Source organism: Bidens hawaiensis, unplaced genomic scaffold (genome assembly GCF_021521415.1).
Source record: "Bidens hawaiensis isolate Kalapana, Puna unplaced genomic scaffold, B.hawaiensis_p1.1 tig00001461_1, whole genome shotgun sequence".
NCBI lineage: Eukaryota > Viridiplantae > Streptophyta > Magnoliopsida > Asterales > Asteraceae > Bidens > Bidens hawaiensis.
The window spans coordinates 3482714-3550286 of record NW_027491082.1 but is presented as its reverse complement, the minus strand read 5'-3'; the positions used below and the strand labels follow the sequence as shown (position 1 = coordinate 3550286).

Below are 67573 nucleotides of genomic sequence, written 5' to 3'. Positions count from 1 at the left end.
AGAAAATTTAACTTCACCTTATTCTTATTTTATACACTCTCATATCCATTTCTTTTTACCTAAAACTTATTCCATTTCTTTATAATCTTTTAGTATGCCTCCACTAAGAACGCGCAAGTGCACCAACCAACGTATGGCTGCTTTTATCGTCAAGCAAATGGCCGCTATGATTCCCGAACTTGTAACTCAAATCCAAGCTACCCAACCTCATCCACCCGTTGTTGCACCCGTTGAACCCAAACCCATATCCTACCCATATAAGCAATTTACTAGTGCCAACCCAACCGAATTCTGGGGTACGAATTGTGCGACTAACTTGTTTCAATGGTTCGATTCTATAGAGAATGTGTTTAGATATAGCGAGTGCCCCGAAGCGAAAAAGACAAATTTCGCTTCAAGCATGTTTAGAAAAACCGCTCTAACATGGTGGGGTAGTGTCATGCATCTCCAAGGGTCGGAAATGGCTATAGCTCTTCCATGGTCCGACCTCAAGGCACTCATGATGAAGAAGTTTTGTCCCAAACACGAACTTCAAAAGCTTGAGGAGGAATTTTGGAACCTCAAGCAAGATAGTGGTGATAATGCCGCTTACTCACTCCGTTTCCACGAGTTGAGCATTCTCGTCCCTCATTTGGTTACCCCGGCTGAGCGTGAGCTTGAAAAATACATTGGGGGTTTACCTATGCAAATCCGGGACTCAGTCATGAGTAGCAAACTCGTGAATCTTAAGGATGCCATTACTCTAGCCGGTGCGCTATCGGAGAATCATGTGAAAGCGGGTACCCTAACCCTCAAGAAACCAAACGAAAAGGCCAAACCCAAGCCCGCACCACAAGCCAAGGTTGAACCCGCACCACAAGCCATTAACTACTCCAACTCTTCCCGTCACAACAATAAAAACAACAAGAAACCCAAAACCAACTACCGAAAGTATGCCGTTACCCAACCCCAACCTCAACAACAAACCCAAATTCCACCCCAAACCCGAAAACCCTATACCGGTACCACCCCACTATGCAACATTTGCCAACTCCATCACCCACCAAACATGCCTTGTCGCCATTGTACCATTTGTAACCGACTTGGTCATCTCAACACCACATGACGATCCGCACAACGAACCCAACCTAACCAACCAAACCAACCAAGAACTTTTCCCCAAAATACTCAACACCGATATGCACCCTACCCACCAAACCAACCTCAACAACCCCGAGCTTGCTACAATTGCGGTGACACTAACCATTTCCGCAACAATTGTCCTCGCCTCATCCTTACTAACCAAACCATAACCGCACCTTACTACCAAACTCAAGCTTACCAAGTTCAAACCTACCAACCTCAATTTTCCCAACACAATGCACCACTCATCCAACCCATCCAAGCCATACAAGCACCACCTCCTCCACCACCGCAAGCACCTCAAGTCAACCAAGGCAATCAAGGACGAGCTTTCATGATGAATGTTAATCAAGCTAAAGCGGTAAACGATGTTGTGAATGGTATTTTTTTAGTGAACCAACATTTGGCTTCCATTTTATTTGATACGGGTGCCGATAGAAGTTTCATTTTTTTGAAATTTGAGTCGAAAATTGCCGTGTCTCGAACCAAGCTTTCCCGGTCGTTTTCTGTTGAAGTCACCAATGAGAACTCCATCACCATAAATTCCATCGTCCGCGATTGTACTCTCGTTCTTGCTAACCATAAATTCTCCATCGATCTCATCCCGATGCAAATGGGAAGTTTCAATGTCATAGTAGGCATGGATTGGTTATCTTTGCACCGTGCCGAAGTTGTTTGCTTCGATAAATTCATTCGCATTCCGCTTGTCAACGGTAAAATCCTTAAGGTCTTCGGAAAAGCTACTTCAAGAAGGCTTAATCTCATGTCGTGCTCTCAATCGCAAAAATACTTATGCCAAAAGTATGCTCCGCTCCTAGCTCTCTTGGCGACAAAAGACAAAAAGGAAAGGAAAATCAAAGATATTTCTATTGTTCGTGATTTCCTCGATGTCTTTCCCGACGATGTCACCGGTCTTCCACCCGTTCGTCCGATTGAATTTCGAATCGATCTTGTGCCCGGCGTGATGCCCGTGGCCAAGGCTCCTTACCGTTTAGCCTCGTCAGAAATGCAAGAATTATCGAACCAACTCGAAGAACTTTCCAATAAAGGTTTCATTCGTCCTAGCTCTTCTCCTTGGGGCGCTCCTTTAATTCTCTTCGTGAAAAAGAAGGATGGTTCGTTTCGTATGTGCATCGATTATAGGGAACTTAACAAACTCACCATCAAAAATCGTTATCCCTTGCCACGAATCGACGACCAATTCGACCAACTTCAAGGCGCAACTTGCTTCTCCAAAATCGATCTTCGATCAGGTTATCATCAATTGCATGTTCGCGAAGAAGAGATTCCAAAAACCGCTTTCCGTACTCGATATGGACATTTTTGAATTTTTGGTTATGCCCTTCGGGTTAATAAATGCACCCGCGGTGTTTATGGACCTCATGAACCGCGTTTGCAAACCATTCCTCGATAAATTCGTTATTGTCTTTATTGATGACATTCTCATCTTTTCCAAATCTAAATCCGAACATGAGCATCATTTGCGTTCCATTCTCGAACTTCTTAGAAACGAACGACTTTATGCCAAGTTCTCCAAATGCGAATTTTGGCTCGAGCAAGTTCAATTTTTGGGACATATCGTAAACAACAAAGGTATTCATGTTGATCCCGCTAAAATTGAGGCCGTTAAGGATTGGAAAACTCCAACGACTCCCACGGAAATTCGATCATTCCTCGGTTTAGCCGGATATTATCGACGTTTCATTCGAAACTTTTCCAAGATCTCTTTTCCTCTTACCTCCTTCACTCATAAAGGAAAACCATTTGATTGGGGTTCGAAGCAAGAAAAAGCCTTTTGTACTCTCAAGGACATGCTTTGCAATGCTCCCATTTTAACCCTTCCCGATGGAAACGACGATTTCGTGGTATTTTACGATGCCTCTCATCAAGGTCTTGGTTGTGTCCTCATGCAACGAGGTCAAGTCATCGCTTACGCATCAAGGCAACTTAAAGTCAACGAGAAGAACTACACGACTCATGATCTCGAACTTGGTGTCGTTGTTTTCGCTCTCAAAATCTGGAGACATTACCTTTATGGTACGAAATGTGTGGTTTTTACCGATCATAAAAGCCTTCAACACATTTTTGACCAAAAAGATCTCAATATGAGACAACGATGATGGGCCGAATTACTTAGTGATTACGATTGCGAAATTCGTTACCATCCCGGTAAAGCGAATGTTGTCGCTGACACCCTAATTCGAAAGGTTAATGTTAAATCTGTTCTGCTTCTAAGCGTTGTCGTTCAAACCGATCTTCAAATTCGAATCTTCCAAGCTCAATGTACCTCCGTTGAAGAAGGTAACATGTACGACGAAATGTCATGTGGAGCCGAACTTCAACTCGAAACCAAACCCGATGGTCTTTTGTACTTTCTCTATCGTTTGTGGGTTCTTAATCGCGATGACCTTCGTACTTGTATACTCGACGAAGCTCAAAATTCGCAGTATTCCGTTCATCCCGGTGCGGATAAGATGTATTTCGATCTTCGTGCTACCTTTTGGTGGCCGGGTATAAAAAAGGACGTAGCGTTATTCGTATCTAAATGTCTTACTTGCTCAAAAGTTAAAGCCGAACATCAAAGACCTTTTGGTCTACTCGAGCAACCACTGATTCCCGTTTGGAAATGGGAAGACATTGCTATGGACTTTATCACTAAATTACCCAACACCCAAAAGGACAACGATAGCATTTGGGTGATCATCGATCGTTTGACCAAATCTGCTCATTTCATTCCGATCCGCGAGAAGTATTCTGTCGAGTAGCTTGCTCAAATCTATGTTCGAGAAATCGTGTGCCGACACGGTTTACCATTGACTATAATCTCTGACCGTGATGCTCGTTATACCTCTCATTTTAGGCGTTCACTTCAAGAAGTTTTAGGAACACGTCTCGATCTTAGCACCGCTTATCATCCTCAAACGGACGGTCAATCCGAACGTACAATACAAACTCTCGAGGATATGCTACGAGCATGTGTTCTTGATTTCGGTGGGAATTGGGATTCTCACATTCCGTTCATTGAGTTTTCTTATAACAATAGCTACCATTCGAGCATTGAGATGGCTCCTTTCGAAGCTCTTTACGGTCGTAAATGTTGTTCTCCGATTAGTTGGAACGAAGTCGGTGAAGCTCAAATCACGGGACCCGAAATGGTTCAAGAAGCCACCGAAGTTATTGATCGAATCCGTAAGAACCTCCTAGCCGCTAGAAGTCGTCAAAAGAGTTACGCCGACAAACGGCGAAAACCGATCGAATTTAATGTTGGTGATCTTGTCCTTCTAAAAGTATCTCATTGGAAGGGGGTAGCCCGTTTCGGAAAGAAGGGTAAACTAGCTCCTCGTTTCGTTGGTTCTTTTAAAATCCTTGAGCGTGTTGGAAAAGTAACTTATCGACTCGAACTACCGGAAGAACTTACCGGTGTTCATCCGACATTTCATGTTTCAAATCTTAAAAAGTGCTTAGCCGAGGGTAATCTCCATATACCTCTCGACGAAATACATGTCGATGAGTCGATGGTCTTGGTTGAACGACCCGTTGAGATCATGGATCGCAACGAGAAGAGAACCAAGCGTAGCCGAATTCGGTTAGTCAAAGTTCGATGGGAATCACGGCGCGGCGCGGAATTCACTCGGGAGCGAGAAGACAAAATGAAAGAGAAGTATCCACATTTGTTCGCAGCATCGTCTTCGTCTTAATTTCGGGACAAAATTTCCTAAAGTAGGGGATACTGTGACATTCGTCAATTTCGGGTCTTGTTTGTATTCGTTTTTGTATTTGTTTATTATGAAAACCGACCCGATTTGTAAACCGAAGCTTATGTTATAATCAAAATGATGGATTTATGTTACAATATTGTTTCACACTTGTTGGGTCTTGAAAACATTCTATTTTTATTTTTATTATTATTTATTTATTTATTTATTATTAGTTTTTTTTTTGTTTTGTGTTTTTGTCTTGATCCATTTTGCATGAAAACTCTTGTGTCTCACACCCATATTTGACCACCAACATTACCCTATATATACACCACATTTCCTCTTCATTTTCCCTTGCTACAACTCCAAAAAAAAAAAAAAAAAAAAACTCTCTCAAACATTAAAGATTCAAGGTTATCTTCTTAAGTGTTCTTGAAGGTTTTTAATCTTTCATCTTAATTAGTTTATGTAGCCTTATTAATACTTGTTTATGGTTGTGCAACATATATATAATATACACCCATTGTTTACCTTTGGTAGTTACTTCTCCGATTCCGGTCGGTGAGGTTTCAGACCTCATAAGGCAAGGCTTCATGGAGGACTTCGTGTCCTTGATATATATACATCTATATAACTTGTTCATACATATTAATCTTGCTTATTTTAGTTTGTTGGTCATGTTTACAAGTTCCATGGTTATGGGTTTTTAAGAGTCTATGCTTCGGTTTAACCGTAAATAGCTCTAAACCGTAAACCGAACTTTGTTACTAGTTTTGTTAAATAATTGTTTAAACATACTTATTGTTAGATCTAAGTTTCTAAAATCATTTTTACAAATTCTATGGTTATGGGTTTGTAGAATCTTACCTCGGTCTTAACCCGAAACACGATCCGAACCGAAAACCGAACTTTTGTTTAAAGACTTTATTGTTAACTTTTGGTATTTTTTTATTTGTACATTATTATACAAGTTCTTTAGTGTTTGGACATGTGGAAACCATCTATGAACTTGTTGTGAGATGGAAACCGAACCAAACCGATTCTTACTCGCTTAAGACACACAAGTGTGTTTTTTTAGCCATCAAGACTTGTATATTTCTTTAAAAATAGTTACAAATTGATTTTTAAATATTTTCTTAAGTACTTGGAAATGTTGGATCCAACTTGATCTCATAACAAAATTTGGACCGACAAAACCGAACACTCGCTTAACGTGCGTTGTTATTTCTAAAACAATAGAACTACATACTTGGTGAAGTCTTATTAAATTTTATTGAGTTATCTCATAACATTCAATATTTTGGAAAGTTGACTTTGGGTTTGACCAATTATCAAGACCCGAACCGACAACCCGAACACTCGATAAAAAAAACAGTTTTAGTATCTTTATTCCAAAGGGATTTGCATTCTTGCATTTTACCCACCTTATTACTTAACATAGGTTGAGTAAATATTAAGGTTAGATACTTTAACCCGGTTTCAAGCAAACTTACATTTTTAAAGGGTTATTATTATAAATTCTTAAATAGTTACATTTTAAACCTTGAAATTTAATTATTTACATTTCTCAACATTTATTTTGTTTAAAGACCTTCAAGACAACATTTATAAATTCAAGACTTCTTTTCTTTTTAGGCATTGTGCGTTAAACTCGTCGTTCCGACAAATCTCCAAATTATCATCTTTCAAGTTTACTACTTGAAGGTGAGTACTTCATACCCCATTTTCCATATTTTATTTTGGGGGTGACATTTCATACTTATTCAACAAAATGCTTTATATTTGAATCTTAAACCACAAACATAGTTGTATACTTTACCTAAATAATTGCTCGATTTGGTGTTCTATGCTTATATGCCTATGTGTTTATCGCTTTTGATTGGTGGAACTATAAAATCCTAGACTATTTGGCATCCCCTTATAGCAAGGTATCGTTAACGTAATGCAATTAACGATAACTATAAAATCCTAGACTATTTGGCATCCCCTTATAGCTAGGTGTCGCTAATGTGTTTAGCGATATCTATTTATCCAAATTACCACTTTTATTTATCGTTTCGTATGCAAGTTTTGTGGCTATCTTTATTATATACTAATATGATTAAATTTATGAATTGCTCACCAACCTTTGTGTTGACAAACTTTATTTTATGAAGTGTTGCAGGTTTGCATCTTGGTTGATTTATGATTGTGAAGAAAACGACATCAAATACATTAGGATATTAGTAAAAATGAACAATATCAAATTTGTCATATTTTGTGATATCTTGTTTATGGTTATTTTATGGATAATTGTTATGTGACATATTCGATGTTATGAAATGAGTTTATTAAATACTGTCACTTTAATTAGTGTCATGTGCTTATGGACAATCGTTACACCTCGGCATTTTCCGCCGCCTCTGGTCGGGGTGTTACATTGGATGAGAATGCTCCAACTTGTTTCAAGTTGCTGTCATAATTTAAGAATATTCAGTGTAACACCTCGTCTTCGAATGTAGGATGTACTCCCCAGTCCCCACACTAGCCAACATAATAAAAAATATATAATATGTAAAATGTTTTCAAACATGTTTTGTAATTAAAAGTTAAAACATACTAAAAATAATAAAAAGCCTCAAAACATGCCATGAGTCTACTTAAAAGAAACTTAGTAAAGTCCGAACATTTAACTAGCATCATGATTCATGAACACGATAACTAACCTTGTACAAGTCTTAGTTTACTCGTACACAAGACACATTGTTCTTATTTTTTGGAATACCCTAAATAAGGTAGACATACAAACATTCTCTTACGTTTCACCTTCACTATCGTCGAACTTTGTTCTTCATGGGAAACTTTCCATCTATCACTAACTCGTTCACGGTCAACAACCGACACAAAAGGCGGGATTGTTTCTAACAACGAGTCTGTTATAAGCTCATTAAGCTTAATCAAAACATGGCTCATCTTTGGCCTCATGTTTCGGTTTCTTAGCAGGCAATTCTCGGCTATCGTTGCTAGCTCTTTTGCTGATTGCAAAGGAAACTGACTTTGATCCTCGGGTCAACAATCAATCTGAATTTACCATGTCGTAGAAACGGTTTCACCCATTCCAAAAGATGTTGTTCATCTTTTGGGAGGTTAAGATTAATAGGGGGTTTGCCCGTGATTAGTACGTATAAGAACACCCCGTAACTCCATACATCACAATCTGTTCTTAAGTGCTCAGTCCATGAATACTCGGGATCCGCGTATCCATATGTTCCTACAACCTGTAAGTAAAATTATTTTTGGAAGAATTAATTATATGTGATGCTTTGATGCAAATTTATATCCAAGAGTAAAATGTAGTCCAACTCCAATGATCCAGTAGTCTGGTTAGAGATTCTAGTTTTGTTTAAAAGTGCTTATGAGTAGTGGGTAAAACAAGTTTAACACGACTTGAACCTGAATACCTGTGACTGACATATAAACTTGAGCACGACATATGTATTCATAGGTTACTTGAAATGTGGTTTTATTTTATTTTTGGATATTAATACTCTTAAATTACAAAATTCCAATGAAATTTACAAATACTTATATATATAACAACTAGGCTAAATACCCGTGTATAACACGGGTTTAACAAATTTAATTTTATAAGTTCAAAACATTTAAAGTATCAATAATAATAAGTCATGATAAATAAATTTGGCTATTAAGTATAAAAGGTACAAACATATGTTATAGTTAAATTATATACTGTTTTTACTAATGCATTAATTATAACTTGACAAAATATTTATGATAGATATCACATGTTTGTTTAATAGTAAGGTTTAAAATTTTCTACATTTTAGAAGATAAGTGTGCTTAAACAAACATAAATATGTAAATATAGCATTTTCTACCATATAGCATTATATTTCACGAAAAAAATACCTTATAAATACTTGCCCGTTTACCAGAGAACGAAATCTCAACATAAATGACCATACTATAAGAAAAAGAATAATTAATGTGCTTGCTATACAATAAATGATCGAACACAATATAAATGATACAATTATTCATGTCATGAGAGAAAAGAATAAACAAAATGGTGAATTACATTAAATAAGGACAAGATTAAACCAAACAAATTATCACATATTTGAAGAAATATTGCAGCAAAATGGCTAATCAAACCCTGCAAATTGTTAAAAAGATAAGGTTTTTACAAATGTTAACTACAAAAATAATAGCTTGTAAGTTCTCTAAATGCATGTGATGACCATTAAATTTTAAAGATTTCAGACCTAAATGAAAAAAATGGACACAAAAAAAATATGTGGACTTACATGAAGAATGAAAGTTGAAGAGCCAAAAAAAAAACCCATTCCTAACAACCATATTTAACCATCGTCACGTCAAGAACATGTAGATATCTTCACTTAAAGAAAAGCAATCATAGCAATTAGTGGAGACAAATAGATTTAAAGTAGGGGTGTGCCAGAAAACAAAAAAAACCTATCCGAAACCGAAAAATCCAAACAGTAAAAACCGAAAAACTGAAGTTATGTTTCGGTTTTGGTTTTTTCATGAAATAAAAACCGAAAAGACCGAACCGAAGTGAATTTCTAAATTGTTATTTATTTATTTTTTATTTTAAATAATTTATAAGAATTTAATAAGTATGTAACTCAAATATTTTTTAACCAAAATGCATAATTATCAATTAGTTAACAATTAACAAAATTATTGATACTTATATTCATTATTTTTCCACAACTTTTTTTCGGCCTAAATTTTCTAAGGTCAAATGAAAAAAACCGAAAGGGAACCGAAACAAAAACCAAAACCGAAAACACTTAAACCAAACAGAAACCAAAACGAAAACCGAAAAACCGAAACCGAGAAAACCGAAACCAAACGGTCTTAAAATTCAAAAAACTTAAGTTTTGGTTTTTTATTTGGTTTTATCTTAAAAACGCACCGAACCACACCACGCACACCCTAATTTAAAGGATTCATAAGCAAAGCAACTTACCTGGAAATGGGATATGGGGAGCAGATGCAAAGAAACACAAAAAGGCACAAATCGACGCAAAGATCAAGGAGCCCTGCACAATCAAAAACTAATCTAATTAATAGTGAATATAACAGGTCACTACGCAGTCAACAATAATTCATAATAATTTAGGTAGAAAAAAAAAGAATGTATCACAGGACTGCACAAACTTAATCTAATGTAGTAAGTGCCATAAAATTCATTCAAATTTGACACTATATTAGACTTTTACCTTTTTCCAACCCATTAAGAATTGGAATTTTGATATTTGTCAACAACGTATTAACAACCATATAATCCCTAATCGAGTTAGGTGTTATTGTTTTGAAATGCAACAAAGAATTATGTTTACTATATCTTTTGGTTAGAAAGTATAGTTTTTTTAAAAACATACTGAATGCAGCTATGCATAAATTTCAAATTACTTTAACCTTTCTAATATACAGTTATGCTTCAAGTTCTGGTATTCACAAAATGGCCCATTTATTAATTTTGACCGACAGATTTCCTACCATCTATTACACATGATCTTCAATCTATCCTCTTAACTGCAACCTATTCTAAAGGATATTGAGTAATAGGCTAAAAAAATTGGATGATAAAAGTCATAAAAACAACAAATACATGTTTAAACCATATATTAACCTTAAATCGAAATCGAGGATTTGGAAATAGAAATAAGTAACCATATTAATTCGAGCACCCAATAATAAAGAGATGTAGATACAAATCTTATATTGAAGATGGTATATAATGAGCTGATTAAGACGATGATTTCAAAATGATTTTAGTTATGAATCGATGACAAACGATGTTGATAATTGAGTATAAATGGTGATGTAAAGCAAGCTAGTTTTATACTTTTAATCTTGAAGACGATGGCCGATTACGATGATTGATACCTTAAATCTTGAAGACGGCTCAATTATTAAGATATGTGGATTGTGGAAACCGATTGAGAGATTAAAGGAGGAACAATCTTGCATATACCTGCAAATTATTAACTTAATTCAAAACAACATAAATCAATCATTAATTTAGTAAAGTAAAAAAATAATCAAAACTCACCATATTTTGATGCTTCTAGTGCAATCTGATTTACTTGCATTGGATGATTGTTTGCTTCTAGTGCAATCTGATTTAATTCAAAACGGACTCAACTGAAGAATGATAAACAGGACATTCTGCAATCTGATTCATCCATTCAACATCATCCTCGGATTTACTTGCATTGGACGATTGTTTGCTTCAGTTTCATTGGAATAATTCGTGTTCTTTGAATAAAAACGACAATTTAACATGGCAACCTATGAAAATTTTACTCATTTAGAAGTTGTACACCAAACCCCACTTCATAACCTATTTAAATAGAAAGGTTTCCACCAATGAATAATATTTTTACAAAATATTCATTATAATGTGTATATGCACGCCAAGTGTTTGAACTAATGAAAACAAAATTACATGAAAAAATTTTTACAAGCTGAACATAAAAGCAAAATTAAGGTTTAAATGAAATTAAACATGGAGACAACAAATTCAACAACAATACATCTCCTTCAACGATAATAATTAATGAAAAATAAACATAAAAGCAAAATTAAAATCGGAACCCTAACAGTACAACAAACATATACAAAATTTGTAAAACATAGAAAAACAAACAATTAGAAAAAACGCTATACCTAAGTCGCTGGCGGATCGAGGAGATGTGGATGATGATGACATGCGGTGATAAGAATCTGCTTGTTCGGGTTTAAGCAAGGATTATGACATGGTTGTTCTAGTTTGAGGGATCTGATTAAGGATCGGGCTATCTAGGAAAGGGGCAAGAATGGTTTAGCGTTTTTTAACCTCAAGGATGATGAGATGGTTGTTGGGGTTATAATTCCAAAATAGGGTGGAACAGGAATCCAATTTGTGAGTGATATAAGGATTCAGAAGGGAGGCGGGATTTTGAGAATTAGGATGGGGTATGAAGAAGACATGTGGCAAAGGAAGACCTTTGTTTATTAAGTAGTATAGATTGTGTCGGAACTACAAAAACTTGTAATCTATTTTCTTTTCTTTTTTTTTTCCTTTCTTTGATTTGGGCATAAAATACGCAAAGAGTTTAGGTAATGACTTATGACAAACATTTATTTTTAAAATGTTAAGAAAATAAACATGTTAAATAGGTCAGCCTCTAAAGGTCGATCGAACTTAACGCGTTTAATTAAATGTTTTCATTATGTCTTTGTGCCCCTATTTATAATCGCAATCCAACTTAAAAAAACATATATATGTCGTTTGAATGTGCATACCTGTGTTGTGACATGGGTATGTTCATCTAAAGGACCTAACCGAGCAAAACCAAAGTCCGAAAGCTTAGCATTCCATTCGTCATCTAAAAGAATGTTAGATGGTTTAAAATCTCGAAAGATAATCTGTAAACATAAACACAAGCAGATACAACTATAACTCCATAAGTCATATTGTCATAACAACACAGTTGGTCAAATAAACTTACTGGGGTTGGTGATTGTTGGTGCAAGTACGACAAAGCACGGGCGGCGTCTCGGGCCACTTTTAGTCTCATGGGCCACGAGAGAGGTGCAACTGAGCCGGATGATAACCAGTCCGCTAAACTTCCGTTAGGCATATATTGATAAACTAATAGCCGATGGATCCGGTCTCCATCGTCTTCAGCACAGTAGCCGATTAGTTTTACAAGGTTTGGATGTTCGATTTGACCAAGAACATTGACTTCCGTCACCCACTGCTTATGTCCCTTCATCACAATAACCAAATTTCATAAATTAGAGCAGGTCAGACGATTATTAAAACCCAAAGGGTCTAATTAAGTCAAGCCGCTCGTGAGCTACTCGAGAGAGGTTGGCTAAATGCTAAAATCGAGCCAACCCAAACGAGCTTGAGCCTAAATTTGGTTATCAAACGAGCCCGAACCCAAATTTTATTTGTCAAGCACGAACCAGCTCACGAACACAAACAAATATATGATCCATACAACTTTTAACTAATATACCAAAAAGAATTTTTTTTAATAATTGGTATTTATGCATAAAATTTATAAAAATAACTAAATATTACTTAATCATATTATAAAAAGGAATATTGGTTTTTAATAATCCTAACTTTGACTTATTAACTAAGATTAATCCAAACTTAGGAAATGTTTACTGACAGTCATTGATTTGAATATATTTTTTTCCAGCGATTGTATATCAGTTGTAAGTTAACTCCGTTAGTTTTTTTTTATGACTTTTTTTATGACGTTGACCAGATGCTATTCCTATCTTAGTGTGAGACCCACATACATACGCGTATTCTCTCTAAACAAGGCTATCGTTTAAACAATTTTTATTAAATATATATATAAATTAATTAATAAATAATAAATGAGCTCGCAAGTTAAACTTGTGTTCGGCTCGGCTCGCCTGGTTTGCTTGCAAACCAGGAAAACGGAAAATATGAAATCTTGCCTGCAATCCGCTGTTGGCGAGCTTAACAGCAATCTGAATCTCATCAAACGGATGATCCAAACTCTTAACCACGCCTCTATACACGCTCCCGAATCCACCCTCTCCAATTTTCGAGGACGTGCAAAAGTTTCTAGTCGCAAATTTGAGCTCAGCGACTGTGAAAACACGCAACTTGCTTGGTTTTCCAGCCAAAATTTGCAAATCTGATGCTTGAGAATCGGTTATGTGGCCATTAAAATTCGAACAGGCAGTGTAGAAGGTGTCGGTTGAAGTTGTTTCGGTTTCGATTCTGGTTTCGTACTCGATCTCTTCTCCAAATGAGAATGAGAAACATCGGAAGGAAAATACCAATTTTGTTCCTTCAAATCTTAAATTTGAATTATTAGAAGGTAATTCAAGAAATATGAAAGGTGGGGAAATATATAATATATTTCCAATGTTGACTCCATCCATTTGACACGCAAGGAGAACGATTACGATATCAAAGTCAACTAAGAAGAATATAGAAAACGAGTTAACTGAGTCAATGTATGGATTTGGAGTAAGTGAAACCAGTTTTTGTTCAGCACTAGTTATTGCCAATAATAACCGGTGTCTAGGCTTGAAATCTATAACCATCAGAGCTAGTTAGATTATATTAACTGAACTAGTTAAGTTAACCGGTTTTTATGCTCAAAATTTCAAAAAAAGAAAAAATTTAATTAAATCATGAAAATGTTAAATATACTCCATAAAATATTTCTTTTTTGAAACTTTAAACCTAAAGAAAGGCTAATCGAAGTACCTCTCTAAACTTACGCTTTCTTCTTTCTCTTCTCTTCTTGCTTATCACCAACTTGCCTCCGTGAGGCCCAATGTTGTTGAAACCGCCAGACCGGTTTGACCGGGATTCGGTCCACTGACCGGTCCGGTTCTGTATAGTTCGCTCGGATCCTGGAGAACCGGCCGATCCAAACCGGTAACCGGGTCGGCTGAACCGGTTACTATGAAAAAAACGATTTAAAAAAACACTTTTTTCCAGCCTGACCCCGTCAATTCTTTTACCAAAGTTGTTCGGCCGGTCCGACCGATTGAACCGGTCACCTGTCTGGTTCACTGTTCAATCCGATTATGAAAACATTGGTGGGTCTTCCCGAAGGTGCCAACCGTATTAATAGCTGATTTAATGTATTTTCAACTTTGTTGTTGAGAGATCGACAAAACTTAATCTCCTTACAATTATTCAATTAAAGTATATTAAAAGAAAAAAAACTATTTATTGGTTTCAGCCTTCGTTTGTATGATAAGTCTTTATTGGATTTGGGTCTATGCACAAGTAGGGGTGTGGGGTGTCCAAAATACCCGAACCCGATTAACCTGACCCGACCTGAACCCGAATAAGCTTATTAGGATCCGGTTAAATAGGGTCAAAAAGTATTAATCGGGTTGACCCGACAAACCCGAATTATTAATAGTGTTAGGTTCAGGTTTCTTTTTGAAAAAAAAAAATCGGGTTTCGGGTTAACCCGAATAACCCGAACTAGTTTACCGAAGACCAAATTTTCCACTTGATACAATTCTTCATTTCTTTGACCACGTGGCCTTTGATGCCATTGGTTATTCAATAGTGGGATACAAATGTATCAGCATTTGATAATTCAATAGTTCAGGGAACATTTATTGGTTATGTTTGGTAATCATGTGCTTTTTAGGCTGAGGGGTGCGGAGCGCGAGAAAGGGCGCAAGTGGCGAGGCGGTCGCGCCCCGGGGCGCGAGGACCACACCACCGAGGCGCGAGAGGGGCGCGAAAGGGGCGCGAGCGCGGAAAAAGAGGCAGGCGCGGGTGGGCTAGCGGCTGGGGGGAGCGTGAAGGAGGTCTGGGAATGCGTGAAAAGAGCCGTTGGGCTCGTTTTTTATTAAAAAAAAAAATTTCCTACTCTATATAATAACATACCAATATCAACACAAAAACAAACACGATTTTTCTCTCTATTCAACCTATATCAAACCCAAACCAACACCAATATCACATACCAATATCACATACCACACCCAAAACCCAAAATCACCCCATCTTCCAAACCTTTTTTTAAAAACATGGCTGGAAATTGGTACCCAAATTTCGAATCAGATTACAGTTACGACGATTTATGGTCGGCACCGGACCAACCGATGTTTTATTCGGGGTCGCAACAACCATCCGGCTTTCAACCATCCAACATACAACCGTCTCCTAACTTTGTAGTTCCGGAGACACAAGAACCAGAAGGTGAAGCTGCGGGACAAAGAAGACGCGTCCACCGGAAAAAACAAATTGCAACGGACGGGTCGGGTTCGGCTTCGACCGGAAGGACGAAACGGAAAATCACTCCGTGGTCATCGGATGAGAAGGAAGCCCTGTGTCGGGCTTGGATAGTCACTTCTGAGGATCGGCGTTGCGGTAATTGTTTTAACGTTTTTAAAAATGATTTTTAATAAAAAAGTTAAATAAAAAAGTTAAATGACTTACAAATTTATTTATGCATTTTGTAGCGGACTACCAAAAGAGCAAGGTCTTTTGGACAAAGGTTAGGGAGACGTTCTATTCGCTCGTTGGGAGTACAGAGCGGAACGCCGATATGATTTCGGGTCGGTGGACCGAAATCAGAAAATTTGTCGGCTTGTTTACTAATCTGTTCAACAGGAACGCCGGTCGTATGAGACCAAGTGGCAGTGACGATTTGGCGGTTTATAATTTCACTGTCGAAGAGTGGAGGCAGGAGTGCCTGCGGAGGTATGGGACGGTGAAGACGTGGGACGATGTAAAGGTGTGGGAGAGGTTGAGAAGGTGTTCTAAGTGGGTTGAGCTGGTGGCGCCGGACGTTGATGCGGAAGTAGGGCCGAAACGGACTAAAACTAGTTCGTCTGGAGCGTACAGCACTACCGCCGGGTCGGATTGCCGGGTTGGATTCGACCTAAACGTTGCGGGGGAGGAAACGTCTTCACCGCCGAGGAGGCGGCCATTGGGAAGGGACGCCAGGGGCAAAAAACCGGCTGAGGGGGAAGTCGTAAACATCAACGATCTTGTTTAATCCCTCAATAAATTCAACAAAACATGGAGGTGGTCTCTAATGACAAAAAGGAAAAAAAAAGAATGAGAGATTTGGAATTCCTTACAAGAGACTTCAGTAACCTAAATCCGGTCGACCAAATGCTGATGGAAAAACAAAAGGAACGTATCCGGAAGAGATTGATCGAAGAAGACCAAGCCGAAGAATAAGAATAATGTTTTTTTTAGTACTTTAATTTTTTTTTAGATATTAATGTGTTTTTTTAATTAATGTGTGTTTTTTTAAATAATTTATGAGTTTTTTTAATAATACGTTTTTTTAATACATTTATAAAAAAAAAAAAACCGCTCGCGCCCCCTCTCGCGCCCCTCCACACCATGCCCCGGGGCGCGAGCACCACTACCAACACCCATCTTATCAAGTTTCTCTCTCTGCCACACGTCACAATATTATTGGCTGGCGCCCCCACTCGCGCCCCCCACACCCCTCAGCCTTAGCTTTTTGGAATGACCTTACCAATGGTTTACTTTCGAAGAGTTCTTTATTTAATGCGATCAAGATATTTTTGACTTTTCCCAATTTGTAGACAAATGCATCTTTTGGATGTTGGTTTGACTACACACAGTCTTTTAAACATTTATAACAATGTAGTTATTTGCTTCAAGGATCAGCTCAATTTAAACGCTGCTTGTCCTTATGTGTATTGTATGTCCCATGAATGGTAGGCTTGTTTCTGACTTAAAATTTTGAAATTGAAACGGGTATAATTTGCTCATACATGCCACGCCACATGTCACACCCCGACCATGACGGAAACGTCGGGGCACAACCGATTGTTCATCGCACACGACACTATTAAGTGACAATATTTAATCCACTCATTTAAATTCATAACAACACAAAGAGTCACATAACTTGTTCATACAATAACCGAATTCAAATCATAGTAAATAATATAATGTTCGTTTTGCTAATATCCTAATAGCCTCGATAACGTTTTTTCTTCAAGTCCTCGAGTCAACCTAAAGTCAAACCTGTAACATTGCATAAATAGATTTTGTCAACACAAAGGTTGGTGAGTAACTTCATAGTTTTTGAACAATAGATATATAATATGAAATTCCACAACTTGTATACAAAACAATAAATAATAGCAACAATTTAGATAAATGAAATCGTTAATAAGAATACATTAACGACACCTTTCTATAAGGGGATGCCAAATATACTCGGATTTTGTATGAAATCGTTAATAAGAATACATTAACGACACCTTTCTATAAGGGGATGCCATATATACTCGGATTTATGAATCAACCATCCAAAAGCGGTAAACACATTAGCACTCAAGCATATAAGCAGATAATCACCAAATCGAGCATTTATTTAAGTAAAGTATACAATAAAGTTTGTGGTTTAAGACTCAAGTATAAATAATTTGGATTTGAATAAGTTTGCAATGTCACCCCTAAAATATAAAAGAGTGAAAACGGGGGATGAAAGTACTCACATTCAAGTAATAAACTTGAAAGATTTGATGATTTGGAGATTAACCGAAACGATGAGTTTAACGAACGAAGCCTAAAGGAGAAGAAGTCTTGTATTAGAAAAGTTGTCTTGGAAGTCTTTAAACGAAAATAAATGATAAGAAATGTAAACAATTTAAAGTTTAAGGTTTAAAATGTAAATATTTAAGAAATTATAATAATAGTCCTTTAAAAATGTAAGTTTGCTCGAAACCGGGTTAAAGTATCTAGCCCTTAATTTTACTCAACCTATGTTAAGTAATAAGGTGGGTAAAAATGCAAGAAAGCAAGTCCCTTTATAATATAGATACTAAAACGGGTTTTAACGAGTGTTTGGGTGGTCGGTTCGGGTCTTGGTGACTTGACCAAACCTAAAGTCAACTTTCCCAAAATAATAATACGAGATAACTCAATAAATCTTAAAGAGACTTAACCAAGTATGTAGTTCTATTGTTTTAGAACTAACAACGTCCGTTAAGCGAGTATTCGGTTTAATCGGTCCAAACTTTGTTATAAGATCAAGTTGGATTCAACATTCCGAGTACTTTGTGAAAATAATTAAAATCAGTTTATAAAGTATTTTTAAAGAAATATATAAGCTTTAATGGTTAAAAACACACTTATGTGTCTTAAGCAAGTAAACTTGGTTTAGTTCGGTTTGGTTCGGTTTTTATCTTGGAATAAGGCCAAGAATGGTTACCATATGTCCAAACATCATAGAACTTGTAAAATAATTTATAAATAATAATACCAAAGTTTTACATACAAAAAGTCAACAACAAAGTCTTTAAACGAAAGTTCGGTTTCCGGTTCGGATCTTGTTTCGGATAAGACCGAGGTTAGATTCTACAAACCCATAACCATGGAACTAATTAAAATGATTTTAGAAACTCAAATCTTACATAAAACATGTTTATACAACTATTTAAACAAATTAGTAAACAAGAGTTCGACTTCCGGTTTGGAGCTATTTACGGAATAGCCGAGGCTAGTCTCTACAAACCCATAACCATGGAACTCAAAATGTAAAATAGAACTAAGATGAGCAGAAGTTAAACAAGTATAACAAGTTTGATAGTTAGATGCGGAAAATATATATAATCAAGGACTACTACGAGTCCTCCATGTAGCTTTGTCTTATGGGCCGGACACTTAACCGACCGAGACCGGAGAAATGCCCACCGAAGGTACAAAGGGTGCTATTATATATATGTTGTATAACAATCTCCAAGTATAAATAAGTGTTAACAAGTTGATTATAATGTAAGACTATGGTCAGTTTGACTTTGGAAAGTCAAACTGCCAAAAAAATATGAAGAACACCTTTGAATGCTTGAGAATTGGAAGAGAAAGAGATGAATGAGCAAGGATTAATGTAGGGGATAGTGGTGTATATATAGGGTGGGTCGAAAGAGTCAAGCATGGAGTGTGATATCAATGTTTGCATGCAAGAGGGGTCAAGGCAAGTCACAAAACAACAAAAAAAAACAAAAATGGGGATGCTGCTGATCTGCTGCTGGTCAGCACATCGGTTCGCATCCGGAAGTTCGTTTTTGATGTATCTTGAGCGTTTTAAGTCCGTTTTAGAATCCGTAAAAGGGGTTTTTCAAATTAGACAAGCGGGAATGTTTTAGTAACATAAAATCCAATATTTTATATATTTGAAATGTTCGGGATATAAATCGGGTCGGTTTACAACATAAAAACAAATACAAAATAAATACAATTTGACCCGAAATCGAGGGATGTCACACCACAATCAAATCCTTCCATCGATCGTGGTTCTTCAATTCTTCTATAACTTGAATCTTTAAATTTTTTATGGCGTCACTCTTGGCATGGTTGATCGATCTACGGTCGACTACTTAAACTTCTTTGTTATATGCTTTGCTTGTTTGTTATTCTATACATTTCTTTTGATGATTGAATAAGGTAAAATAATTCTCAATTGCCTAGCTTTGATGCTAGTTAGACACAATACATGTTATCAAACGTATAAAAAAAATAAAAAAACTGATAATATTATTCACATTATCTTAGCTAACATATCATTTGAGGATGTTGGATTTCTTCTAAACTGGTCAAAATCCAAGACATATCAGGTCTACTTTCAGGTGACACATCATTACACTCAAGTGCCTGCTCAGCAATCTTCAACATATCGTCATCAACTAGAAGTCATGGAGCTTGAATCAAGGGCAGGTGTTAAAATGTGATTCAAGGCTCATGCTATGCACGTGTGAAAATCTGCTGAAGTCCAACATGTGCTCTTATTTATCTGGTTTTCCTTGTTTGATTTTTGAATAAAAGCCAATAGGCTTAGTTTGTTAGGTGTTCGAGTTTATTGCTTGTTCACGTTATTGAATTTGTACGTGATACCCTGTATAAGAGATCGGTTGTTTTCCCTTTTATGTATTCACTCAATTAAGCAATAATACAATCAAGCTTTTGATCATCTAATCTAATCTAACTATATATTAAAGCAAGCCCGGGAGCTAGACTGATTAGGCTGAGAAACGAGGACCAGACCATATGTGAATGGATCAGTCCAGTTATTTCGGGTTGGTGGGAGTTGGGTCTCACCTAGAGAATACAGATGCAAATACTAGCTAACTGGTTATTCTGGTATCGGTAAAATAAACTGGTTATTGTCAACCATAACCAGTTTCTAGGCTTGAAATCTATAACCATCAAAACGGCTAAGTTCTATTAATCCGGCAAAGTTTTATTAAACGTCTTTATAAGCTTTAAAACTAAAGAAAAGCTAATTGAAGTACTTCTCATAATTTGAGATTATTTGGCGTAACACCTTGTCTCCGAAGTGACGATGTACTTGCCACACTACCATAATCAAACAATAGAGATAAAAATGCAATTTTTAACTTTGTTTTAATTAAACATACTAAAAGTAATAAAAATTAAAAAGCCTCAAGGTTCAACATGTCATGAGCCTACTTAAAGTAAAGTCCCAACAATTAACTTGCATCATGAACACGATAGCTAACATTGTAAAAGTCATAATTATCTCCTAGACAAGTCACATTGTTCTTATTTCTTAGAATAACCTAAATGAGGTAGACATACAAACATTCTCTTACGTTTCACCTTCACTATCACCGAACTTTCTTCTTCATGGGAAACTTTCCATCTATCACTAACTCGTGCACGATCAACAACCGATACAAATGGCGGGATTGTTTCTAATAACGAGTCCTTTATAAGCTCATTAAGCTCGCTCAAAACATCGCTCATCTTCGGCCTCTTATTTCGGTCTCTTAGCAAGCAATTCTCGGCTATATTCGCTAGTTCCTTCACCGATTGCAAAGGAAATTGACCTTTGATCCTAGGGTCAACAATCAGCTTGAACTTACTTTGTCGTAGAAACGGTTTCACCCATTCCAAAAGATGTTGTTCATCTTTAGGGAGATCAAGACTAATAGGGGGTTTACCCGTGATTAGTACGTATAGAAACACCCCATAACTCCATACGTCACAATCTGTTCTCAAATGCCCAGTTCGTGCATACTCGGGATCCCCATACCCATGGGTTCCTACAACCTGCAACAAAAATTATTCATGATGTTGGATGAATTGATTATAACTTTTATGCAGTGGCTTGTGAGTAACGGCTGAACGCGACTTGTCAACTTGAACCTAAGTATGGTACGTTGTTTGACAGATCAACTTGAACATGACGAAAAAGTCTGTTTATTTTATTTTTGGCTACACAAAATATACCTTTATTTTATTGTTGGATGTTAACTAAAGTTACAAATTTATAACAATTCGTGTTTGAACGATAAAAACTGATGCTCAATTCTCTCTTGCTTTCTTTTTTATAAAAAAAAGTTTCGCATAAAAAACTCAAATCAGTTTAAGTTATGGCATAAAACATTAACCTCTTTAATTTGTTAAAACTTAGAAATCATAAACATGTTAAATGGATCAATCCATGAACCCGTCAAGGTTGACCATACCTGACCTATTTAGCTAAACATGTTGATGTGTTTGTGGGTTTAACCCGAAACTGACATAACCCGTCTTGCTAAATGAGCTTATAAAAAAGAATGTCCTTTGAATGTGTATACCCGTGTTGTGACATGGGTATGTCCTTCTGAAGGACCTAACCGAGCAAAACCGAAGTCAGAAAGCTTAACGTTCCACTGGCAGTCTAGAAGAATGTTGGACGGCTTAAAATCTCGAAAGATTATCTGCAACCATAAAAAAAATAAAAAAACAATACAACACAAAGAAAACGACCACACATAAGCCATAACAATATGGTTTGGTCAAATAAACACACCGGGCTCGGCATTTGTTGGTGCAAGTAAGCCAAAGCACGAGCCGCGTCTTGAGCCACTTTTAGTCTCATGGGCCAGGACAAAGGTGCAACTGACCCGGGTGATAACCAATTTGCTAAACTTCCATTAGGCATGTATTCATAAACTAACATCCGGTGGGTCCGATCTACATCTTCTTCTGTGCAGTAGCCGATCAGTTTTACAAGGTTTGGGTGCTCGATTTGACCAAGAACATTGACTTCGGCCAGCCATTGCTTATGCCCCTTCATCACAGTAACCAAATTTTATTACAAAAAAAAGAGCAAGCAATATGATGCTTAAAATTTAAAACCTATAAAAACTAAAACCTGCAATCCACCATTCGAGAGTTTAACCGCGATTTTAATCTTATCAAAAGGATGATCCAAACTCTTAACAACACCTCTATGCACGCTCCCAAATCCACCCTCTCCAATCTTCGAAGACGTGCAAAAATTATTAGTCGCGAATTTGAGCTCGGCGACTGTGAACACCCTCAAATTGTTTGGGTTTTCGGCTAAAGTTTTCAAATCTGGAGCATGTGAGAGGTCTGAACAAGCAGTGTAGAAGGTATCAATGGAAGTAGATTTGGTTTCAATACGAGTTTCGTATTCGATCTCTTCTCCAAATGAGAATGAGAAACATCGGCAGGAAAACATCATTTTTGTTCCTTAAAATCTTGTATTTGAATCTGAATTTGAATTATTAGCCACTTTATATAATAAATTGCCAAAGTTGACTCCAGTTGACGCGGAAATGGTGTGAAGTATGAACTATGAATATTAAAGACTTAAAAGTGAAGTACCAACTCTTATGTAATCTTGTGATATTCAACATCGGTTTACATGCACAACCATTTCCTAGGTTCTTGCTAATTTTTTTAAAGAAAATACTCACGTTCAATTTTTATTTTAAATAACACTGGTATTTGGCTTTTTTTACGCGTTTTTTATGAGCTTTTTAACTTAAAGCTAAAGGGTTGGCTTAATAATTTTAGAGATAAAAGTGAGAACCTTCTTGTAAATTCAAAAACTATTATTTTGCTTAGGATCGTAAAGTAGTGTGTAATAGGGCTACAAATAAAGGCGATAAGGGCAATTTTGAAGTTACCCCCCCCCCCCCCCCCCGCGCTACAAAAAGGGGCGAAATGTGTTTTGTGGGGGTGGGGGTGGGGCGACAACTGCATTTCGCTGTCTTTTGTTTGGAAAATATATATATAACTAGAATTTAGACCCGCCGCGTTGCAGCGGGAATAGTTAAGTTGTGTAACGCTGAGTTTAACCCGTAAAAAAAAATTCACTTTGAATTGATTTGGAAATATTTAAAGTTGATATCTATAAGCACCGGTGGTGTAAAAGTGTAAGTATGTGAACAATTAAAAGAGCAGAGAATACAACATTTGAACATAATATAACAAAGAATAAGAAAAGTAAATTGTATAACAAAATCAACTATGAGTACAATCCTTGGAGCATAATCAAGTTGATATGGTTGTTGTATGCTAGACAAAGAGTAAATCGACGACGTTTGGTGAAATTTAGAGGCGATATCTGTTACACCATAGTTGTTAAATTTAGAGACTATATCTACCATATCATAGTTACGAAAATGTTAAATCTTCTTATAAGAGTTGATAAGAGTCCATTATTGATCATATAGTTCCCTTTATGACTTCGAATATTTCACCCTATGACCCTTACTCACATGTTGACAATCAATACTTTAACTTGGTTACACTCTTTGGCCACATACATGTTAACCATCAATAACTTATGCAAAGAAATAATATAATTTGTACATATGTATTATATAACTTACAAAAAAAATAGGACATTAAATGGTTACACTTTACACAAAAGAAAAAAAATTATATAACTTATTAAATGAAAAGAATGTTAATCATATTATACATGCTATTTCTGCAACTCTTTAATATTGTGCAACAAAAAGAAGTGAAATAGATACCACCGCCGCCGCCATCCACTGCCGCAGAGTTTCCGATCAACAAAATCACATCGTCTATTAAACACGAAATCAACAACACGCCTCTTCATCTTCACCATGTACCACCTCAACCCACTACCAAGAACACAAAAGGGCCATACTTTACTGTGTTGTCTGCCAACTGTGTACCATTTTCTATTGCTCGGTTTGACCGTCCCGTCTTTTTTCCGATCAACACATCAAAACCAAGATGATGTGTTGTGATATTAAACAACAAAGAAAGAGGGAGGACAGATTATAAAGTAGAGTAAAGGAGACACGTGGAAAGAAAAGAAAACAAAGCATCTTAAATCAAATCACGTTGAATAATTGGTCGGGAGAGAGAGGACAGGTGTAAGCCAAGACCAGGTGTAGGAGAACAAAGTGGATTGAAAAGGTACAACAACTGTAGCTAATGCTACAACAAACTGAAGCCTATTTAAATGAATAGTGATTTACAGTCACAACACAAAGTTGTAAAATATTATATATAATAATTTAATGTCACAATTTGTGACACAAGGGTATGTTTGGTAACATGTGCTTTTGGAATGACCCTACCCAATGAACTAAAGACTTTTGCAAAGATTCCCATTAATCAGCCTTTTTCTATAAATGGTTTACTTGGAAAGAGTTCTTTATTCAATGTGAACAAGATATTCTTGGCACTTTCAATTTGTAGGCAAATACGTCTTTTGGATGTTGGTTTAACTCCACAAAACATCTTCTTAGGGAAGCTTCTTTCTAGATGTCTCATGAAAAATTAATTTTTTATAAACTTTTAATTAGTTTGTATAGAAGTCTAAAAGGCTCATGAAAATATTATGTGTATTGTATGTCCAATGAAATGTAGGATTGTTGTCGACTTAAAAACTTGAAATTGAAAATGGTATAATTTGCTCATGCATGCTAGTATGCCACGATGCAGTCCATCCATCGACCATCAATTGTTGTTCGTCGGTTCTTCTATAGCTTGTATCTTTAAATTTCTTATGGTCTTGGTATAGTTGATCTACAGTGGACTACTTAACTTCTTTTTGATATGCTTTGCTTGTTTGCTATTTTATTCCTTGTTTTTATGGTTGAATAAATTATAAGAATGTAAGGTATGGACATATGAATATAACTATTGATGATTTGAATCATATAAAAAATTTTGACAACATGGGGCACAACACTTCCCAATACTAGTTCTCAATCACCTGATTTTGATGATAGTTAGAAACAATACATTATACATGTTATCCAAACTATAAAAAAAATAAAAATTTCATTCACATTATTTTAATTAACCTCTCATTTGAGGATGCTGGATGTCTTCTAATCTGGTCAAAATCTGAGACATATCAGGTCTTCTTTCAGGTGACACATCAGTACACTCAAGTGCCAGCTCAGCAATCTTCAATATATCTTCATGCTCTTCTTTCTCCACTAATATTTCCAAGTCAAATATATCCGTTGACCAGTCACTACTCACAACACTTCTAACCCAATTTGAAACATCTCCATTGTTATCATCTCCAGTCAACTTTCCTGTGATCACTTCCAGTAACAACACCCCTAAACAATAAATATCTGATTTGTGTGTTGGCTTCTTCCCATCTTTGACCTCGGGGCATTGCCCGATTGCTAGCTTTGACTTTTGTGATGGTACAAGTGGCAAGTACCCGAAATCCGTTAGTTTGGCACGTGCGGCTTCGTTGGTGAAGTTGATAAGAATGTTTGATGATTTGAGGTTTCCGTGTGGCGGTTTTTGAGAAGGTAATGATTGGTGCAAGAAAGTTAGACCCTTTGCTACATCCTTCATGATTTGTAATCTTGTTGTCCAGTTTCTCCCAATTCCTCTACTTTCTGCATGTTTCACAAACAATATGAATACACACATAGGGATTTAAACGAGTTAAATGAGGCATTGTTCATGTTTGTTTGTTCAACGTTTGTCAGACAAACAAATAGTTCATGAACACATAATTGAGCGGAACTTCTTGTTCGTGTTGTTTATTAAGGAAATAATTTTGGCCGTGTTAGTTTGTGTTCATTCGTTAATTTCGTAAATGGGCACATGTTAATTTAAAAATAATAATCAGCATTCAACATCAACCAAAATAAAATATAAAGTAATGTAATTGACATAGTTATCTGAAAATACCTGGCATGATAAACTAAAAATATAAAAGTAATATATATATATATATATATATATATAGGGGAGATTTCAAATAAGAACCCCTTTGAGTTTTAAGAACTCAAAAGAACTCAGTGTAACGATTTTTTTTTCGAATTTTTTTTACACATGCGTAATATATGTAAGTTACATATGCGTAAAAAAAATTACAGAATTTTTTACGCACAGAGCCGACTTTTTACACATGTGTAACGGACGTAAAAGTTAGTGTAACCACTTACATCTTTATTCTCTCTCCTACTTTAACTTTTTTGTCAGATTTAATCTCAACCACATATTCCAATCCATCTAATTAAATGTGTGACCTAGAATGAAGTTCATTTCCTTATATGTCGTGCCTAGGATTCCTTTCCCGAGTACCTCAGCTGATGACCCCAGTAACTCATCTAAAACGAAAACCGGCTTCTGTTTGTCGATGAATTCCAAGTCAACTGTTTTCCCGGGATCATCTGTACTTGCAGACCATTGCGACTTCTTATCGACGCCTTCATTAGTATGCTGACGCGTTTCTGTACATACAAAGAAATGAGAAAATCAACATTTTATCACTAGAGAAATACATATAACACCTTGCATGCATTTACAAATACCGGGCCGGTCCGGACGCTGTGCAGCTAGACAGCCGAACAGGGCCCACAGTTTTAATTTTTTTAACAAAAAAAATTTTAGCCAATTGCATATTTCTTAACCCATTTATTAAAAGCCCAATTATACTTCAAACCCAATTAAACAAGGCCAATTATTTCTAATTTAACTCGCATAGGCCCTAAGGGCCCATTTTATAAAACTCGCATAAGGCCCTGAGGGCCCACGCAATCTCAGGACGACCCTGTACAGATTAGACATACCAATTGCTTCTTTTTTGGCTACTCTTCTGTAACAACAAAACACAAACAAAATCATGAACAACGGCACGATTACAATCGCAGAAGCAATCAGCACGATACTCCATACTTTAAGAGGCTTCTTCTTGTCTTCTGGAGACGGCGGAGGAGAAACACCACATGGTATCTCCAATGGCCGTCCACATAAGCCCGGGTTGTGATCAAATGAACTCCGATTAAACCTTTCTAGTACTTTTGATTCCGGGATTGGTCCAGACTACTGATTATATGACAAGTTGAGATTAGTCAATGATTCTTGATCAAACCGCGGGATTGTTCCCATTATCTCGTTTTCTTGAAGTTCTAGGGAGCTGAGGCTTGGGAGGTAGATGTAATCCAATGGAATAGAACCCGAGAATCGATTACCGGAAAGGAATATGAATTCGAGGCGTGTGAGATTTGTGAGGCTGGGGAGATTGCCAGTGATGTTATTGTTGTGAAAATTGAGTTTTGTTAAGAATGTAACGTTTTGTAGGAACCCGACCGGGAGTGTTCCAGTTAAGCTTATTGATTCCAGAGTTAGTTCGGTGATATGGGAATTGGAACAAGTGATTCCAATCCACCGGCTATTGTTATTCCGACATGGTGGACCGGTCCAGTTCCCGTGTAGATTGGAAATGGAATGCATGGAGTCCCGGAATGGAATCAATGCATCGCGTTCCTCATCGTAGAATTCTTGTATTGTTATGTTCGTCGACTTAACAAGTGATAACATTGTAAGCATTAGTTGGATGGTGAGAAGTTGCATGTCAGTTGATTGATGGTGGCGTTGGCGGTGATGGTGGCAGGACTTTCTCCGAGACTTAGGATGTCCTCGATGATGGCAGGACTGTCTCCGAGAATTTGAATGCCCCGGATGGATGGTGGTAGGACCGGTCTCCGAGACTTTGGAAGTCCTGGATGATGGCAGGACTGTCTCTGAGAATTTGGATGTTGTTAGCTACGGTGATTGTGGCGGGATTTAGGAGAGCTGTGAATTAGAGACTGGGATGTGAAAGTGATACAACGTATTAAAGATTAAACAAAATATTTAGTATTATGAATTATCATGAACAAAATAATTAGTAATTACAACTTGTGAGTTTAACAACGTACGCTACAAAGCAAAATATATGGATCTATGTTTTTGTTTTTTCTCTCTGGTTTTGTACTAGAAAGACGGATAATAGGTGCTTGTGTTTAGAAGAATATATATGTCCACTGTTTTCTAATAATGTATTCCGTATAATGAATGTGATTAAAGTTTCGTAATCGAATGTGTCGGTTTAAAACAGGATGATGTCGTAAATTCAAGTCCCGAATCGATAATTAAGCACGAAGTAAACGATTAACTCTCGTTTATATTAATCAGAAAATATAACTTAAAAAACTGATTACAACTCTCTCAAACCCTAACTTTGTTGTATCAACTTCTTGACAATCACTAACTCAACTTAGCTAACAAGAAACCTAATAACCCCTTTTTAATTCTTGGGTTGAGCCTTACACTCGGGCCATACAACAATTGAGCCAAGATAAACAATTTTAAAATGTAAAAAATTAAAAATGTATAACTAATTTAGTTCAATGTGTGAAACAAACTTTTTTTTTTCTGGTGTGGATTTGTAATTTAACATACGGAAAAGCTTGAAATAAGCAAATTATGAAGTTTATAAATCAGTAAATGATCAGTGAATTATACTTTAAAGAAAAAAGCAGAAAGTTTCAATCCGAGCAGGAAATTTTTTAGAACGATTTACCAAATAGATTAGCAATTGTTTTGGTAAGTACAATAATTGATGAAAAACAATTATTTGAAAACGGAATTAATATAAAATAAACATGTTGAAAATTACGTGAAAACGAAATAATTATATAATTATTTAATAAAAATAATAATAATAATATAAAGTGTTAACAGCTTTGATTAATTTCAAATATCTTAATGGAATTCATCTTTTCTTGTTGGGTTTTACTTTGAAATCAACTATTGTAATCCAAAGCAGGCCCTTCTAATTAACTTTAGTTTTCTTGAAATATCAATATTTCACGTTACAAAAGGTTTTCTAAACCTAAGATCAACAAATTGTAATTTACATCTTTATTTTGTTGTCCTTATGGAACCTCTTACACTCTGGTGGTACACGCACAAACTTTCTTAAGCTTTACAACAACACATGGCTCTAACTCGACTCTTGATAGACGGTTTGGAATTTGTTTCTTGTGACGGAGCCGTAGTGAGTTGGTTAACCAATTCTAGGTCCTCGCTCGTCTCTGATGGTTCAGGATTTATTGCCTTGGTTGGAACCACATTGGTCTGCTTACCCATTTCTAGGACTTGGTTAACCATTTCTAGGACCTCACTCATCTTTGGTCTCGACTTGGGGTCTTCCGACAAGCACATGCTTGCTATAATCGATAAGTTTTGTACCGACTTTAGTGAGTAATTATAATTAAGATTTGGATCAATGAAGCGCGGAACCTTTTTTGATCCTAGAAGGGGTTTCTTCACCCATTCAAGAAGTTGCAAATTCTGATGTTGTTTTCTATCTAGTGGGTGCCTCCCGGTGATGAGTTCGTATAGGAAGACCCCATAGCTCCATACGTCAGTCTTGGCGGAAAGGCAACCCGTTTTCATATACTCTATAGCCTCATATCCTGTAGTTATCTGGAAAAATTACATATTCCATTGAGGGCGCGTTCGTTTCACATAATTTAGGATAATTCAAATGAATTGGAATTAAAATCCCATGGCTTGTTCATTTCATTAGAATTAGAATCTTAATTTTATTTGATGTGTTCGGTTGTCAAAGAATTGGAATTTGAATTGAAAATTCTTACAAATAAATAAAGGAATTCCAAATCCTTCAAAAATATGGAGGAATTCAAGTAAATTCATTAAAATCTTTTCTCGAGTTTTTTATTTTTATTTTTTGAACGAGAACAACGAATAAAACATTTTACTTTTTTTACATTTTGTTTTTGATTTATATTTTGAGTTATGAATTTTTTATTTTTATTTTGGATATCTTTTTGAGGGGTTTTTGATCTTAATAGAAAACCCCTAAAAATTCAAAAAAGATAATAAAAAATGATATGCAAAATATAAATAAAAAAACAAAAAATCTAAAAAAACTAAAGTGATTTTGTCGTTATCCCCGTTAGATTTCAATTCATTTGTCAAATGAACACACAAAGGATGGAATTGAATTTTAATTTCTTCCAATCCAAATTCCTATTGGAATGTTCAAATTCCAAATCTAATTCTTTCCAATTTCAAATCCTATACAAATTTTAATTCGAATTCCATTTTATTATGTGAAACGAATGCGTGATGAATGTTTTTTTACGAGAAAAAGTTATATGAATGTCCATTAATACGAGAAAAATGTTGTTGACTAGTTGTGACTATTAACTACCTTTCACACATAAAAAGCTTTATCTATCTTTACAAATTTATTTATATGCAACCCAATAAAAAGTTACATATATACCGTAGTTGGGGGTGCATGGCTGAGTCCTTCAAGACGTAAACGAGTCAATCCAAAATCTGAAAACTTTGCATTCCATTTCTCGTCTAGAAGAATATTGGAAGATTTAAAATCTCCGTAAATAATCTAAAAACAAAAAAAGAAAACAAGAGTTAATATATTTTTATTTCTATCTATGTAGTTGAGCTAAAATACATCTTTATCTCTAAATTTTCTTTATCCCGTAAAATCTGCTCACATTTTATTCTCTATATCAATCTATTTGGTAAAATTGTGTTATTTTTTATATTTTTTTAGCGTATTTTTTTTTTACTACGCTCAACTTTGTTAAAAATGCATACAGAGAATGGATAATGTGTTTCTAGATATAGAGATACACTACACATCTCTATATATTTTCTTTATTTTAGAGAATGAGATGTAATTAAGAATGATTAGTTCTTGTAGTTTTAATGATTCTCTGTATTTTTTTTCTGATTTAAAGGATAGAATACACACATAGACACGTACTCCGGTGCTATTACAATATGAAGAATTGATAAAATACTATGTTGTCTAAATTTGATATGCCTATTTTAATAGAAATTCAATGTTGTGAAATAATCCTTGTGCGTGTATAAAACGCCCCGCCCCCCCCCCCCCACCCACCCACGTACACAAGCACATTTGATTGTGTGTATATATTTAGTAAAAACACGAAACCTCCCAATGTGCCATGTATATGACTTGACTTAACTCAAAATCTAAAGCGGAAACGACGTAAACGTTAACAACATGCAGAAACAGAAAATGATTTCTGTTATTTCGTTAATTTAAGGATAAATAATGAAATTTGTTATATAGCTTAAAGAATGAAAACAATGATGCATTTGATCAAAGATTAATTAAGAACATTGTATGTTGCTAGAAGACGTTGAACAAAAAGTGACCATTAATTTTGACGTATTAATTGTGGATGAGAGAAGTCAACACTTAAACGTGTTTTGGCAAGAGCAATCCATGATGGATGACCTAATGTCACCATCATATTCTTAGAAGGATAATTAGACATAATAAGTAAACACATACCGCAAAGTGGACATCTTCATGTAGGTATGCCAAGCCACGAGCAGCATCATGAGCCACCTTCAACCTCATGGTCCATGAGAGTGGTGTTTCCGAATTTTTATATAAATGATCACTAACACTTCTATTTGGCATATATTCATACACTAGATACCGTGCATCGTCTTCTATACAATAACCAACTAGTCCGACAAGATTCGAATGCTTAACCAACCCGAGGATATTAATCTCCGTTAGCCACTGCCTTTTCCGCCCCTATCATATAAACACAAAATCAACGTCACTAAGAAATATTTAGGAACGTTAAAGACATTCACGATGCAGAACTTCTTAGTTAGAGCGTCAACACAATGTTCTATTATGTTTCCAACACCCAAAGAGCTCAATTCATGTTCTTCTAAAAAAGTATTTCTTTTATATATTAAAAATTGACAAATTATAGTGACTAGAGTGTCAACAGACCCTCTTGACCCTCCCCTAGTTCCGCAAAGATTTAAACATACCGGCCATGGTTCTTTAGCGCGTTTCACAACCACTTGGATATCATTAAAAGGATAGTCCAAGCTCTTGAGAACACCCCTATGCACGTCACTGGATCCATTCTGACTAATCTTTGAGGATGAACAAAAGTTGCAAGTTGCTGCCTTGAGCTCGGCGAATTTAAAAACTCTTAGATTGATCGGTTCATGGTGCGAGATTAAGTAAGGTGAGTTGTGAGGCTCAGATTTGTTGCTAGTGAGATCAGAAGGAGCAGTATAATAGGTTTGACTCATAATACTTGATTTTGTTTGAGTTATCGTGTCGTCTAGGTATTCTTTTTCTTCTTCTTCATCTTCTTTATTAGCGACGGAGAAACATCGCATATGAAGCACCATTGGTAGCTAGCTCCTTCAAACCTTTGATTTCGAAAGTTGTAGTTTACTTGACTTCTGTAAACATTAAACAAAGGAAAATGTCGTTCGCAAAATGTTGATTTTCTAGTCTAGAAGGGCATACTTGACTTTTGGACTTTTGAGTAAATTACACTTTTTCTCCTTTAGGTATATAGCAAGTTCCACATTTTTCCTTTATGCTATAAGGGTTTGTTATAGTTTTTGTTATTTCCGTTGCTTGCTTTTAAATTCTCTGTTAAATTACCAATTCACCTTTTCTTCGTATATAATAAAAAGCGAAAGAAAACGAAAAATAAACTCTGAAGAGGTATGTACCCGCCTCAACACCAATCAAGGCGGGTCAACCCACAAGATAAAGACATTAAGGCACAAAGCCAAAACCTAGGCGCATGGCGCATGCATCATATGCTCGCGCATCACATATGCGCGCAGCGCATCAACGCGCGGCGCATATCACATGCTCTTGCACATCACATATGCTCGCGCGTCGCATATGCGCCCGGCGCACCATCGCGCGGCGCATATCACACGCTCGTCCATATCACACTTGCGCATGAAATATCTGCGCGTGAGAATAAAAAGAAGACTTCGCGCATCCTCAGGATGGGCGCATATCACACGTGCACATAATCAACCTCGTCCTTATCCAAATCAGGATTAGGGCAACCTTGATTGTGCACGTCAGACAATCTTCCAGAAGGCATCTTTTTAAGGAGTAAGAATATGCTGATGTTGACAACGGCCAAATGAAAGGTCGACAACTCAGCATGACACATGTGCTACCACGTGATTACAACCAACGAGAAAGCGCCAGGTGTCCCAGAGGGCACGTGGCGCAGTGCGATTGGAGGAGGCCAACGAGGTTGAGCCCAACCAGTAAAAACCCTAGCACTATAAATACAGCATCAACTCCACTTTGATGACACATTCATTCACACTCAATCATTGACAGTTACAAGCAGTGATATCACATTCAATCATATTGAATCATATTCACTCACAGTCAGTTACAGAAAGACACACAGTCACATCATCAAGGGTATTCAGCGATTCAGCAATACTCTTGAGATTCACTTACATACAACATTATTATCTTCTCCAAAAGATACTGATTCTCACGCCGGAGGGTTACCCCAAAGAGGACCCCTCTGTCCCTTTCTGAGGGGTAAGTAACGGCGCTGTTCATTTTGTAGGTGGAAGAACTCGGATCCAGAAGAACCATCGGTGAAATAGTTTAATCACACCCGAGGAAAGTAGATCTGCTACCAGTGAGTAGATCCACGTTTCTTCATTGGCGCCATCCACTGTTACAAACGGCAATCAGATCTCATCCAGATCTAAAAAATTCAATCACCATGGTTTCTGGAGTTCGTAACGTTGATCAAGCTCTGGAGGATATAGAACGTGAGGGTGTTAACGACGGACAGCAGGTTCTGAGGGTTCCGCGTGATTATACGCGTACCACCAGCAACCGTCCCTTCGTCACAACCCCTCACGGCCAGACTAAAACTCCTCCAGATGATCACACGTTACAAAATATGGCCGGCGCGAAGCTGAAGGGACCAATGGGTCCAGAAGATGAAGCAGACGATCCGAATGAATGGCTCATAAATGAGCAGCGGCGTCTGATGGAAAAGTACACTGAAATGATCAAACAGAAGAAGCTAGCCGACCAAACACAAAGGCAAGCGATGGAGAAGCAGCCCACAAAAAGGCCGCGCGCGCCGGAAGAAGGGCATTCTGTTCACACTGCACACACAGAGTTCAGTGATGAAGAGGTGCATAGCATGAGAAAGACAAGGGATACTCATGCAGGAGGCTCGCAGCTCCGCGCGCCTGTGAACATGGCGCCAGGAGCCAGAGCAGATCCGGATTTGCACATGCCATACAGCCCACCGGTCAGAGGGCAAGTGGACGTAACCACACCCTACAGACCAGCCATCCTGGTAAAACACTCAAAGTTTACTGCGCGCATCGCGCAGGCTCCCATCCAGCACAAGACCAAGATGCCAAGTGGTCTGGGGAAATATGATGGCACGACAGATCCAGATGACTTTTTGCAAGGTTTCTATAACACGGGAAACCTAGAGAGCTGGACGATGCCAACATGGTGTCATATGTTTGCCCGCTGCCTCACGGGCGCAGCGCGAGTATGGTTCGAGAGCTTGCCGACAGGGCAAATTGATGGGTTCGAGGAACTATTAGAAAAGTTCCAGGCCCACTTCGTACAGCAGCGCAGGCACACGCGCGATCCTGATGACATCATGCACTGCATCCGCAGGAATGATGAAACGATTGAAGATTACATCACTCGTTTCAATCAGGAGTCCCTGGCAATCGGGGGCATAACTGAGCAGCTCCTGCGCGTGGCCTTTATACAAGGCGCGCGCAGTGATCAGTTACGACGAGCTCTCGTAAGCAAAGATGGTATGCCCACCACGTGGGCCAAGTTAATGGAGGCATCGCGAGTTTTCGCGAGAAATGAGAAACAGATTGCCCAAGATAGGGCAAGAGAAAGAGCGCATCAGGCTGAATCACCGCGCAGCAAAGAGAAGAGGGCCAAACAGAACTCTGTATGGTCCAGGTTGCAGCCAACAAGTTTTTCTTCCGCGGAAAAACAAGCGCAACCAAGCTCACCCCAGCCCCAAAAGGATGCTCGTAAACACGGGGAGGGTGACAAGAGGGAGGGCGGCAGAGATCCTAGCAGACCTCTGCCAAGAATATGGACTCCCCTCACTAAAACACCTTCACAGGTGTTAAGTACTGAGAATGTCCAATTCAAGCCTCCCAAGCAACTACACTACAAGGGGCCGCAAAACAGTGGTAAATATTGTGAATTTCACAGGTCCCCGGGCCACAACACCGACGCATGCCATCACTTAAAGGATGCGATCGAGAAGGATGTAAAGTCTGGCAGGCTGGCTCACTTGGTGAAAAACCAAAGAATAGAAGATGAGCAACCGGAGGGAGCCTCTGCCAGCAAGAAGTACAAAAGAATCTGTGTGGCTGAGGGGGGACGACAAGGGCAGACGTCAAGAAAGAGAAGCGCGCAAATTCACGGAGATTGGCGCGAGCAGCAAGTCATCTTCCCAAGAATCAGGGGAGGCCCTTCAATAAGCAGTCCTCTCGTCATTACCACACACATTGCTCATTACGAAGTGTCAAAGGTCCTGGTGGACACTGGAAGCGAATCTGACATTATGTATGAGCAGTGTTTCAGAAAGTTAGACCCGGCAGACCAAGCTCGGCTCGAAATTGTGAACGCACCAATCTGTGGTGTCTCAAATGAAATCATACATCCCCTAGGCCAGATTCAGTTTGAACTAACTATGGGGGATGATGAGCACAAGCGAGCCGAAGTTGTCAACTTCTTGGTCTTGCCCACCACGTCATGCCACAATATGATCCTGGGTAGGGGAACAATTGCCCAATTTAATGCTGTACCATCGCCAGCGCACGGCGCATTGGGGATCCCTACACCAACAGGCGTAGTATTTGTTTACCGCGATCATTTGTGCGCAGTGACAACCACGCCGCGGGAAGGGAGAATGAAACTTCCAACGGCGGACAATGCGCCAGAGAAGTGGATTTTAAACCCAAAATTCCCCGACCAAACGGTCACAATTGGCGCTACCATCTCAGACGACACGAGATTGAGAGTGAAAAGGTTGCTCACAAAATACATGTCGGTCTTCGCGTGGCAACACTCCGATATGATTGGGGTCCCGCGAGACTTGGCGCAACACTCTCTTAACACGTTCAAGTCGGTGGAGCCAATTGCTCAGAAGAAGAGAATCATGGGGGATGAAAAGGCGAAGGCCATGAATGAGCAAGTTGAGGACTTGTTGCGCGCAAACATTATCCGCCCGATCCGATACCAGACGTGGGTAGCCAATCCTGTGATGGTAAAGAAAAGCAACGGGTCATGGAGGATGTGTATTGACTTCAAGGACCTCAACAAAGCATGTCCGAAAGACTGTTACCCACTACCAAACATCGACGCAAAGGTGGACTCCGTGGCGCCGTTCAAGCTCAAATGTTTCCTGGATGCCTACAAAGGCTATCACCAGATTCAAATGGCACCACAGGATGAAGACAAGACGGCCTTCAGAACCGACAAGGGTGTTTTTTGTTACACAAAAATGCCCTTTGGTTTAAAGAATGCGGGCGCAACCTATCAGAGACTTATGGATTCGGTTTTCAGTGAACAAATCGGAAGAAATCTAGAAGTCTACGTCGATGATTTGGTGATCAAGAGCAGGGAGGAGAGACAAATGCTCAACGACATCGAGGAAACTCTTCAGCGCCTAACGGAAGTTAACATGAAGCTCAACCCGAGCAAATGTACTTTTGGCGCGGAAGAGGGGAAATTTCTTGGTGTAATGGTCACTAAGGAGGGTTTCAAGGTGAATCCTGAGAAGGTGGAAGCCATCCTTGACATGCCTTCACCATCCACCATGAAAGAGGTTCAGAAGCTGAATGGTAGATTGGTGTCAATCAACAGGTTCCTAGCGAACCACGCCAGCAAATCTACTCCATTCGTTAACACCTTGAGGAACTGTTTGAAGAAGAGCCAATTCAAGTGGACGCCTGAGGCTGAGCAAGCTTTCAATGAGATAAAAGAATGTCTCATAAAGCTGCCCGCGCTCACAGCCCCACTTCCTGGCGAAACCCTTACATTGTACTTGTCAGCTGGAGATCGCGCCATTGGCGCAGTATTATTGGTGGATCGCAAGGGGATCCAAACGCCAATATACTATGTGAGTCGAGTGCTCACAGACCCTGAGACGCGCTATTCCATCATGGAAAAATTAGTTTTGTCACTAACACACGCGTCGCGCAAGCTACATAGATATTTCAATGGTCATCCTATTGAAGTACTGACTGGTTACAACATCCAGCAAGTCTTGCGACGTCCCGCGCTCTCCGGAAGGCTGACAAAGTGGGCGCTGGAATTAGGTGAACACACGATCACTTATAAGCCCCGTCCAGCAATAAAGGGTCAAGTTTTGGCGGATTTCATCACGGAAATCCCAGAGGGAAAGATTGAAGAAGCTCAGCGCGAGGTAGACCCTCCGCGACCAAATGATGAAGAAGATGTTTGGAGGCTATTCACTGATGGAGCCTCCAACAGCGAAGGGTCTGGCGCAGGTCTCAAACTGGTGGACCCTGATAATCATGAATATACTTATGCTATCAGGTTGGACTTCAAGAGTACCAACAATGAGGCTGAGTATGAAGCCCTGCTGGCTGGTCTGCGCATCGCGCGCAAGTTTGGGGTTAAAAGACTAGAGGCGCATGTTGATTCTTACTTGGTAGCTGCTCAGGTCAACGGCCTATATGACGCCAAGGAGAACACAATGCCTCTGTATCTAGAGCAGGCAAAAAAGCTCGTTGAGCAGTTTGACTTCTTCAGAATCATACACATCTCGCGAAGCGAAAACAAGTCCGCAGACGCGTTGAGTAAAATGGCATCAACTAATTTTGATCACTTTGGCAAAGATGTCAGGGTGGAAATAATGAGCAGCCCGTCAGTGCAAACGCAATCGGTCCTGGTAATTCATACAACTCCTTCATCCTGGATAACTCCAATAATGGAATTCCTGAAAGAGGGGAAGTTACCGGATGATCGCGCACAGGCGAGAAAGATAAGACACAAGGCGCAGAACTATGAACTACTTGATGGTACAGTGTATCGGCGCTCTTATCTTGGACCGCTCATGAAATGCCTGGATGCGGAAGAAGCAAGCTATGTGATTAGGGAGATTCATGAAGGAATCTGTGGAATTCACGCTGGTCCGCGCATGGTGGTTACCAAGGCGATGAGCTCGGGCTACTATTGGCCAGGCATGTACTTGGATGCGCTAAAAGAAATCCAAAAATGCAAGGCATGTCAGAGCTACGCGCCAAACACCATGCGTCCAAAAAACAACTTGATTCCAGTCACCTCAGCATGGCCTTTCCACAAATGGGCCATTGATATTGTGGGGCCCCTGCCGCAAGCGCAAGGGCGGGTGAAATTTTTGGTAGTAGCGATAGACTATTTCACAAAATGGGTTGAAGCCAAGCCACTAGCAAAAATCACAGCTGAGGCGATGAAGCGATTCATCTGGAGCCACATCATTTGTCGTTTTGGCCTTCCTCTGGAAATTGTGAGCGACAATGGCAAACAATTCACTGACAGGAAGATATCAAGCTGGCTCAAAGAATTGCACATCAACCAAATCTTCACGTCCGTCTACCATCCTCAAGGGAATGGCCAAGTGGAGCGCGCGAATCAAAGTTTGCTAAATGGGCTGAAGAAAAGATTGGAGGGAGAATCCCATTCTTGGGTCGAAGAGTTACCTAATGTCCTGTGGGCGCACAGGACATTAAGCAAAACTAGCAATGGCGAATCCCCGTTCAGCCTAACCTATGGGACAGAGGCTATGATCCCAGCGGAAATTGGATGCCCATCCCATAGGGTACTCATGATGGGCAAAACTGATACCGACCGCGATAGAAGGTTGGACCTTAACTTGCTTGAAGGGCGCAGAGAAGCGGCTATCATTAATGAAGCCAGATACAAGAAAAAGCTGGAAAAATATTATAATCAGCGCGTTAAAGAGTGCCACTTCAAGAAAAATGATTTTGTCCTTCGAAACAATGATGCTAGTCGCGCAATACCCCCAGGAAAAATGTCCCCCAATTGGGAGGGACCTTATCAAATTTCAGAAGATCTGGGGAAAGGCGCGTACGCTTTAAAAGATTTGAACGGAAAAAAGATACCGCGCGCGTGGAACGCGGCACAACTTAGAAAATGCTTCATGTAAAAAGTTCAAATTTGTAATCAAGGCTTTTAAGCCATCATCAATGATGATTCGCGCTATCTTTCAATATTTGTCGCGCTATCTTTCAATATTGGTTCTCTTACCTTTGCATACATGTTTCACACTTCCTTTATTAAATTGGAACAATATGACAACACTATATTGACTTCAAAACAAAATAAAGCGAAGTAAAACATACATGCGCGAGCCTTAGCTCAAACGCGTTAACGAGTCTTAACTCTAAAACGTCAGGGCCTTAGCCCAAAATTACGAGCCTTAGCTCAAACACGTTAATGAGTCTTAACTCTAAAATCGTCAGGGCCTTAGCCCAAAACAAAGAGCCTTAGCTCAAAACACTCACATACATCCATCTTACACCCCGCGCAGCCTGATCATAAAAATCCTTAAACAAAACTAAGGCAAAGTACATGCCATATCATGTTAAGGTCTCAGGTCGAGGCCGCGCGCGGAACCATAGTGGATATCTGAGTAACACAAGCTGACATGTAATGGCTAAACTCATACTTCCATACCGCGTGACACCAACGCGCGAAAAAGAAATAACGAAAAATTAGCGTGCATGTCAGCATGAGCAAGATACTGCGAGAGCCACAAACAAAATAGAACAGAGGTTAAGTGAATAATTTCCTTACAACCTTGTTCTTATTTTAACGTTCAAGCATATCTTATATCTATACAACCAAACATGAAGAGATGAATGGAAATGCGCAAGATACGAAAAGGAGATAACAAGTTTCATTTCATTGGATCGAAATTTACAAGTATGATGAGTTACAAACTACAAGTATAAAAGATAAATATACAAAATTTGATGAAGGGCTTCTCAAGTCTCCACGTCGACGTCAGCCGCTTCATCATCCTCATCATCTCGCGCAGCATCTGGCGCGGTCTGCTCTTCATCTCCGAACTGACCATAGTCAAGTTCTTCCTCCTCATTGGAGTCTTCGATCACAACGGTGTCACGAGCAGATTCTTTCGCCGCGCCAGAGCCGCTGGCAGGGGCAACATCCCCCGCGCCACCATCATCGCCACCAGCCCTCTCGCAATCATCAAGCAACTTCTTTAGTGCGCCGAGGTCGGGCTGGTCAGCAAGCGCAGCTATCTGTAAATCATTAGAAAAGTAATGAGTACAAACACTTAGAAAAGTTAGTAAAGTAAAACTCATTAAGATCAAGGTACCTGCATAAGGATGGGGATGGGAGTATTCATATACTTTTCCCCCACCGCGGCCATGTCCGCGCAGGCCGCATCGAACTTGTAAGGGTACTCGGATGGGTTCTTCCTCAACATGCCATACTCATACCCATCCGTAAACCCTTCAGCTCGGCCCACCAAACGCGCGGCGGCATTGCAGTCCATCACAAGGGCTTGAAACTCGGCGGAATATTTCATCGCCAAAGCGCAGCGAGCCATGCCCTGTGACACCAGCCATTGGCGATCCTGCGCGAGGCCAGCAACAGACGTCTCGAGGGCAGGAACCTGAGAGTTTAATAACTCAACAGTTTCCTTAGCCTTTTTTAGTTCCTCCTTGTCAGACGCTGCTGCCGCCAAAATTTTTTCTTTCTCCGCCTGCGCAGCACCAAGTGCTTCCTGGCTGGACGCCGCCGTGGCCAAGGCCTCATCTCTATCGGCCTGCGCGGCCGCCAAATCCCTTTTCAGGCGCGCAACCTCGCTCTCCAACGATGATTTCTCAGTAATACTCTTGATGATAGCTTGGTCACGCGCCTCGGCCTGCTGTTCCAAGACACGCACTCTGCGCGCGTACTTGGCAACTTCGGCCTCCGCCAACTGCTGCTTCTCCCGCGCAGCCTGGAGCTCATGCCCGCGCTTGATGTATGCGGTGTTGGCACTTGCTCGGTTTTCACTGAGCTCCGCCTGGAGTTTCTCAGCTCGCGCGCGAGCATCAGACAGGTTCCAGGCGGCCACCTTAGCCTCTCGCTGGGCTTCCACAAGAGCGTCGCGTACTTTAATATAATCACGACGAAGCTCTTGGGAAGCAGCGAAAAAAGCCGACCCAGCGAAAACATGGTCGTTCAGCAAGTCCGCGCGAGTGCGCTCCTCTTGATACCTCCTTTCAGTAGGAGGCACGGCATGAGCCCAGAAGTCCTCGCATACGCCCATGGATTGAAAGGAACTTTCTTCATTAATATTCCATCTCGGGCGGTAAACGTGGTCACCTTCCTGCAAAAATGTAAGAAAAGTTCTAAGTCATAAAACATACTTATAGGGAGATACGCGAAGCGGACCAACAAATCAATACATACCTGCGGGGATGAAGCAGGAAAGTCAGCGCCAGCCCCACCAGAGGTCTGCGCTGCGAACACTTGCGGCATCGCAGGGCTGGCGCGATCTCCTAAGGAGTCTTCACCTTGAACCCCCTCGTCCTCCTCGTCTCCTTCAACAGGCCTCTTCTGCTGCGACCTGGAAGGCTCCAAACCAGCCTCGCGGGGAGGGCTACGTGCAGGAGGAGGCGAAGGAGGTCTCGACGCCGCCAGTTCGGCCCGCAACACCGTCTCCTGCTCCTTGGTAATCCCAATAAGGGGAGACTCAGCACTAGCAGGAGCAGGACCAGAACCAGCGGCGCCAGAAGCGGCGCCAGGAGTATCACCAGCAACTGTTGCGCCAGCTACAACTCCTATGAACAAATAAACAAGGAAAAATTGTTTATGACTGACTTCAAAGAGAAAAATTCATAAGACATATGTGCAAATACTTACCTTGGCGCAATTCTGTTCGCGCATCGAACATCGCCATAAAATCCATTCTACCCTTCTCAGAGGGTAGAACAGGGGACTTCGATGGAGTCCCCGGCGCAGCCGTGGCACCTTGGGGCGCCGGCGGCTGATCTGTTACCGTCGCTGCCTCTGCAAACATTTAAAGGAGCAAGGGTTTAATAACAATTCAGCCAGATGAAGATAAATAAAGTATACCTGTTGCAGGCGCGGCACTGCTTCTCTCGTCAGCCGCGCGAAAGGAGGAGGCGACGCCACCATACCTCAAGTGGACAGGAGGTCTGCCCACTCTCACAGGCAGAGAACTTAAAGAAACCTTTGTGGTTTCCTTAGGTCTCTTCGTTTGAGCATGGGGATGAGCGACAGGGGTGTCCTCTTTTTTCTGTTTCTTACTGGCCCCTGCGCCAGATTTCCCCTTAGCTTTGCGCTTTAGTAGAGGCGCCTCCTCCTCCTCCTCCTCCTCCTCCTCCTCTTCCGCGAGCTCTAGCTCGTAGTTTTCAAGCGCATCTACAAAAACAAGCGACAGAACTGTTAATAAGCATGGGTCTTCTAAAGGAATGAGCAAGAGTGCGAAGGCTTACCAGGCGCGTCACCGTCAAAGTCAAAATCCAGATCCACTGGGATGAACATGTCATCGAAGCGATCCGGGAAACCAACCTCCCCAATGCCAAGTTCGACGGAGCCGCCCTCCACATGTTCATCATAAGCGGCAAGGATGTAATCCCTGGTGACTGCGCAAAGACGAGTTAAATGATATCAGCAAAAGAAGGATGTTAGCGCAATAAAAAAAAAAAAAAAAAAACAAAAAAAAAAAAAAAAAAAACTTACACAACCCGTCGACTTGGATAACGGGCTCAAGCGCGCTGTCGGCCCAGAGCCTGCTCATGCCGACCCCAACCAGCGCCTCCTCGCAAATTTTCTTCGCGGGGGATGGTTCGGCGGTCAGTTTCTTAACCCATGCGCCAGTTGGGTTCTTGAGGACACCCTCATCCGCAGGCGCAGAAGCGATAGAGCGCATAGTCATACGGATGGGGATCACACCGGCCTTAATGTAAAAAAACCTCTCTGACCAGTCATGAAGGCTCTTGAATGAAACAGTGGAGCACTTCACCTTCTGACTGCGAGGAATAAAAGAGATCCAATTGTCTTGGATCTTGGCCTTATAAAAATATTGAAAGCGCCGAGGAGTGGGTTCCTCGCGCTGGGATTTGCACATGAACTCAAAGTGAGTCACGCGCACGAGTCCAAACGGATGGACTTGGGATATGTGAATCCCATAGAACTTCAACAGTGCACCCACAAACCTTGTCATCGGGAGACGAAGGTTGCAGTGGGTGAAAAAGTGGCTATATAGGGATATATAGCCGGCAGGCGGGTTCGCCGCCGTTTGCCCGGACCTAGGCAACATGCAGCCAAACAGGGTGGGAAACCCCTGAGAGGTGATGAGGTTGTCGAGATCCGCCTGCTTCAATTTGCAGGGGATTTCATTCCACCTTTTGGTGGCCTTGGTCCTCCCTACTTCCTCCGATGTGGTTTCAACAACCCTCCACCCCTTCCCCTTTTGCTTCAATGTCGACATCACCACAGATTTCACACGGCGTCTTCGAGAGGCAACGGAGGTGATTGAAGGGCTAGACGAGTATGAACTATCAGACATACAACTGTAATAGCCGATAATCGAGGATTCGAATCGATGTAAACACTCAAATCAGAATGTGAAAGCAGGAATTCGAATTTGAACAACAATAAAGATGAGGATACAAAATTTTCTAGGGGCCTGCTTTTATAGGACCAGGAGAGAGAAATGTGGCAGCTGATCGGATTCCACGCGCCCCCACTCGCAGGTGCAAGCCAACGAAGGAATGACACGTGTCCCTAACAGCTGTGTGAGGGGACATAAAATTGTAACCGACCTGCCACGGCACAGTGACGCGCCCCCACTCGCAGGTACTAACCAATGCGAGTGCAACACGTGTTCAGGACAGCTGTGAGGGGACGTGAAAGCCAACTGTAGCACCTCGAGCACACGAAACCTCTGACACGTTTACGGCGCACGTCACCACCAACCAACCACGTGTTTGGACCTTTGGTTTTCAACAAAGTGGATAGAACTTCGCGCGATGATGGAAACAACCAGGAAAACGACAAAACCCCCTATAAAAGGACAATTCAGTGAGTCTAATATCTATCTCACCACGCTCGCGCGAGATAAGACACACATTAGACTGGGGGGGCTTGAAGAGGTATGTACCCGCCTCAACACCAATCAAGGCGGGTCAACCCACAAGATAAAGACATTAAGGCACAAAGCCAAAACCTAGGCGCATGGCGCATGCATCATATGCTCGCGCATCACATATGCGCGCAGCGCATCAACGCGCGGCGCATATCACATGCTCTTGCACATCACATATGCTCGCGCGTCGCATATGCGCCCGGCGCACCATCGCGCGGCGCATATCACACGCTCGTCCATATCACACTTGCGCATGAAATATCTGCGCGTGAGAATAAAAAGAAGACTTCGCGCATCCTCAGGATGGGCGCATATCACACGTGCACATAATCAACCTCGTCCTTATCCAAATCAGGATTAGGGCAACCTTGATTGTGCACGTCAGACAATCTTCCAGAAGGCATCTTTTTAAGGAGTAAGAATATGCTGATGTTGACAACGGCCAAATGAAAGGTCGACAACTCAGCATGACACATGTGCTACCACGTGATTACAACCAACGAGAAAGCGCCAGGTGTCCCAGAGGGCACGTGGCGCAGTGCGATTGGAGGAGGCCAACGAGGTTGAGCCCAACCAGTAAAAACCCTAGCACTATAAATACAGCATCAACTCCACTTTGATGACACATTCATTCACACTCAATCATTGACAGTTACAAGCAGTGATATCACATTCAATCATATTGAATCATATTCACTCACAGTCAGTTACAGAAAGACACACAGTCACATCATCAAGGGTATTCAGCGATTCAGCAATACTCTTGAGATTCACTTACATACAACATTATTATCTTCTCCAAAAGATACTGATTCTCACGCCGGAGGGTTACCCCAAAGAGGACCCCTCTGTCCCTTTCTGAGGGGTAAGTAACGGCGCTGTTCATTTTGTAGGTGGAAGAACTCGGATCCAGAAGAACCATCGGTGAAATAGTTTAATCACACCCGAGGAAAGTAGATCTGCTACCAGTGAGTAGATCCACGTTTCTTCAAACTCAAAGGCGTAACCCTTAATTTCTTCATTTTTCAAATCATTCATTAATCATTATTCTCTAATCATTTTTCTAAATTCATTTTTTGTATAGCTAGAGGACTGAATATGTAATTCATTTCTTACTTTTTCTTAGAAAACGTGTCTAATGGGTCTAGCCTTCTAGGTCTTTTCCTTAACCGATTTACATCCTCCAGAATCTAGATTTTTATTTTTATTTTCTGATGGCTAATTTTGGATCGTTGATGGGATACTGAGGGTGATCATATCCATTCTCTGAATGCAGGAGACCATCCTCAAAAGAAAACTAGTTATAGGTAAGAAACTATTGGCCCAGCCTAAAATCTAGAAGGGTATAATTTGTAATATTTCTCTTATTTACACAAAAACAATTAATTAGCACTAAATATTACAATACATCTCAAATGTACATATTTTAAATACAAGCATACACATCACATCATCACTAAACATATTTAGTGACCTCATAACTAAGGATATATTTTTTTAATATGCAAGGAACCAAAATTTATTGATTCAATTGTATGTCATAATAGTTTTTTTAATATTGGCTTGGCGTCAGCTACAATAATATGAATAAATGGGTTGCAAACGGGTCAAGTATTTTCAACAGTTGCCAAAGTCGAATAAATGCATCGACTTGTAGCTTGTATTGTAGACGTGCACAAAAAAACCGGTTCCGGAACCTAACCGGTGGAACCGAACCGGAACCGGTTCCAGTTCCAACCCGGTTGGAACAATACCCGGTTTGGGTATTTTTGTATCCGAAAATCGTACCCGGTTCTCCTATTTGTATGTCAGTACCAGTTCCAACCCGGTTCCTACCCGGTTCTTAATTGGAACCGGTTTGGTTCGTACCCGGAATAACCGGTTCCGACGGGGTTTTTTTGAAGGGTCAAACCGGTTCCAACGGTAATATAGCCGTTGGAACCGGTTCCAACGGTAATATAGCCGTTGGAACCGGTTTTTTTAGACACCAATTAGCCGTTGGAACCGGTTCCAACGGTAATATAGCCGTTGGAACCGGTTTTTGAGACAATAGATCCGTTGGAACCGGTTCCAACGGTAATATAGCCGTTGGAACCGGTTTTTGATGCCCAAACCTATATATAACTTGTTTCCATTACTTGTTTCACCACCAAACTCAAAAACAAACTACAATACTACTCCTTTAGCAAACCCGTTCCTTTACCCGACCATCCAACTAAATATTATTATGGCACCCATCAAAAAAACTAACAACAAGGCTAAGAAGAGTGTTTTTGTTGCCCCCGTTCCTGTTACGGAGGACCCAAGGGTTGTTACGGTAGTCAACCATAACCGCAACCAAGACATATGGAAGAATTGGGATTTGATTGTGGATGACGAAGGTTATCAAAAGGCTCGTTGCAAACTATGTGGTTCAATATTAAAGCACGATTCCAACTCTACTTTGAGAAAGCACATCGAGAAGCCATATTGCAAGGCGTTGAAAGGGATTGGCGCGACCGATCAAATTGACTTGGGTAAAGATGGTACACTATTTCGTTACAACACGACTCAAGTTCAAGATAGAATGGCAAAGTTCGTTATTCAACGAGGTTTGCCGTTTAACCACTTTGATGACCCGGAGTTGACGTCGTTGATTCGCGAAACTCTACAACCGAGATACACACATGTAAGTCGTACTACCTTAAGACGTCATTGTATCAGGTTGTGGGAGTGTGCTAAAAAAGAGTTAATCGAGTCTTTTCATTCTTTAGAAGCCATGGTTAGTTTAACTACCGATGTTTGGTCTGCACCACACGGGTTGCCCGAATCATACATATGTGTCACCGCTCATTGGGTTGATCCGGTGACATGGCAATTGATGAAACGCACCATCGCTTTTGAAAACTTCTCGTTCCCACATACCGCCGAAAAATTGTTTGAATTACTTGATGAAGTTATAACGACTTACAACTTGAGAAATAAAATATTTTCGATTTCGTTTGACAACGCTTCAAACAATACTAAGGCGGCTGAAAAATTTATCATTAAATATTTACCACCTTGTTTCGGGGATTTTTTTCATGTCCGATGTGTTGCACATATCATCAACTTGGTTGTTCAAATAGGTCTTGACAATGAACACATTTGTGATGATTTAAAATACTTTAGACTTATGTTACAAGATGTCTTCAAAAGTGGTAAAAAAAGACATCTTGAATATAAGAACTATTGCAAGTCGGTTGAAAGAAAGTAAGTATTTGGGGCCGAATTGGGACGTTCCAACCCGTTGGAACTCAACTTGTCATATGTTAAAGTGTGCTTTTGCTCAACGCCAAACTTTACAAGCTTTTCATAACAATCTTGTTGAAGAAAGCGAGGCCGATATGTTTCCGGAAAGTGTTTGGGTCCAAGTCGGTTATTTGTTGGAGTATCTTGATGTGTTCAAAAAGTCAACAACAAAATTATCGGGAGTCTATTACCCTACTAGTTGTTGGGTTTTGCAAGAATTGTACTATATGTCTTGTGTTTTTAAAAGCTTTGCGGAGAAGAACAAACTCTTCGAAAATATTGTTGCGGTGATGAAAGAAAAGTTCATAAAATATTTTGAAATCATACCGCCGGTCTTTACTTGTGCCGCCGCATTAAACCCCTATTGGAATGTTAATGGGGTTGAAACAACGATTGAGGAAATATTCGACAACTTAGGTATGCACGAGATTGACCCGAAGTTGTCGACGGAAGCGAAGGACAAGTTCAACAAAAACCTTCAAGACCTTTATAACCATTATTTTCAAATGTATGGTCCAAGCACGAGATCGTCTTTTGTGAAAAAAACAACAACTGGTAGGCCGTGCAATGACCCACTTATAAACTTGATGAATGGGATTCGTGAATCGGCATCTAAGAGGCAAAGAGGAAACACACCAAGTAGCGAACTTGGTCGATATAGTGGAGCAAACTATGTTGAGGGCGCAACGGTCGACGAAATTCGCAGTATTGATTTGTTGGCTTGGTGGAAAGGTAAACACAACGAATTTCCCATTCTATCCGCCATGGCTCGTGATTTGCTTGTCGTACAAGCCTCAACGGTTGCTTCCGAATCGGTTTTTTCTCTTAGTGGGAGGGTGTTATCTATGTGAAGAACAAAACTAACTCCCGAGTCTCTAGAGGTTTGCATTTGCCTAAAGGACCATTTTGGATGCGGTGGATCGTGTACAACACAAGGCGAACTTTGAAGACAAAATACCAATAGAGCGTCATATTCATGATGAGGAGGCGGAGGACGGGGTTTCTTCCGATAACGAAGACGAGGGTGAAGACGAGAATGAAGACGAAGAAGAGTTGTAATTATTTGTTTTGGTAAAATTATTTGTAACTTGTTCAACTAATATTTAGTTTTGATTTGTTTTATTATAATTACTTTTGTTACTCATGATTAATTGTTTGTTACTTTTTTAATAACGACGAACATTTTATTCATCTAAAAAATAACTATTACAAACATTATTAAAACATAAACGATACTAAACATAACAACTAAAACATAAAAAACAAAGTCCGTCGTTTTAATCCGGGAATACTTATTTTTGGGTTGTAGAGCCGAACGACTCTCCCACTTCCGTTTTTTTAGCTTCCAATCTTCTTTTCTCTCGACAATACTTATTCGTATGTTTTCGTAATGTCGAGTTGGACGCTGCTTTAAGAAACTTCGAGCAATATTTGCAACGTGCCAACTCATGTGAGTCGGTCATGAGACACAAATCGTAATGAACCCAAACATCGGGGCATCTTGTTGTTTCGATCACCATAACAACGTCATCATTGGTTGCCATTTGTTGTCGGTTTAAGGTTAATTGTGGTTTGGAGTGTGTTTTATAGTTTTGGGAGTGGTTTAACAAGTACACAAACAAACCTTGCTATTTATAGAAAGAAGATAACCTATTTATAGTTAAAAAACCGGTTCCAACGGTCAAAAACGGCTATATAGCCGTTGGAACCGGTTCCTAACGGCTATAATGTTTAAATTTCAAAAAAAACCGGTTCCGGTTCCACCCTACCCGGTTCCTAAAAGTTTGCATTTCCGGGCATCGGTTCGGGTCGGGAACCGAACCGGTTCCTGACTGGAACCGGTGTCATTTTGTACCCGGGGTGAAAAAAACCGGTTCCGAACCGGTTCGGGTTTTCAAGGTGAACCCGAATTGTGCACGTCTATTGTATTGTAAGGGAGTTGTTGTCTTGTGGAGGGTTGTACAAGAGCTGAAGTGTAGGCTAAAGATTAATGGATCATGGGCTTGATAAAGATGGACTTTGGTCTGATTTATATATAATGCAAATAGGCTTAAATCAAACTCTGGGCTTTCAAGAGCATTCAGGTTTCATTTAAGGTTAGATTGACTTGCCCTAAACCTAGTTAACGGTTAGATAGATAGATATATATATATATATATATATATATATTTTTTTTAATTCTGACAACAAACTATCATATTAATAAAAATTCCTATAAATCACTTAATATTAGCAGCTTATATAATTTGAACAGAAGGAGACACCTTACCAGTTACCACCACACCATGTTCGTTGTTATATGATACGTGCCACTAATCCCATACCCACGTTTTATCCCTGTACCCACGTTACATTAGTTTAGTTCATGCAGTTGTGCATGCTTACATTATTTCCTATTTTCATGTTTGTGGTTGTTTGTTTATTTGTGTCTTTAAATACCGTACAATTGCAATTCGAATAGTTAAGAAGAAAATTAGCAAAGTCAAATTATGTCTTGTTCTCTTTATTTCTTTGAAGTCTAACCCGCTCAAAGAGTCTATCACTTAGGAGATTAGCCATCTCGAATTGGCTTACTATCATTATATGATTTCATCTTAGTCAAAACCCAAAATTACAGCTTGTGTATACAAGTGAATAAATATAATGTTACTTTAATATCATGTGTAAGAGTATTCTCAACCCATCATCTAAAATTATGTGATGAGGATTTGTAAATTATAGGGTGGGGTTGTGAGTGTAAATTATAGGGTGTAGAGAGAAAAGGTAGTGAGTTTTTGTAAATTTAGGGAAAATGTAGTGATTTTTTTTGTAAATTATAGGGTGGAGAGAGAAAACTGTAATGAAAAAGATATAAAAAATATTATTTAATTGAACAGAAGATAGAAATGTAGTGTTTTTTAGTGTAATTATATGATATATATGGATATAGGGATAGGGAACTGGATGAGAATGCTCTAAGAGCATTCTCATCCCACCCCATTGGTTTAAAAAAGCGCGCCTGAGGCGAGCCGAGGCGAGAGGCGAGGGCCTCTTCGCTTTAGACTAGTCAAGGCAATGTTCAAAAGGCGAGCATGAGGCGAGCTTTTTAGGCAAAAATTGACCTAAAGCGAAGGTAAGGCGCTCGCCTTTCGTACACAAGTGGTTTTTAAGTATCTAAATGTTGTACAATATGCTTTTTAGATTGTATGTGTAGGTAGTTTATATATTAAATCATATATAATGCTTAAATATAGCTACATCATGAGTCAATATGCTAAAAACCATGATATATAAATATATAAAAATTATATAAATGCGTTCGCCTCGAGTACGAAAAGCTCTCGCTTTTGCTCCTGGCGCTTCACGCTTCTGTTTTAAACCCCGTCGCTTTTCTTCGCCTCTCGCTTTTTAAAACCAAGCCCACCCCTATCCCTAAACTAAAAATTACACTAAAACTCACTACATTTTCTCTCTCTATTTCAATTAAATAATACTTTTTATACCTTTTATCGTTTACCTTTTCTTTTTTCTTCACTCACAACCACTCTCAAAATATATTAAAAAATTATAGGGGATGAACAGTAACTTTTCAAATATACAGAAAAATCACTATTTTTTCTAAAATATAAAAACCATTCACTCACAACACCCTAAATCACTCTCTAAATTATAAAAGCATCCATCACATTAAATGAGGGGTTGGATGAGAATGCTCTAACATCCTGCCTTTCATACCAACTGAAAGCGGCCCACTCATCTACAACCACAACCAGAGCACCCATAACGTGGTATTGATATTTCAAAGAATAAATGTACAGTTAAACGTAGTTAGGTGAAAGTAATTCTATGACAAGTCGCGTGTAGTCTCCGCTAGCAGCCGGCTACCAAACCTTTGAACTAAATTATACAAGAAGAATTAATGAAAAAGCGTCCAATAATACTCAATCACTCACTCATTCTCAATTGTTCCTCCTATCAACCAATTCAGTCACTAGTGTTGTTCTCTCATCCTACTCATGAATCAGGTCAATTTTCTAGTCCGAATTCTAGACATGGTTAACCAACTCAATCTTTTGTTTTTCAAACTAATTAACAGCCTACATGAACCACTTTGAACTTATAAGCCAAAATATAAAGTTTGAAAACTAGAATATTATTTTAGAGATCGAAAACCGCATTGAGATTTATCCAAGTGAATCGGAAGGCCAAGACGATGATAAGAACTGTGATGACAGGTGACAATCAGAGGAAGCTTCATAAACTTTGGACTGTTTCAGAAGTAAATAAGTTGATTGATGGTGTTTCTCATTTCGTGGTCGGGAAATGGACTCATATCAAGAAGTTACTATTTTCATCATCGGTTCATCGAACGTACACCTGTAGATTTGAAGGTGCTTTTCATCTTCTTAGAAGTTAATTTTGTTAATTAAAAAGTTAGATAATTTCTCAATCTTGTTATTTTGAGTAATTCGAAAAGCAGAACCCCTTATGATATTTTGGCATCTGATATGATGTTATGTAAACCTAGGTGCAACTCACATATTGATGCAATCTATTGGGATTTACTCTTTTTGGTTTACTTTTATTAAATCAACAAAACCAATAGGAATTACTTTTTATGTAAACCCACCCAACTAGTATAAAATCAATTAAATAAATAAATGCACTCAATTAACTGTTTTCATTCAAAAGTGCACCTGAAATAAAGGGGTGATATGAGAATTTATTTTGATCACAAGTGAATCTAAATAATCAAATTTTTAATCCGTTATGCAATTATTTCTTATTATAATTCTGTAAACTTCTTGTTTTAATAGGAGTCGAATAGCGATATGACAATGGTATGGAAATGCCAGACCTGCAATTTGACCCATCTACAGCCTCGTATAAGCCTGAGAGACAGTATAGTACAAGACGCATATAATTCATCACTGAATAAAATACGCATCGTTAGTCCTTATATGCCTTATTTATGTCAATGTGACTCGCATATGTCTATACGACTCAAATACATTTATACGACTCATATACTTAACGGTCAACGATATGTCTGACAAAAAGCTAAGCCTATACAACTCATATAACCTTATATGAATCGTATAAACGATGTATGATGAGTGCGTATAAGGTGATGATGTGTGGTTAAAGGACACAAATATTATAAGATATAAAAAAGCATTCTAATTATATATATAATTAATTTGGTCAAATAATTAAAATGAGCAATATTATCATATTAAACAAAGGTATGGGATGCCAACTAGGAGTAGAGGGTATACACGTGTGCATGGTAGACGTGTCAAACTTATAAATGTGGGCCGTTGATTGGTTGTTGGTTAGTCAATTCAAAGGGAAGATGTCCACTTGGACTGGGAGTAACCGTAGCATGGGTAGGCATGGCCAGAATTAAAGTCGCAGATATTTATTTAATAATATATTAATTAATTAATAATTAATATCCAGATCCATTAGCTGCCAGCTAATCATAAATACGTCAAAAGTTTATTGCCATTTCTTTCCCTTTTTCACTTTATATAAAAAAAATTAAAAGACACATATAATTATATAACTTAAACATTTATCAAAATACTACTGTATATCTTTATGGTTTTCATCATGTAGTTCATTTAAATATGTATCTGTTTCCTTTATACAAAAAATCTAAAAAAGTGAAAGAGGTTAAATAAATAAATTCTTTTAATAACATTTATTATGAAAGAAATGTAGATATATTTTGACTTTTATTCAAACTTTGTACATACATAATGAGTATTGATTTCAGGTATCGCTAGCTAGCTTTGTGAGGTGAACAAGTCAACCCTCTTATAGGCTACTTGAGATCAACTTGTTAAGAGCTCAAATCAAGCTGAGCTTAACTAGCTCAAGTATGTAAATAGGGTTAATTAATAAAAAGTAAATTACTCAAATAGGTCATGTGGTTTGCTCATACCGCATGGTTCGGTTGGCCCATGCGAATGAAAAATCGCAAACCTAGTCCAAACATTTATGAGTGAGTTCACGTTTTGCCCCCAATGTTAATGACCGTTAGTTTTTAACGAAATGGCCCTATTTGTCATCCATGTAAGGATAATTCAGTCTTTTTGGACAACCTCGAGCTCTCATAAGTTAAGCAAGCCAAACTCAAAGTGAAGCAAGCCTAGGCTCGGGCGCTAGGCTCAGCTCCTTTACGCCCTAGTATCCTTACTGCATTAATTATGGATGAAAGAAAAACTTCATAGTTAACTCTAGCTACTTTAATAAAGTTTTGGCTTTCCTCTTAAAATAAATATGAACTTGTGAATTCTTTATTGATTAAGATGAGATGTAAAATGTGACACAAATGATAACAAAGGTAAAACTATGTAGCCTTAGAATATATATATATATATATATATATATATATATATATATGAAAAGTCTCAATCTGCATGATTGGCATTTGGGAGTACTTGTAGATGACCTGTAGATGTAGGATTTTAACCGACCAACTGCCTCAAGGGATGAATCAGTTGGCTGGATTTCATGTATTCATCAACATTTTATGAGCCCAAAGGGTCCCTCTCACCACACCTTTAATCTCAAGCTGGCGATTTGACGTACACATGGTTCGAACCACATTATCCCAATCCAAATGCAGAATAAACCCTAAATGTGTTCCCTGGGATGGTGACTTGTTACATGATCCTATTAAATAAGTACTTGATGAAACGTGCAACCTCAGTTTCATGTTTCATTGTTTTGTGAACTTAAATTCTTAAGCTGGCTTTAAAGGTTTTTATTTAGTTTCTTTTTTAACATAAAGCATATGTAAAACACATGATTACAAGCCATAATGTGAACATAGACGATTATTTGATTATTTGAAGCCTTAATTATGGTGTAAATGATCTAAACCACTCATGAGGTACTTAAGGTCAACTAGCTAAAAGCTTGAATCGAGATACACTTGAGTCTTAATTAACTAAGCTCGTTTAATAAGTGAGTCCAAGCCTCGGCTTCACTTAAATAGACTCATGGGTCTAAACAATCTTTTTATTTATCTAACTTTATTAAATAAATTAAATATATTAATAATTTATATAATAAAATTATTTTAAAAATAATTTAATACTAAATAAAATTATAATTATATATAAATAAATTAAATAACAAATGAGCCAAGCATGTGACAATCTTGAGCTTGAAAAACTACCCACGATCCGAGCTCGAGCTATAGAAATATTGAGCTCTATACTAGCCGAACTTGAGCTCAAACTATTGTAAGTTAAACCAATCAAGCTAAAGCTTAAGCAAGCACAGACTCAACTCGTTCACACCTTAATACCTTATAGCATTAGTGACCGAGTTTCTTCACTTTCAAACTACCAAACAACGTAAATTCGGTCGATCAAAACCGCAATAAAATTTCTATCAAACAAAAGTGTGTGTATATATATATATATACACTAAATGACATGATTAGACTCTAAATTATGTAAATCTTAAAATGAAAGTTGGGTACGGGTATGTACAGAGTTTGTTAGACTACCATACGTGTGTGTTAGTGTGGGACAAAACAACCACAAATGGATAATAAATTGGTCAGTCAGTAACCCTCTTGATGACACTTGGGATTCCTATTTATAACTTGTACAGTACAACCAAATAGTGCACGTGTGACAAGATAGAAGATATGGATGCGATGCCCATCATCCCCAACTTTTTTAAAAATTTTTGTTTCAAGGGGTAGATCGCTTTTACTCGTAAATGTTTTACTGAAAAAAAAGGGCCTAATACTCAATGGTAAAATTCAATACTTATTAATTGGGAATATCTCATTGAATAGAATAGTAACCAATTTTTAAAAGTGTTTCAATTAGGTCACTCATGCATATTTAGTCTTGCCAATTTTTTTGTGCGTCAAGAAAGAAATTGAGAATAAGATGTGGTGATCGGAATTTGCAATATATGCAGTTAAATTTTAAAAAAACGTTAATTATATTAAAATTTAAAAATAAAATCCACGTCGCCACTCAACGCCAACTTCAAAAAAAGATAAAAAGATTTCCTATGTGAAACAAAAAAGGAAAAAGCTAAAAAAACATGTTAAAACCTTTAATTTAATAAAATATGAAAATTGAGCGACTTAATTTGAACACTTTTTAAAATTGAGTGACCTAATTAAAACATTTTTAAAATTTGGTTATTATTCTATAAAGTTGCTCTCTTATTAATTGTAGTGATTGAACTTTTTTATTGAACTGTAAGGTTAAGATACTTTTAAAACCCTTATATAAATAAATTTCTTTTGTCTTGGCAAAACTTTCCAAAAAGATAAGAGCCTCTACTAATGAAGTTGACCTTATATTGACTAATGATTTAAGCGCATATCAGGTTTTGTTTATATTAATTACAGATAAAAACCAAGATAAAAATAAAAGATTACCTTAAAATGTTAACAATACATTTAAGGTGGCCATTTACCCGGTGGTACAAACAGGTGGATGTAAAAATCTAGCATAAGTGTTGAACTGTTGATTGATCCCTAATCAATTGCTAGTTGGTTCCTTATTGACTAGACGGTGATTAATCGCTATTTGGTCAAATTTCAAAAATATTATACAAAAAATTTGGTATATCTATTTATTCTAATAAAGTAAAATAACTATGGACATGTGTCGGTTTGTTGTTAAATCTCATAATATTTTTCCCTCCAAACTAATAATTATGACATAAATCAATAATTATTCACTTTTCTTTTACACTCAATTTATATTATATCTATAATATGATTTAATTATTCACTTTCTTTTAAATTCTATTTTATTATATATACTAACATTTTTATAAAAATAAATATTTTTATAAATTATAAATATATGCTTAAATTTATCTATTTATTTTTTTAGTTAATTTACTAAACTATATGTATGTTAAAATTTAATAACATATACCATTCTATTTCATATATAATAAAGTTTGTCATAGTCAGTTTCTTGGGGTTTTTTTTATCAATGATTTTTTCAGGTTTTTTGTGGGACTTAAATTTGATTGTTACGGATCAAAAGTCGGTAAATAGATTGTGTGGTACAAGTTAATTACATTTTGCTCAAAATTTGTTACGGGTCAAAAACGGGTAATATGAGTACTTTTAAAAATTTGAGAATGCAGGTAGATTTATTATAAAATTTGTTACGGGTTCAAAGTTTTGACTTGAAAATTTCAAAAAAAAAAATTGAAAGTTAGAATTTTAAACGTGATTTAAGTTTCGAATTTATTTTCAATGACATTTTTGGAAATATTGAAAAGATTCGAGACTTGGTTAATTGACTATTTTACCCACAACTATTAAAATTTAAGAAAAGATGGCAAACACTTTCGACATGCTACCTCTAGGCCTATCAATGCTTCTAACTTTTATCAAATTTGACATATTTGTGTTAGTATTGAAGTTTCCTTTGATGGTGATTAAAATGTAGTGTGTGAAACATGTCATACAAAATTATGATCAAGTGAAGCAAAACATTCACAAAATTGAACAGGTTAACGTGTTATGTTTATGTGTTATCATTATGGCAAAGTCGAGAAGCCTCTCAAAATTATAAAAATCATTTTCATGGTGTAGGTCTGAAGTATTATTGTATGAAAAGTCATTTTTGAAATTAGTTTATAACCAAAATTCTTTCAATTATATATATATATATATATATATATATATGGGGGATGGATCTTGCGAGAAGTGATTTTATAGCGATAAGTACGAGAAGTTAATCATAACCATTGATGATGATTGATCAATGTTCTACAATCAAAATGGTAATAGTGTTATTATGAGTTTCAAGATCTTAATGGAAATTAATGGAGTTTCAAACAAAAAGGGTATGTTGGTATTTTGCTTTATAAAAGCCACATTTGTAACTTACATTTCATTATTACATTTCTAATTTTTAACTACATCATCTCTCAAATAAAATATTCTAATAATTTAAGCTTGCAAGAAGTTATTACAACCTGCAAAAAAAATCATATAATCTATATTACCTTAACTTTTTATTACCAATTAAATTTGTGGGTTTCACCATACGTTTTCTAGTTTATACAAGCTAACACGTTCTTCAATGTTCATAAAAAAACGTTGACCAACAATATGTTAAAGCTACATTATTTAGGAATTAATTAATTTACTAATTAAATTCATAAGTTAAAAATGATTATGTTAAAAGTTACATTATTTATTTTGTTAGTGTATGTGGTATTTCAAATTGTGTGTGCATATTTTTTTCGTGTGTAGATTCATTTATGTATGTAGGTTCATACATGTATTGTATTTGTGGTATTTTGAATTGTGTAAGTGTAATTTTTATCTTGTAGATTCATTTATGTAATATGTAAGTTCATATATGTACCATGTAGGTGGTATTTCGAATAATGTAGTTCTAATTTTTATCGTGTGTATGCTCATTTATGTATTTTGCAGGTTCATATATGTGCTGTATATGTGGTATTTTTGAATTATGTATGTGATCTTTTATCACGTGTAGGTTCATTTAAGTAATGTGTAGGTTTATATATGTACTGTGTAGGTGATACTTTGAATTGTGTATGTGTAATTTTTTTTATCGTGTGTTGGTTTATTTATGTATTGTGTAGGTGGTATTTTGAAGTGTGTTATGTATAATTTATATAAAAATCTTGAAATTAACAATAAAATGAAAAAAGATGTAGATTTGTTTGTTGATAAACTGCAAATAAGATGTAAATAGATTTATGTGTAGAATATGCTGTATAACGTGTAAGAAGTGTTGCTTAATGTGTAAGATATATTTTATGATGTGTAGGATATGTTATATGATGTATAGGATATGTTGTTAAGATTGATGTGTAGCATGTATTTTTAGTGTGTAGGATATATTGTATTATGTGTATAGGATATGTTATTAGCATTGACATGTAGCGTGTATTTTTAATGTCCAGGGATAATTATTCGGATTGAGTTTTTCTTATTTTAATATAAAAAACTGAATTTGTGAAAAGAATTTTGAAATAATAAAAAATTAACAATCAACATAATATAAAAAAAAGATAAAAAGAAAATCATGTCTGAAACTCCTAACTTATTTATTAGTTAACAAAAACAAATCATGAAAATTTTACTAATATGCCCTAGTAATTGATTAAACATAAAATAAAAAAATTATATGATTAGCTAGAAGGACTTCTCGCACTTTTCATAATTAGAAAACTTCTAAAATGAACCTAATTATATATATATATATGATACTCAGAATCAAATGGACCGTTCTCATGTATGTTTTTGCACTTACGTTATTATTATCATAATTATTTTTTATTAAGTTCATTTTTTTGAAAAAGTCATCTACTGATATAAATAAAATCAATTTATATACACATAGTATAGATATAAGCATAGATGTAATAATTTTTTCATATACAATATGTAATTATTTGCTTTATTTATAACATTATTATTTTGATCATCTCGTTTGTTACACGGGCTCTAAAGCTAATATATGTATATTTGAAAGATCGCATATAAATTTCAATCCGATTAATTCATATTAATCTCTATTAATCGTTAGTGCGTACCCACCGCGCAGCTGACACTTAGCGACTTATACAACCATGGGCGGATTTAGAGTGGGTTCACCGAATTCACGGGAACCCACTGAGTTTCGGATTTTTAGTAGAACGTCCATATAAAAAGACTGGAGTGAACCCATATATAAAATATAGAGTGAACTCTTACACAAATTGAACAAATACTCTAGTGGTTAAATCTCTACTTTATAGTTGGAGATACCTAGGTTCGATTCTCTCTTGCTGCATGTTCTTTAATATTTTTTATTCAAAACATATTTAGGGTTGTATACATTAACTACAAGATTCAAGCAAAGGCTAAGCCATGTACCATCAAGTATTGTTGCGCATGCCTCCATGTTAGCTTTCCTATACTGTGTAATTGTGCTAATGCATTGTTTTTTAAAAAATATTTTGGACTAAATTCTTGGTTTAATAATTTATTTGCCGATGCATATGCTTCATATATATATCTAGATGTGGCCTAATTAAACAAGTAGGATTGTTCTAAGTGTAAAGGTGTATGTAATTGTAGCATTTGTATTTATGTTTATGAAACTTTATCTATTTATAACCTGTGAAATTAAGATGAAATTTAAGCGTAGTTTTAACCGTAGGAAAAACGCGATCATTAGCCCACTCGTATAGTTACACCAATGACAAAGGCATGCGGATTATCCATTGTTTTTTAATGGAGTCATTTTTTTTATTACTGTATCGTATTTTTATTATGTGATTAACTTTACCCGACCCAAACCATTGAATCGACCCGAAAATTTTTATGCCCGATCCTATGAATTCGGAGCACCTAAATATAGTGAACCCACTAGAAAAAAATCCCGGATCCGCCACTGTATACAACACTAAACGTTTTTCACTTTAACCCCGAACTAAATCACTAGCTAGCCTGAAAAAAAGTAAACAAAATTCATATATGGTTCTTAAAACCTTCCAAAAGAGATTTGGTCGGTTTTTGTCTAATATGTTTTAATTTTAAATATTTAATAAAATTATGTTCTTAAAGTGGAATGAAATGGAACAAGCCCCAAAAAGTTCCCAGTTGAAAAACCCAAGTGTTAGATGATGATATCCAGTGGTCAACCCTCAAACGCATTTTGAAGATTCAAGAACCTCCCAATACCTAAACCACAATCATTGAACCATATCAATCCATTGACTACCTCATTATAGATTATAAAAGATACCCCAAATAGCATATATTGGACCAACAGAGCCGACCAAATCAAGTTCACTTAGAAGGTAGGATTGCAATGAGCCGACTAATAATCACTCTCTCATACCTTTTTTTTTACGACAAAGTTATGATAATCGTAATACTTTTAAACTTCTATATAAATATAGCCTTTGTATAGGTTATAACCCAGCACTTCCCACTAAAAAGTAATTAAGAAACCTCTATTAATTGAGCTAGCCTCACGTTGTAAAAGCATGTCTCATACATAATACATAATCCAATATCTGCCAAATAGTGGGTGTAGCCGTTAGTTTGATAAAAACTAACCAATGAGATTTCTAAATAGATTTTTCACCATTTAAGTTTACACAATAAGAATCAAGTTTATTAGGTGACATTGAAGTTTATTAGGTGTTTCAATCTCATGTAATTTTTTTTTATAAATATTAAAAAGATTAAGTAAAATCAACTTATAGCCAAATAAAACATATATATTATTTACTAATTCTTTTTTTTTTAGTTTGACTTTAATTAATAGTTACAAAACTTGCTATTATTTAGTGAATTTCTTTCTTCATTATTACCTCCTCCTTCAACTTAATTAAAAACGATATTATCACTTTGCAGTAACCATAATTTACATATGTTTCATTTGTGTCACTTATTTAGTTAAGAAGGAAAATATGTAATTTACATAATTTAAGAAGAGGAAATATGTAAAAATCTCTTTAGTTAATTTTATAAGATTTAAATATTTGTAAAATAGCATAGAATTAAAGTGCCCGATGATAGTTTAGAATTTAAAAGAAAACAAATTTTAGTTGAGTTAGTAAAATACTTTAAAAACTTGATTATCACATAATACGATACCCATCTCATGCCAACGTAAACTTTCAAATCTAGTTCCACACTCCAATACTGGTGTCACAATTTTCTGAGGGAAAATGTTGGACCAAAGGTGATGGCTCGAACTCATCGTGGTACAATTTTATTACATAAGATATATAGAATAAAATCTACCATTTTGTAATTGATATTTCAAGAAGGCCCACAAGTTGGGAGTGGGTCAGTGGGGTTAGATAAAAAGAGAGTATTGAAGGCATGGGATAAGCTTCTTGGACAAAGTGCAATTCCTCGCTTACATGTTACCCAAGATATTATAAAATAATGTTAAACGTGTAAAAAAAGAAAGAAAGCAAGCTATTTTAATCAAGCCAAACACTTTGTTCGTACAAATTCGTATCACTGTATATGCATTAAGGAAATATAATATAATAAAAACCCCATGAATGCAAATTCAAAGTACACCGCATTGCAACAAAACATCATAGCCACATAAAACCTTCAACTCTTATCACCTTTTCCCATAACCTCTTTAAGCTGCCCATCCCTCCTCTATCACACACACATAGGTTATATAAATTATAATCAGAAGTTACAACTTTTGTGAATGAAAAAAAAATAAAAAAAAACTTATTCACAATTTCTATAAATATTGAAGTTGTGAATTAGTTTTTATTCGCGCGTCTTATGAATATTTAACGAAACTAAATGAGTAACACTGATTCATAATTACGAGCATGTTAAGTTGCGAATCAACTTTACAAGGGTAGGCATGTGTTATATATAAGAAAAGAATATAAAATGAAATTTAAGTATGAAGTATGAAGAATGAAATGATGGTACGTATCCACCTTTCCCCTTCGTTTCGTTTGTTCCTCGCCTTTTCGGAGTTCGCCAATGAATCCACTTATCATGATTCATGAAGGTAAAATGTTAGAATCTCGCTTAAATACATAAATAAATGTTTTTGATTGGCTTTTGCAGTTCTTGCGATATGGTTTGCAATTATCTAATGTGCAAAAGTACACGTGACTAAATATATGTTGCATGATTTTTTCATAGGTTGCATTATAGTATTGCGTGATTATCTAATTTATGCACAATTAGTTACATATATAAAATAATAATTTGACTTTATATAAAATTATGACGCGGACGAAATTACTCATCTCCCGCACACCACATGACGATTCGGGTCGCGAAATACATATAATTACCTTGTATAGCATGCATACATTTAACTTCATGTATTTCTATGATCTACATATATATATTTATTTGTCTTTGACTTCGCAATTAATGTTTAAAAGTGGTTTTCACGAGTCTTCAAGTTAGATGTTTTCGTTAGAACCCTCCAACCCCCCCCCCCCCCTCCCCAACACCATACACACGCACATATGTGTGTGTGTGTGCGAGAGATATATTTTGAGAACTTTGTTGAGTTTTAATAACTTAAAAACTTCATTCTTGACCACACATTTATTTAATTAAATAGATTAGATTATGCGGTTGAGATTAAATGCGATTAAAAAAATAAAGCATGAGAGAGAATAAAGATGTACAGTTATTACACAACTTTAAACGTCCGTTACACATACAGTATGTAATAAGTCGACGCGATGCGTAAAAAATTTTGTAATTTTTTACGTATATGTAACTTACATATATTACGTATGTGTAAAAAAATTCAAAAAAAATTGTTACGTTGAGTTCTTTCGAATTCTTAAAACTCAAAGTGGTTCTCATTTGAAATGTCATATATATATATATATATATATAGAGAGAGAGAGAGAGAGAGAGTGCTCCAAAAAAGTATTGAGATATCCAACGAATATCTCACCACTATATATGATCACTTCTACCTCCAAACCAACAACACAAAATCTCTCCTCACACACACACACACACACACACACACACAATTATACAAGAAGATACACACTGACACACACATATATCTTTAAAGGATGAAGAACGATAAGGTTTTAAAATCATGGATTAAAAAGTGGAAAAAGATGAACAATGGAGCAGTCATCCCTTCATCTACAAGCTGTGACAAGTGCTGCCAATGGATATTCAAATGGCCATCATCCATGAATGAAGACGAATCTTCAATTCCAAGAGACGTCCCGAAGGGTCATCTGGTGGTTTATGTAGGCCAAAACCAGAGGCGGTTCATCATCAATGTGAAATTACTAAAACACCCTTTGTTCAATGCACTATTAGATCAGGCTCGAGAAGAATACGACTTCACTACCGATTCCAGACTCAGTATTCCTTGTGACGAGACACGTTTATCAGTGTGGTACGCTGTGCCACGTCACCACCAGATCGACGAATCCCACTGTGCATTTGACTTTTTTGAGTCAAACTAATTGTTCCTGCAATATTATTATATGTATTCATGTAAAGAGAGAACTTAATATTGTATGCGATTAGCGACTGTTTCATATAATTAGAGAAATGAAACCTGTTTTTTTGTACCAAACAGAAGTTAAAGACAGTTACTTTCCAACTGTTCTTGGTTGTTGCAGCATGAAGATGTCAATGATCAATTTAATCATACTATAAAATGAACTACCCTAATAAAAAGATGCAGCAACCTAAACTAAAAATCAATGCTTTAGCACTACAAAAGGTAAAAAAAATATACACATGTTATATCTGCCTCATGATAAAAGTACATAGCTACATATGATACAAAACATCAAAACAGTATAAAAGCAATGGCAGGGCTAAATCACATTTTCTAAAATGCAATCAACACACAAAGCACTGAAGGTTACCGCTTCCACTAAAACACTCACATTATGCAGATTGGGAGCAAATTACATAACATTTTCATCACAAATCATCTAACATCTTCGAGCAAACCTTCAAGCTCACGTTGACCAAACGACACACCACTAGCATTAGCATCTTTTGACTTAACAGAAAAGTAATACAAAAGCCACGCCACCATGAAATAAACTTCCATAAACGACTGAAAAGCCGAAGCAAACAACTTCCCAAATAAATGTGACAACACCCATCTTGCAAACGACCCACAAACGATACCTTCTAAACATTTAAGGTTAATTGCAGGATGCAACATCAATGACAACAAATGACACCCCTCTTTCACAACTTCTTTCACACTTTTTCTAGTGTCCACCATTGCAATCCACGCATCAACCGCAAACACAAACGAGATCAATGTATCCAGCAAGAACCAAGATAACAAAAACCCATAAATCTCCCTCTCAAACCCTTTAACCCAAGGCGACACTACCGAAAACGGCATCAACTTTAACCTAACAAAGATCTTAAAAAACATATACTGATCCTCAATCTCTCCAAAGAACCACACACCCAACAGCTGAGTCAACGCATCCCGAACCGCCCACCTCATAACTATATACCCCGACAACCGCTTCAACCCCAAATTCGACCCGTCCCATAACGACCGAAAAAACGACTTATACCCCTTCAACAAATCATTCACCACCACCACAAAAACAATTCCAAGCACCCAAGCATAAGTGACAACAAACCCGAATATCGCAAACCCATAACAACACGACAACACACTAAGCAGAAACAACAATGCAGTCATCTCATGATGCTCAAGCTCAAACCTTTTCAAAAAAAGATTCAATTCGTCAACACCTTCACTCTCATTCTCTTCAATTGGTTCACGATCTTTCAGATTACTCAAATTAACATCATCCATGTCCTCAATCCGTTCCGAATTGAATGAAACTTTGGCCGATTTGAATTGAATTTTAGGGTTTGAACGGACAATTTCGGAAACCCTAATCCCATGATCGGAAATGAAATTGGGAAAAATTCGTGGGTCAAACGAGTCGAAAAACAACGAGGTGGAATTGGGTTTTTGGGTATGTGACATACCGAAGAATCTGTGATCTGGGTGATCGTCGCCGGAGAAGAAGCCGTCGTCTAGGGTTCCGACGCGGGTGAGCTGGAGAAAGGGTTTCCGGCGATTGGGTGGATTGGGATTGGGATTGGAATTGGGGTTAATGTGGAGGCGAGAGAGGATGGATTTGATAGACGGGTCGTGGTCGATGAAGGAAGTGAGGGAGTGAGTGGCGGTTTCGACGTTGGAACGGAGGGAGAAGATGAGGGTTGAGAGGAGGAGGAAGGTGAGGAGGTGGTGGCGGATTGTGGTGGTGGTTTGTGACAGGATTTGGGTGGTCGAACGGAGGTGGGTTGACGGAGGATGGTTGTTCATGGTGGTGGATGTTGAATTTGTGTTTTGTTTTTTTTTCTTAATCTTTTTGTTTTGGGATTCTGTTGTAAAGATGTTGCTTTTAAATAATATTATTATAATCCCGGAATTAGCCCTGGGTAAATAACCACAACCGGGCGAATTCGGTTATTTATTATTTTGGGGGGGTTTGATAATATAATTGAAATGATATTAAGTTACTATCGGTATTAGACGCGTGATGCAACGATATGCTTAAAAGAAACGTAGTTAAGCTATGAAAATTTAATGATTAAATTTGGTCTATAAGTTTAATTTATATTTTCTAACGAAATATTCAATACATGATGAATTCTCACACAATTTCTTCATAATCATGAAAAAAATGTATCTAGTGATTTTATAAATTGTAATTATATTTTTTTATATAAAATAGCAATTCTAAGAAAATATGAAATGATGCTTCATTATTATGAATGACAAAAAAAAAGAATATTATACGTGCACAAATAGTTCTATGATCCATGGTGGTTGAATAATATGTGAGAATAAATTGATATTCATTCATAAAATCTTTTTTATATTTACCATCTTAGACCAATAAAAATCATCAACGGCATGTTCGTTTCACATAATGAGTGAAATTGGAATTGTAATTTGCATAGGATTTGAAATTGGAAAGAATTGGATTTGAAATCTAAACATTCCAATAAGAATTGGAAGAAATTAAATCCAGTTTCACGCTTGATTTGTTCGTTTGACAAATGAATTGTGATCTATCGTCACATCTCCAGCCAACCCCATCACCTTCAGGTGAGGGTGGCAAATGGGTTGGTTTGGGTCGAACGGGTCATGAGTCAAAATAGGTTGTGTCAAATGGGTTTAGGCAAGCTTGTAAAAGTCGGTAGGCGGACCTAGGCGGCCAACTAGGGAGTTGAGAGTACTCGGAGTGCTCTGAGAATACTCGAACATGGTAAATATAAAGAAAACTAATTTTTTGATATTATATATTTGTCAAAATAAGCATAATTCATGTCAAAATGGTACTCTATCTAACTCGACAACTTTTGAATGACTTTTAACTGACTTTTAGAAAATCCTAGCCCGCCTAGCTCGACATGACCGCCTAGCCCGACTTTTTTGTCCGACTTTTAGAAATTCCTTCCCCGACTAGCCCGCCTCACCCGACTTTGACCACATCCGACTAATCAAGACCGACTTGGAAAAAGTCTCCAAGGTAGGGGTCCGAGGACTGACTAGTCGCCCTTGGAATCTGACTTTTACAGCACTGTGTATATGTCACACGGGCTCTATCCATATTACAAACCAGCAGAAGACAACAAATTATTATACATCATCAGATAAAAGTGTATTGTTTTTCCTTTTTTATTTTCACTCTTGTGTATTGTCTTTTAATTTCTTTTTTATTTTAATAAATTTTATAAAATAAGTAACCACATTGAGTAAAAAGTAAAAAAAAAAAAAATTCGATCGATAAAAAGCGGCTTGGTTACATAAGTTGGTCTTTTCCACTCAAAAACCGGTTTTTATCGTGTGGCCAATAACTGATTATGGCTACTTGGTTAGTAACTGACATCCCCAAAACCAATTAACCGGCGTCTACAACTTTAGACACGCATGCTGAAAGTTATTAATAAAAATGATACCAAAGTACTCAGTTCAGTTTACATACGTATCAAGTGCGAAAAAAACAACCAAAACACAACCCTCGTCGCATCTCGATCAACAGACCATCTTGTCGCCAGCATAAAAATATTTACACAACACAAGGACGTTATATTTATCAGATCTACCAAAAAAAAAAGTTCCATTATTCTAATCCAAATGCTTCCTTTTCTTCCAACCCGATAACCAAACCGAAATCCACGTCGTCATCATTTCAAACCCGAACCTAAAAAAGAGTAAAAGATCGAGTTGTTTATGAAAATCAAACAACACAATGAAACAAACCCAGGGGCCAGGACTTATGGGCTTCGGCTAAGCCCATCTGGACTCACAGCTACCAACCTG

At 37.6% G+C, this 67573-nt stretch overlaps 4 protein-coding genes and 3 pseudogenes across 6 annotated transcripts in view; 1 reads left to right on the top strand and 6 right to left on the bottom strand.

The window, feature by feature from the left end:
* Positions 1-7508: 7508 nt before the first annotated feature.
* LOC143579041 (serine/threonine-protein kinase PCRK1-like) lies at positions 7509-13937 on the bottom strand (annotated as a pseudogene). The gene is made up of 4 exons (XR_013143386.1): positions 13320-13937; positions 12347-12607; positions 12141-12263; positions 7509-8077 (listed from the first exon to the last, which is right to left on the bottom strand). The product of XR_013143386.1 is annotated as a serine/threonine-protein kinase PCRK1-like (transcript).
* Positions 13938-20907: 6970 nt separating this feature from the next.
* On the bottom strand, positions 20908-22863 carry LOC143577973 (serine/threonine-protein kinase PCRK1-like). The gene is made up of 4 exons (XM_077061676.1): positions 22523-22863; positions 22178-22438; positions 21963-22085; positions 20908-21432 (listed from the first exon to the last, which is right to left on the bottom strand). Exons 1-4 carry the CDS (start codon positions 22853-22855, stop codon positions 20923-20925), a joined length of 1227 nt encoding a protein of 408 aa, XP_076917791.1. The 5' UTR covers positions 22856-22863; the 3' UTR covers positions 20908-20922.
* Positions 22864-25425: 2562 nt separating this feature from the next.
* Positions 25426-28052, bottom strand: LOC143579033 (putative leucine-rich repeat receptor-like protein kinase At1g68400; annotated as a pseudogene). Its single transcript, XR_013143382.1, has 3 exons — positions 27210-28052; positions 26667-26870; positions 25426-26027 (listed from the first exon to the last, which is right to left on the bottom strand). The product of XR_013143382.1 is annotated as a putative leucine-rich repeat receptor-like protein kinase At1g68400 (transcript).
* A 1330-nt stretch (positions 28053-29382) lies between these two features.
* On the bottom strand, positions 29383-32655 carry LOC143579023 (serine/threonine-protein kinase PCRK1-like). The gene is made up of 4 exons (XM_077062441.1): positions 32284-32655; positions 31784-32035; positions 30719-30841; positions 29383-29892 (listed from the first exon to the last, which is right to left on the bottom strand). The coding sequence occupies exons 1-4, from the start codon at positions 32653-32655 to the stop codon at positions 29383-29385; spliced, it is 1257 nt and encodes a 418-aa protein (XP_076918556.1).
* A 30637-nt stretch (positions 32656-63292) lies between these two features.
* On the top strand, positions 63293-63802 carry LOC143577237 (auxin-responsive protein SAUR50 pseudogene; annotated as a pseudogene).
* Positions 63803-63983: 181 nt separating this feature from the next.
* On the bottom strand, positions 63984-65566 carry LOC143579012 (uncharacterized). Its single transcript, XM_077062432.1, has one exon. The coding sequence runs from the start codon at positions 65564-65566 to the stop codon at positions 64187-64189; it is 1380 nt and encodes a 459-aa protein (XP_076918547.1). The 3' UTR covers positions 63984-64186.
* Positions 65567-67365: 1799 nt separating this feature from the next.
* LOC143577963 (ethylene-insensitive protein 2.2-like) overlaps positions 67366-67573 on the bottom strand; it is a 5241-nt gene continuing 5033 nt past the window's right edge. The window contains exon 8 of the mRNA XM_077061670.1: positions 67366-67573. This exon is cut by the window's right edge and continues 293 nt beyond it. Within this exon, the coding sequence (XP_076917785.1) occupies positions 67528-67573 (46 nt within the window). The 3' untranslated portion in view covers positions 67366-67527.

Bases quoted from the DNA above. Each gene is read 5' to 3' on its own strand.
- LOC143577973 (XM_077061676.1), bottom strand. From the start codon at position 22,855: ATGATGTTTTCCTGCCGATGTTTCTCATTCTCATTTGGAGAAGAGATC. The intron at 22,086-22,177 runs GTGTGTTTATTT...TTATGGTTGCAG, and splicing joins ACCAACAAATGCCGAGCCCG to ATAATCTTTCGAGATTTTAA. The intron at 21,433-21,962 runs GTATACACATTC...TTTTTGTTGCAG, and splicing joins ATACCCATGTCACAACACGG to GTTGTAGGAACCCATGGGTA.
- LOC143579023 (XM_077062441.1), bottom strand. From the start codon at position 32,655: ATGGTGCTTCATATGCGATGTTTCTCCGTCGCTAATAAAGAAGATGAA. The intron at 30,842-31,783 runs GTATGTGTTTAC...TTTTGTTTTTAG, and splicing joins ATGAAGATGTCCACTTTGCG to ATTATTTACGGAGATTTTAA. The intron at 29,893-30,718 runs GTATATATGTAA...TAATTTTTCCAG, and splicing joins GCCATGCACCCCCAACTACG to ATAACTACAGGATATGAGGC.
- LOC143579012 (XM_077062432.1), bottom strand. From the start codon at position 65,566: ATGAACAACCATCCTCCGTCAACCCACCTCCGTTCGACCACCCAAATC.